Source organism: Python bivittatus, unplaced genomic scaffold, assembly GCF_059951505.1.
Source record: "Python bivittatus isolate LINGU-HERP-01145 unplaced genomic scaffold, Pbiv_v1 ctg000190_np1212, whole genome shotgun sequence".
Classification (NCBI taxonomy): Eukaryota; Metazoa; Chordata; class Lepidosauria; order Squamata; family Pythonidae; genus Python; species Python bivittatus.
This window is the reverse complement of record NW_028277042.1, coordinates 10,326,372-10,392,439: the sequence shown is the minus strand read 5'-3', so window position 1 is coordinate 10,392,439 and position 66,068 is coordinate 10,326,372. Positions and strand designations below refer to the sequence as shown.

The 66,068-nt window shown below is 39.3% G+C and overlaps 1 protein-coding gene and 1 pseudogene across 2 annotated transcripts; one reads left to right on the top strand and one right to left on the bottom strand.

Annotated features, from left to right (window-relative positions):
• Positions 1 to 9,320: 9,320 nt before the first annotated feature.
• Positions 9,321 to 37,978, bottom strand: CDH5 (cadherin 5). Of its 2 annotated transcripts, none has more exons than XM_007421050.3 (12): positions 37,820 to 37,978; positions 24,779 to 24,995; positions 22,612 to 22,900; positions 21,550 to 21,666; positions 18,657 to 18,824; positions 18,197 to 18,384; positions 17,264 to 17,517; positions 16,358 to 16,488; positions 14,563 to 14,690; positions 12,746 to 12,854; positions 11,519 to 11,764; positions 9,321 to 10,198 (listed from the first exon to the last, which is right to left on the bottom strand). In XM_007421050.3, the coding sequence occupies exons 2-12, from the start codon at positions 24,965 to 24,967 to the stop codon at positions 9,687 to 9,689; spliced, it is 2,331 nt and encodes a 776-aa protein (XP_007421112.1). In that variant the 5' UTR covers positions 24,968 to 24,995; positions 37,820 to 37,978; the 3' UTR covers positions 9,321 to 9,686. The 2 variants fall into 2 exon arrangements, with proteins under 2 accessions (XP_007421112.1, XP_025025021.1); XM_025169253.2 differs by lacking the exon at positions 37,820 to 37,978 and adding an exon at positions 37,568 to 37,653.
• A 643-nt stretch (positions 37,979 to 38,621) lies between these two features.
• LOC107326224 (U1 small nuclear ribonucleoprotein C pseudogene) lies at positions 38,622 to 39,103 on the top strand (annotated as a pseudogene).
• Positions 39,104 to 66,068: the final 26,965 nt, after the last annotated feature.

Genomic DNA, 66,068 nt, shown 5'->3' with positions numbered 1-66,068 from the left:
GAAAATGGCTCTGTGGAGAGCAGAACCAACGGCCGCCGTGAAAAGAGGAGCTAGTGAATGGATTGGCTCCTTGGAACCGGATCAAGGAGAGGACTAGGATCATCCTCAAGTTTGCTCCATACAGAGCCTTGCCTGCAAAGAGATTGCAAAATAGCAATCTCTAATGGATTTGAGAACTCAGGGAGCCAGGGGAAAATCATTCTGCCTAACCACAGCTCAGCATCTTCATTTGGGGTTGCCCGCTTCCTTTTTTAATCATTTTACAGAATTACTTTTAATAAGATTTCTTTGGATGTTAAGACCCTTTGAAAGGCAAGTTTCATCATGCCAGGAGAATTTCCTTCTATCCTGGATGAAAGAAGTTTCCTGTAAGTTTAGGGATTAAAAAGAAAAACTTCAAGTTTTGGAAAACAGCAAAAGAGGGACTAGAATGTTAATTTTGGAAAGTTCAGGGGCCAGATGGACTTAAAAGAATACTTCCTGTGGGTTGTTTAAAATTATATAAACGTATATATGAAGATTTTGAAATTAACTGTAAGAAATCCTCCCATGGGAAAATTTTGCTGATTGGAAAATAAACATATGATAAGAGGGGACTTCGAAGGTTGACTAGAGGGAACCGGAGAGAACTAAGGATTACAATTAAAGGAGAAGTGACCTATTAATACAGTGGAGCGACAGTATCTGACTATAGAAGAAATTAAGGGTGTCTGGGAACAACTCACTCAGAAATTACTTTCAAGATTGTCTGCCACTATAAAAATTGATCTAAGAAAGGCTACAGAAGTGGAACAGATTTTACTGGACAAAATAGAGACTGAAGCTGACTTGAATCTGGATTTGAAAATGGATTTTTAAAAAACTGCCAGACTACAAGAGTGATATGGAAAAAGATTATGTAGATTTGAAAATGTATTTAAAAATGACAGACTAAGAGTGATATGGAAAGAGATGCCACATTTGATTTACAAATGAAACTGGCTGATGTTTTAAGAACTACATACAAATAATAAATCAGAAGAGTGACTTGGATAGCCTTCTTATCTTGGATTTACAAAAAGGGACATGGGACATTATTTGACAGGATTAAAGATCAAACGTTTTAAAAGTAAACAGAAGGACTATAAAATGAATTAATTCAATCAGGGTTAAAATGTGTATGCTGTGGTTTCTGATAGCTATTATTGGAATTCCTTTTTGACCAGGACTGAATGATGAGGCTTTATTTATTTATAAATAGGGAGAGGTTTCTTTTGCTTTATTCTTCAGAGAAAGTGATAAATTGGAATACAAAATACATTTATTTCATTAAGGTTAAAATATATAATTATTTCTGGTAGCTCTTAATGGACTTTTGCTGAATAGGACTGAATGATGAGTTTTTACAATTTGTTTATTGGTAAAAGATGAGATATAGGAAGAAGAGATTTATTATTATTATTATTATTGAGATACTAGAGAAGATGTTAAGTTACTGAAGTTGTTTATACTTGTCTGGAGGGAGGGAGGAGTCATTCTTTTATATATCTCCTTATTTTTTTTCCTTTCTTCTCTGCACTTTTCTTTTTCTTTTCTTTTCTTTTGATATTTTTCTTAGTTTATATTAGTCTTTTATCTTTGAATTTGTAAACTTTAATAAAATTATTACAAAATAAACAATTGCTTCAAGTGTGATAAATCCAAGTATTGTTTTATGTTAATATAGTTTCATATGTGTTCTGGTGTATTATTTGAGGTTTTGATTTTGATGTATCTACTTTTTTAATTTCCATTTTATTTTTAAGATGCTCCTGTCTAGGGACCATAATAAACTAAACTAAACAAACTTGTGAATCTTCTCATCACAGCAGACTTCAAAAAGTTGAAAAACAGCATCTAGTCACTGCTTTGGTGATATAGTTTCTGGAACACACAGCCTTAATTGGGCAAGCGTGACAAAGTGCCCCAGTATTGTCTCCCTGCTCCATACAACATGGATTGTTTAAAGACCAGCAAGATTGTGTTGTGTGTGGAGTTGTTCACATTAATGGGAAAACAGCCCACCTACGGGATCTCTGGAGCTCTAAACATGCAGGATGTCAAGGTAGGGCAGGCCAAGGAATAGACCCCACAAGGATTCCGGAAATTCTACTTTATTGTTATAGGGCAGTGCTGTCCAAACTTGGCCACTTTAAGATGAGTGGACTTCAACTCCAATGGCTGGCTGGGGAATTCTGGGAGTTGAAGTCCACTCATCTTAAAGTGGCCAAGTTTGGACAACACTGTTATAGGGTATATTAGCAGAATCTTGAATGCCTGTCATCGTATGCAAAACAAAATCAAGGTGGGATTATTTTGAGTTTCCTTCTCATGCATCCTTCTATCTCTGGACTGTGTAATGTCTTACCAAGTCCATCTTTAATTCCTTGCTCCAATCATGACCCCTTAGCAGCTATCTCACACCTTCCCCAAGGTCAGCTCTAAATTCCTTTATGCAGGTTGAAACTGGATTTCTTGTGGCTTCTGCTGGGTGCAGGTGAGTTGGAAATAAATCAGTGTGGCTGGATGATGACAGTGGTGAAAGCACAGGTGTGCAGTGTTGCCATGGTGATGATGTCCTACGTGTTTTGCCCACTGGACCCTGTCCTGCGTAGTTCATCCCTCGAACTGTAACTGTTTCATTTTTATCCTTTCCTCCAGAAAGTTACATTCGTTTATAGACCAAAAGGTCCAATCATTTCAGAGGCAATAAGTGGCCTAAAATGGGATTTATAGCAAATGATTATGTGCCATGAAGCTCCTAAGATTGTGTCTACATGCCTACATATTCTATGGGTGTAGTGCAATTTTCAAATGTTTTCACATTTTTTTTTTTGAAATCCCTGCAAGTAGAAAACTATCACATGAGGTAGAATTATTCTAGCCCAATCTGTAATTTGCAATAATACTTCTCAAAGGGCAAATCTCCTGCCCTCCTCTGGATTATCCCACCCAGATGCTGGAATGCAGACAGAATTCCTCATCTGCTTTCTGCAGTTTATCTCAAGCCTATTGCTTCATTCCAATCTCATTCTATTCCACACGTAGATCAAGATTCAGGGACTGCAGATAAGAGCTGTGCAGAAAAGCTGTGTGTGAAATCATCTAATGCCAATACAACAGCCCTCCCTAAATTAATGCCCTCCAAGGGTGCCAATCTGCAGCTCCCAGCATGGCTAAAATCTACAGAGGCTGTGATATTGTGAAACATGGAACCCAACACATCTGGACTGGGTAAAGAATACTGTCTATGCAAACTAAGTGAAAGGAAGAAGCAAGAAAGTGTGGACTGGCAATCCCTTTAATCATGTTTCTGGAGCTGAGCACCATCTGGTGTTCAGTTTCATTATCCTGCAAATATGCTGATGGTTCTGAAGGCTCACTTAAAAGGCCATTTTTGACAGATTACTCAGGGAATTGATGATTCTGAACTTTTTGATTTATTTAAAGTAATGGAGCAAGGAGAATTAAGTAGAAAAGTGATGCTCAAGAGGATTTCTTTTTATAAGCTTCCCTTTAGCCTGGGACTCTAGAAAAGAGGATACATCCTCGACTTATGACCATTTGTTTAGCGAGTGTTCTAAGTTATGACAGTGCTGAAAGAAATGACTGATGACCAGTCCTTGCACTTATGACTGTGGCAGCATCCCCAAGGTCACATGAACAAAATTTGGGCACTTGGCTACCGGGAAGGATTTAAAGAAGGTTGCAGCATCCTGGGGTCACATGATCACCATTTGCAAGCTTCCCAGCTGGCTTCCAACAAGCAAAATCAATGGGGACCCACACTGTTCACTTAATGACTATGTGATTCACTTAACAACCATGCAATTCACTTAACCATGCGACTCACTTAACGACTGCTGCATAAATCACCGACCGATAAAGAAATCATGGCTTGTTTTGATTTAATTGTTTGATTGCTCACTGTCACTCATGCCCTTGTGACCTCCCGTCTGGACTACTGCAATGCACTCTACGTGGGGCTGCCCTTGAAGAGCATTCAGAAACTTCAACTGGGGCAGAATGCAGCAGCATGGGTAGTAAATGGTGTTGGTTATTTAGTGCATATAACACCACTATGCTGTGAACTGCATTGGATGCCCGTGTGCTTCCGGGTATGATTCAAGGTGCTGGTTGTTGCCTTTAAAGCCCTTCAGGGCTTGGCATCAGATTGCTGGAGGGACCATCTCTCCCCAGTTTTCTCCACCCGCCCAATCCAGTCAGGCAGGATGGGCATGCTTTGGGTCCCGTCAGCTAAGGAATGCCAGTTGGCAGGGCCTAGAAGATGTGCCTTTCCTGCCTTACGGGACATTCTCCCTCCAGAGATCAGGATGGCCCAGACCCTGCTGGCTTTTCATAAGGTCTTAAAGATCAGGCTCTGTGCCCAGGCTTGGGGCCCCAAGTGTGTGCAGGGACCCGTTTCTTTCTTAATTTAACTAATATGATGGGTGATTTATTCTCAGCTGCTGTGTATTTTAATTTTTATATTGTTGCAATTGTTTTTACTTTAATTTTGTTTATTGCCCAGAGTCGCTTGTTGAGGTGGGCGGTCATACAAATTGAATTAATAAGCAAATAATACAAATAAATAAATTCCTGGCTTGGCTTCTCTTTCTGCTGCTATTTCTGCAAGAGGTGGCTCTCAAACTAACATTGTTTGAAATAACTGTGGGGTAAATAACCCACAGCTGCAAACTTCACTTTTATCAAATCTACTTCCTCTTCAGTGCACAGGAAAGCTGTGAGAAAGACTCAGAAAATCTTGGTCCTAATGTAGACCTAGATATACTGGTTCTAATTTGGAAACAGTTCACTTGCTAGAATTCTTGCGATGCTCACTTTCATCTGAATCTTGCTAAAGAGAACTGGGGGGAGGAGATTTGTGCTTAGGGGAAAAAAATCACTTTCAAGCAGCTACCAAAGGTCTGGGACTTCCCTTGTTTTGGGGAAAAAAGAAAAAAGGGAGATTAGTGAATTGCCTGCCCCTGCTTGGGCCTAATACCAGCCTTTCCTCAGTACATGTGGGTTTTTTAAAATTCTCCCTTGCATTTTTAGAGGAAAAATGACTTTCAGCATCCACTGAAACTAGGTCAAGTCACCTAATGATTATTTTAGAAGGTGTCCCAAGCTGAAGATTAATTCAGTAGTTCTTATCTGATCTATCTTATCTAAGATGCCAGGTGTCAGCAAGTATTTCATAAGATAACAAGTAAAGATTCCCCCAAGTCAACCTTGATTTGTGACTATTTATTGGCTGCAATATGGAAATGCTTTCTTTGAAGTTCTTTTTCTTTTTTTCCCCCCTGACTAGCCTACAAGCCTGGCACTACGTGATAGTCTCTCACCATAGTATCATTTCATCAAGCATCTCTTAAATGAAGAACAGTGGTTGCTAAAGAAATATTCTCATCTCTTGACTTTTTTTCTACCCAGATCATGGGATGGATGGAAATCTTGATAGGTAGTCAATATCTTTAAGAATTGGTGATGGGAGAGATGGGCTTTAAATAGCTGTTCAAGGGTATATATCTATATTCTGCTTAGGCAGCCTGTTGGCTTTGGAGTAATCCTGTTTGATGGCTTAGCACTACTGTGCTAAGCCATCAAACAGGGAGTGCTGAATGTGCAACTTTTCTTGGGCCAAGGGCCACACTCAGTCTTGAGGGGGCATGCCAAAGGCCACATAAAAAATCTTGGGGAGCCAGGCAACAATGAAATTTTCATTTTAGTTCATATTGCACTTAACTAAATCAAATAAGTATAGTTAAGGTAATGACTTCCCAACTATTTGATAACTCCCCTCTCCTCTTCTGCCACATTGAGCATTTCAGTTCACTGGCAACTTCTGGAGAGATCCTGAGGATCATGTCTGTTCTTTGGAGAAATGTTGTAGGAAATGCAGAAGGAGGAGGGTTTCAGGACCTTCCTTCCTTTGGAATAGTGGAGGACTCTAAACTTCAACTTGGACCAAAAAGATGAGCCTCTAGCTCTTTATCATAAGAAATAATATGCAGGCATGATTCAGCCCCATTGTTTTCTGAGAAGATAGCCAACTCCTACTTTCTGGTGTTCCAGCTGATGTATGGAGAGGACTTTGTTGATAGAAATGCATTTAAGGTTCTGTAAACCTGATTGAATGTTTTACTGATGGACAAATACAGTTAACTCTGGTTTCTATGTAATTAAAAAAAAACCCTCTCAACATAAATAGAAAATGACACTATATCCAGTGCAAAAATCATTGAGGTACAATAGAAATTATGACCTGTGTGGTAGAGTACAAAATACATGAATCACAGGATACTTGAAATCTTGATAATTGTTTGCAAAGTCATTACAGTTGTTCTAAATAATAATCCCAAGGTTACATATCAAGCATATTAATTATAAAAGAATATGTTTGTTAGTAGTATATTTCAGAAAACACAAATATATTCTTCAATAGGAACCAGGAGTTTGGGGATACATTAAAAAAGACAGCACTGCACTATATATCTTTTCTCAGAAGTATGTTCTACTGAGTTCCATGTGACTTTGTACCACATGGTAGATACAAAATTTTATTTCTTCCTCCCCCTCCCAAATCAGTTCTCAACATTCAGTCTGAGTGATTTTATGCATAATTAGTAATAATGAGTATATGAGGCTGTTGAGAAATTTTGTAGCTCATGTAACAAGCTGTTGTATGCAAACTGCTGGGTTCTCATCAATCGCTATCAGTGGTATTCTTAATTATCTTTAGCCCTTAATCATTTTGGCTCATTTTATTGAGTGTGGTTCTAGTTTGCTGCTCTAGAGTTCTGTCCCGATGGCACAGCTAGCTTCTGGAGGTAATAGTTTAATATGGATATCCCATCATTGCCACATCAATTCTTTTAAGGAACCTTAGTGCTAAGGCATACATCAGAAGACAGATCACTAAGCAAATGCATCCAGAGAGCAATGTATACTTGGAATTAATTTCCAATGACAAACTAGGAATGTACCTGCTATGGCTGTCAGAGAGGGACATAAATATTATAATCAATTTGGTTGGATAGCTAACCTATTTCTCTACCTACCTACCTACCTACCTACCTACCTACCTACATATATATATACACGGTAACATCTGGACAGGAATAAATGTCGCTGTGCATAGAATACCTTTAATTACAGAATACTCAGAAATGGTGATTAGGGAAAGATTACACCCATGCACTTGTATTTGGTAGGTAAAAGACATACTTTATACATAAAAAATGGCATAATAGGCAAAAAGCACAATTTTAAGATGATAAGGTGATCTTTATGGTACACAATCACTTGTCAGAATGTTATGAAGTGCAAAGAGTTCAGGTTCTTCCAATCACTAACTTCAATCATTACCACCTTGACAAAATACTTTGCATTATATCTGATAAGGCTGTCAGAATCAAACAGCTATTTGACTTCAACATCTGAATCAAAGGGCTATTTGAGTTCAACCTCTTGTTTCTCAGAGTGGTCAATCAAATGCCACTCTCACAAATGGGGACGGAGACGTATCCTTGTCCCACCCTTATTCCTCTGCAACTGGTGTTTAGGGGCATATTGCCAAAACCCAGAGCTAACCCAGAGTTCTCAAGATGTACAGTACTTGTCCTCCATTAATTGTCCAATTCTCTTTTAAAGCCATCCAAATGAGTGGCCTTCATTACATTTTGTGGTGATGAAGTCCACCAGTTTATTATTTGTAGTGCGAATAAATGTTTTCTTTTGTCTGTTCTAAATTTCTTTGGGTGATGATGTGGATGATATGAGAGGGTTAAAAGCTTCTGCTCATCCACTTTCTCCAAGCCACACATGATTTTATTCACTTTGTTTTTATACACTTCAGTTGTCTTTTTTTCTAAGCCAAAGTTGCCAATCATTCTAGCCTTTATGGGCCATATAGGTCTGATACAGAAGCTGTTTGAGCCTTCTGATCATTTCAGTTGTCCTCTTCTGTACTTTTTTTCCCAGTTTTATTATATCCTTTTTCAAATGTGATGACTAGATGTGGACATACTGTAGACATCCACCATGACCGCCATTTTGTCAGGGTGCCTATAACTCAAAATTCCAAATGTGCCTTATGACCCATAAAGGCTGGGGGATCCCTGTGTTATGGCATAGCTACTGTCTAAGGTAACTTCAACTCTGTAGCATGTTGACATTTCCTAAATTGGTCATCTGACAATTAGGGCTTTCTACAAAGAAACGGAGAAATTCTAGATGGGTGAGGTTGCTGTTGAACAAAATTGTGCATTAGAGAACCCTTCATATCTTCTCCAAAGATTTGGATTCATCCCTGCCCCCCAGGAGCCCTACCTACTCATCCCCAATGTTGCTGCTGATTTGCTTATCCTTCTGGTTGCAAACACAAGCCAGAAAGCAAAACAAAGTGTGTTGTGGATTTTCCTCCTTCTGCTTGTTCTTGTCATTACTCATGTCCTAAAAAAGAATAGCCAGTCAGGCAAAGCAAGGTTTTAGCAGAATCAGAAGTTTCCTCCTGCTACGACATGGACCTCAGTATATGCCTGAGGCTGCTTACTCCTAATAATTAGCTTAGGAATTCCCAATCCTCACAAAACTGCAATTCTCAGATTTTTGAGGGAGAACTCCTGTAGTGTTCCATGATGAATGAGCAACACTTACAAGTTAAGCCATGGGGCTTATTCAGCAGACTAGAAAGTTAAAAAACAGAAGAATGATCACATTATTAGGGAAGGGTCTATCCTCCTCCTGGAACTGTCAGATCAGAAATGTATCTGCTATTTACATTTGTGAGTGCCAGCAACTTCATGAGAAAATACCCCATTTCACAGTACCTGTAAGGAAAAAGTAATCTACAAGAAGAAAATAATTAAGATAGTTTCACATTTAATGAGGCTGTTCACTTTGGGTAGTTTCCTGCAGTAACTCGATGTCTTTAGCTGTGTTTGAAAATGTAGCTTTTTTAATGAGTAAAAATGGATGTCTAAGTAAAAACCATGTAATGGTGTCAGAGTGAACCTTTGAAATCTACAACAATGGATAGGTTTTGGTGGGACTGATGTTAGTGAAGATTTTAATTGTTGTTGTTCTGTCCATGCCTGCTCTGACTACAAATAGTTGGGGTGGTTATATGGAAGTGGACTGAAACATGGTCTTCTGGGGGGTTTAGTAGAGACTTTGATTTGGGACCTGAGTCTTTTACATGAGCTCAGATGCCAGTTCTTCACTGGCTGTTCATTAGCACCAATAACAAATATGTAAAAGTATCACAGGGCTGTTGAGATAATTCATTCAGTAAAAGATTGTAACTAAAAATACATTTAATTAGAATACTTGCAACAATCAGGACAGGCAAGCCATCATCTAAGCTTTCTTATAACAGGCAAGAACCACAGTATTTTAAAAACATTTAAACATTGGATTTTTATATACGGAGAAACATTTTTCAATCCCCCAGTACAATGGCATTTCCATTTTTTTTTTTTAATATCTACAGACCTGATTTTGTTTATAGCTTCTTTCACATAGGTTATCTCAATCTGCTCTGAAAATGTATGAAAATCTGATTTTTTGTATGAGGAATGCATAAAGATTGATTCTGCTTTCTGAACAGTCTTTCAGTTTTATTGTTTATGGACAGGGCTGGGATAATCTGCCATTGACCACCCTCAGTACACCAGATCTCCATTAGGTTCCAGCCCATAAAGCTCTGCCAGCATTTTAAATCGGGGACCCCAATCATTGAGAAAATCATAATCAATATCCAAGTCCGAGGACCCTGAACCCAGGGAACTTAGAGATTCCGCAATGGACTCAGCCCCTTCATAGCCAAATATGTGAAGGGTGTCATATGGCAACAAATCTCCATCATTATCAGCTTCATATTTTTTCATCTCAATCATAATGCCCATTTCTCCAGTGCCTGAAAGTCCATTCTCGGGGATCTTTTGTACCTGAGGATAATTGCAAGATGAGGCCTCCCTGGTCATTCTTGGGGAAGTTATGCTCCTCTGGCGGACTGAATTGAGAACGGAGACGTCGTAACTGGTGGTATCCATTTCACCACCACCTTCTTCATCATAGGCCACCAGCTGCTCATGGATCTCTTCCTCATTCTTCCTGAGAACACTTAGATCTTTCTTGTGTCCTCTCCTCCAGACTATCAGCAGCATAGTTAATGCTGTAAAAATAAATGAATAAATAAATAATTAAAACATGGGGAAAAATGTAGATGAACAGAAAACATAAACTTTTTCTATGATTTTGATTCTTTGATTCCTTGATTCTTTCCAGATGTTTTCACTATGATGGGAATTAGATATCTTCCACATGGTCAGTTTCAAGTGCTTACCTTTAAACACTAAATGGTTGGGTTTAAATACAAGCATTTTCATCTGATGAGACTTGGGAGGCATACCTTCTCTGTCACTACACCTGCCCTATCAGACAGCATCCCCTTTGAGATTTGGATGGCCCCAACTCTGCTAGCCTTCAGCAAAGCCTTGAAGATCTGTTTTTCTTTCTCAGGCACTGGGCCAGGATGGCATGCGAGCCATTTTAAGGAGAGTTATCTCTGGTGAGACATCTTTATGGAGTTTTATTCTATTTTCAAAAATGCTTTGAACACTCCTGCAATTCTTCTACTGGTTCTCCTTCACTCTGGTGAAAAATAATTTGTTTTGACATTTCTTCCTGAAGAAAAGAGAATTGGGATGTTCATGTGAATGTAACATAGCGTCTTGCCAAGGAGTATCTGTGCATATCTGATCTTTCATGGCACTGTCTCTCTCCAGTGATCTGCTGCCACCCAGGTTCACAGGCTTCAGTTAAACTCCAACTGTTTTTGGCTTCGGAAGTGAGTGGTGCAAAGGAAGTTTAAAAAAATGGAAAGAAACAGCAGAGGAGTACTAGGTTCCTCTACCATCTTCAAAGATGTGTAAAGCTGGAGAAATTCTAAAGGAATCCTCATGTACCCTGACAATAAGGGAAAAAGCAGAAGACTTTTTCTGCAGGGGAAGAAAACTTCTAAGAAATTGCCAAGTTGTTTTAAGAACAGCATTGCCAAATATCAGAGGGCATTTTCTTCTATTCCAACCTGCATCTCGGTTAAGGGTTTCAGCAGAGAGCCATGATTAGTACATTATGGATGACCAAAGAGGAGAGCCTTTGGCAATCTGATTAAAGAATAGCTTTTGGAGGAAAGTTTGATTGGCACTGTCTTCATACACTTTTGGAAACCATGTTAAGACATTTTTATTTGCTCAGACAATTTATATTAGCTGCATTGCCTCTGCTAGCTGGTAATTTTTAATTTTTTTTTTTAAACCCTCTTGCTGTTTGTTGCTTCTGTGGTGGCTATTTTATGAATTATACAAGGCCAAATTAATACTGAGAAGAGGAAAACCAGCATCACACTGGTTGCTATCTGTGTTAAGTTCCCTTCTACCCTGCCCATTCAAAGTGGAAAGGGAGAAGCAAAGAGAGACAAAGATTGATTTACCAAGGATGGTGAAGATGCAGAAAAGGATAGCCAACAACACTTGGAGGCCGACTCCCACTAGTTTTGCTGGCTCTTCGCAAAAAGTGAAATCACCTTCCTCGTCACATTTGCAGACCCGGAGGGTAAGGGTGTTTGTGCTGGTCTGCGGTGGCGCCCCATTGTCGGAGATGATGATAGGCAAGAAATGAGTTTTGACAAGCTCTCGATTGAACTCTCCAAACTTGACAGTGACATTTGCAGTGTTATCTGGGGAATGCAACAGCATGCAGTTAAATGATCAAAAAGTGATTGTTTTAGAGACTTACTGCACATAATATCAACTCCAATAACCACTTATGGAACCCAGACAATTTTTGGGTAGAAGGAAAGCACCCTTCTAGAAGCTTCTTAATTTAGCACTGGTCAAGTGACAGGCTGGATTTGGCTTCCAATGCCCCATGTAAGTGCAGCCTTTAGCGCCCAGAGATCGTGCCTTTGAAGTTTCATGGCAACACCTTATTTTGTTTTGTTTTCCTTCAAAAATAAGGATGTTTTGTTTTGCTGCCAAATTTCAGCTGGATGATTATGGAAGCTTGGGGATTTTTAATGGTGGAGATGGAATTGGATTGCCTCCCAGGATCTCCCTTCTCCAATTCCCAACTTTCAGAACCCAGCAAGTCTCCCTGCCCCCCGGCTAAAATCAAATCAGATTTGCCCATTCTGGGGACAAGATCTGTGATTCTCCAGCTGGTTGGGGGAGCTGTCCCTGTCCTAATGCATTAGAAATGCAAAGTCTTCCTTCCACTTTGAGACTGTCACAAAGATATATTTCAGCTAGTTCATGTATCAAAACATACTTGTACCCCTTCTTATAAAATATCTTGGAGCAACTGCTGTTGTTATTCTCCTGGCAATGATGCAGGGATATGAACAGGGCCATAGGGGGTTGGGGTAAGCTATGGAGAATACCAGGAAGACAGGGCTAAAATGTTTGTGCCCCCCCTTTTAAATAGTAAGCTATGCTAGCTGAACTTTTGGAGCTTATCAGATTTGTTAGTTGTTTAGTTCTGTTAACCTGTAAACAACCCTATGGGTTGGCATCAACAATTTTGGCTGCTCTGGGAGCTGTAAGAAAGGAGCTCAGAAGGCCATCTGCAGGTTTGTCACCCCTGTTGCATTTGTAAGAGGGTTATTTGAAGTTTCTGCTCTGCTTTCCTTTCTCATTGCATGTATTCTACAGAAACGCACCATGATTGCCAATGAGGGTAAAATTGCTGTCTTCAGAAGTCAAGAAAAACTTGAATTTCACGTCTGGTGACATTTCATCCTTGTCCGTGGCAGAAATTCTTATGATCACCTTTATGAATAGAAAAAGGTCATATACTCCATTATTTTCAACAAATCCATAGGGATTATTGAACAAATGCACTGTCCTTATCAAAGGCATGGTTTGGTCTTGTGAGCAAAAACCTGAATAACCCCTTTGAATAATTCTGCTCTGGGTAACATTTCTCTTCCAAGAGTGGTCACGTCCCGCAAGCTGTCACTGCACTGATAGCAGAAGATGACTCCTGTGAAAAGTTCTATGAAGGGAAACATAGCAGTAGAACATCAACGGGGAAAATATGCCTGTAGACTGGATGCACATATTGCATTTACCATGGTTTGTTTAATAAACCATAATTGGCTGAAGCCACACAATACATCACATCATAAAGCATGGCTTACAAACGATCATTGACTGAATTCATGCAATATGCTAAGTGAAAGCTAAATAAAATAAACACATTCAGGTTTAGCATTATATGTGAACTCAGCTGTAATGAAGTACTTGTATATCAGGAAACCCAATTGTACCTATGTGGCATTTTGTGAAGACGTCTCACAGATGACTACTAAGGAAAAGCTATGCCATAAGTGTGATATTAGCATCAGCATTGGCTGATCTTAGAAAGCTAAGCAGGGTTGGACCTGATGAATACTTGGATGGGAGACCAGCAGAAAAACTCAGAGCTATAGCCCACACTAGGAAGTTGAAAAAGTATCTGAGAAAAAGGCAACGACAATTTTTTGTCTGTATTATTGCCAAGAATATCACATGGACATAGAGACACTAGCGGACAAGCTAGACTTGAGGGAACCTTCCCTATGGGCATAACTCTTTTACACTTGCAGCGCCAGGATTGAAGCTGGCAAAGCAAGAAAAAAAGAGGCTTAGATCAGACAAGACCATTATGTAAACGTGGTGCACAGCTGGCCTCCAAATACCAGTGTGGGAAGACAGCAGCAAAAAGTTCGTTACCATGAAATGGCAGAAGAAAGAGAACTAGGATTTCAGTCCTAGTGTGCTCTCTCTCCCCCCATATAAATACAACTAGATTCCTGAACTTCATAGTACTGTAGATGACCTTCTGCATAGACTCAACTTCTTCTAGTTTGCAACTAAACTTTTATCTAACAGTGCTTTACTGACTTGTGAGCTGGTTACTGAACATGAGAAGTCAAGTATCTGGATAGTCGTGAAGTCCAACAATCTGAGCTGCCTTCAGGATCAAACCCATGATTTATATATATCCTGCTTATGTTCTAGCCTTGGACACCTCTAAAATGGTCACTTAGAATTTCACTGCCTCAAAATGCAGGCCCTTTCAGAGATCCAGATAGGTCCAGCTTTCAGCTTTTGAAACCCATAATGTAATAACAATTGAAAGGGCAACGCACGGAAACAAAATAAGTCATAAAAAAGGAGGCCTAAATCTGACTTTTTTTCTGAATAAGAAAAATAAGCGTATATTTAAATTTGGGACTCCTTTGGATCTCAAGGCCCACACCAACTAGCCCATATATCCCGTTGATAGGGCCTATCAAAATGCAGTAGGGTTAACAATCTTTCTTTAACGAGTGTACTTTTATGCTGTGCCACTTAAAGAACCAGTGGTACTGAAGATCTTTTTCAACATAAAGTTTGTTTCTTCAAAGAGAGGAACTGAGAAAGGTATGGATCTTTAGTCAACTGTAGAGTTCTGGAGCTAAGTAGAAAGAACAGTTTTTTTCTGATACTTTACCTGACCTGGGGCAGCATTTTCACACACACGTGGATCATATGGAAAAGCAAATTCTGGGGCGTTGTCATTTATATCCGTAACTTTAATATAAACTGGCACATGGGTTTCTAATCTAGGTACTACCTTTTCTGAAACAAGAAAAAAAATCATAGATTTATTAACCAAATATCACCCTGAAACCAATTAGAATCAAACACAGTTCAGATCATATCACGATGAGAAGTAAATACAATGAATGGGAGAATCTTATTGGAAGACCCCATCTACAACTTACACATATTTCTTTGCATGGTTGCTCAGGGCTCTATTCACATGGTCTAGAACCCTGGAAATGCATGATTCTAGATTTCACATGAAACCCTTCGGCACAGCTTCAGATATTTGGCTGAAGAAACAGCAATTCATCCTAATCTCTATTCACTCCCTACCCCCATGGCATCTGAAATGGTGGAAGAGAATGCATAATTTTTGTCTATTTATTTAAAATATTTACATTCTGCTCCTTATTATAAGAATTCCAAAGGAGTTTACAACTTCTACAAAACCAGCTATTACTGGTATAAAGTAAACAGCCTGAATATCAGACACGGTTGCATGATGCTGTCCTGTATCTTCAGACTAGAATGTGAATGCCATTCTCTGAGATGCTACTAAGAGGTAAGAAAAAGCATTTATTGTGGGAAGCCTCACTCACATAGCCTTGTCATAGCTGGATGCTGTAGTAACTTATGAGCATGTATATACAAACCAGCCTAGAGAGAATTTCCCCAAATTGAGCTCTTTAGTCCCAAAACTAAAGACAGGCTTAAAGAAAGTTTTCAGGAGAATAGAAATGGTCTTAGCACAATATGCTTGGTTACTGAATTGTCCAATTTTCAGAGTTCATCCAGTATATTGAACCATAATCACACAAGGTGGGTTTGTGCAATACACTAAGTGAAGTGATAAAAAAACCAACCAAGTTAATTTTGTGTAAAGGCAGCTGCAAGGCCTTTAACTGACCTGGTTAAGCATACTGAGCAAAGTAACTACTGTACCCCTTTCTTCCATTCTTCTATTGCCCTGGCTGAGTAGAATCTTTGCTGTGGCAGTACCCAGTCCTTTGCATGCAAAAGGTCCCAAATGTTCTCCCTGGCACTTCCAGATTGGACTAGGAATGATTCCTGGTTCAAAACCCTGGAGAGTTACTGCCAATCATTGTGGATAATACTGAGCAGAAGATGATCAGATTTAATTTAAAACAAGTTCTTAAACTCCTATTGCTGTTCCCTATTAGTCAATTGTCAAGAAGCAAACTTCCCTACTGAACTCGCGCAAGACTATGTCCCTGGCTTATAGCTGATTTAGAAGTTACTTCAGAACTGCTCCAACAAGTGTTGGATTTTCCAGGCAGGCAATTAGCTGAAATGTTTACAGCAGATAGTTATTTACTAGGGCTGTGCAGTGCTTCAGATTCAAAGGGGAAAATGTGCTTAAGAGCATGCGGTCATGTAACATCTGTTTGCAATTCCTTCAAGCAACTACATCTTGTCCCAGATGTTTGGGTATCTGCCCTGGACCAGATGCAGTGTGTTTCCAGGAAAAGGTGTGTCTGCTTTAAGGAACTGCCAATAGCTGCTTCGTGGGTGCTGCTCTACTGTCAAAAGCACCCTTGCTTTTTCAAATCCATATCCTACGTGCTGCACAATCCTATTGTTTATTGCTATCTATTTATTCAATTTGTAACTGAAAGGACCTGAAAGTCAGCAGGGGTGACACACTCATCAACTTGTAGATGATACAGGGGAATACTTACTGTTTTGGTCCAGCTCGTTGGCTGCTACAGTTATGTTATGCCAGGTGTTTTCTTCTCTGTCCAGACGCTTTGTGGCAAAAATACACCCATTGGTACTTATTTCAAAAGAAGTGGATCGTAGGATATGGTAACTATGGTGAGTATAAAGAAAAAAATCAACGTAATAGTACTGAGCCTCATAAGAACGGGGTTACTATAAGACAAGGAAAGCTAACCCTGCAATGATATGGCAAAAGCGCTTGCAAAATGTTATGCCAAAAAGAAATATATGTCCATGTGATGACATAATGGGATGGTCTGATTCACAAGACATGCCAGGACCGTGGCTTCACTTGCCCTAACACCCTGAGCTATGAACTACCTAACCCCATTGTTGCCCACTCTAACAGAATGCGTGAATATCACCTCCATTTCTTTTCCAGATTGTACATAAATGCCTTTTTTAACAGGGCAAAAGAAGAAAAGCATGAAACGCCCTTACAATTCAACTCTTTGGCAGATTCTAAAGAGATGGAATCCTGTGGTGAGGGCCCCAAATTTAATCGGGTGATTGATCAGGGGTCGATGACTTTTGGTTCCTGACGGTTGGATGTGTCAATAGTTGATCTACCAAAGGCTGTTCATAACCTTGAGGAATTCTTTTTGGAGTGCAAATTGAGGCATCCGAGTAGTGATTCTCCTTAGGAATGAAGCAGGAAGGGAAAGAAAACAATACATTTTCTTCTCCAAACTTCCTGTAACCTTGATGGTCAGTCTTCCCCAGCTGCTGATCTTTGCAATAAATAAAAAAGAAGCATGCTAAATGCACTTTAATGCCATGTTATGGCATTGAATCTCTAGGCTTTTTTTTTATTTTATTTTATTCAGAAGACACTTTCAGGATATGATCAGATCACTTTCTGTTACCTTATTTTCCGCTTGGCTTTGTCAGGGTCACTTGCAGAAACACACCCAACAGGCATCTTGATTGCACCTTCTTCTTGTACAGTGAATGTATAGGAAGGCTGGGTGAAAACTGGAGGTTCATCAACATCAATCACCTTGATAATTACACTTGCAATGCTCTCAGGACTCTTCCGCATGGAATATGCATAGTTGATATTTGCATCAGTAGCTTCAACCACAAACCTGTATACAGGTATCTTTTCAAAGTCCAAGGGCTAAATGAAAATGTAGACATGTTCAGTTCACAAAGGCAACGGAAACTGATTGGCAAAGCTAATATTGTTTTTTCGGGGGGGAGGCAACTTTTTTGAGCTGACACCCCCATGACCTTTGAGCCACATTCCTCCAAACATGTGAAGCCAGGACACAAATTAAATTTGATTCTATTTTTATTGAAATTTGATTGAAAATACAAAAATGGCTTTTACTATTTGGAACTCCCTTGCAAGAGATTATCTTACAATTATCTTCTTTGTCCTAAAAGGGCTTTGAAAACCCAACTGCTTCAAGCAGTTTTAACTGATGTTGTTTTGTCAGTCTTATGTATGTATGTATGTATGTATGTATTTATATATTTATTCAATTGATATAGCCACCCATCTCACTTGCATATTGAAACCTTACTAGTGTGGCTCCAGAAACGTTTTAAATTATAACAGCTAAACAGTATTAATAATGATAATGATAATGATAATAATTGAAGCCTTAAGAACAAATACACCAAACTTTAAGAACAAATGCATATAAAGCCAGAATTGTTCGAATGTTACTTTTTTCCTTATAATATGTATTCCACAATTTATCTGTTTTTCTTCTCTTTATTATCTCAGTGGACCTAATTCCAGCTTGTAAATAGCATAAGGCACAAAATCAATTGAGCTTCAAAAATAATACCTTTGTAGGTTGAATTATTCCTTCATTTGTGTAGCGATTTGGTATAATTTTAAAGGTGTCTTGGTAATGCCCTTGGCGAAAGCTATACTTAGTATCCCTGTTTTCTGGTTCATCGATGTCCTCTACTTTTAATCTACCAACTTCGCCATTTAAACTGACATTTTCAGGGACTTCGAAAGTGAAGTTTTCTGAAAAAGATGTCCACAAAATCAGTTTGAAAAACCCGATGATTCCCACAGAGTTTTCAGCAAGGAGGAAGGGATGAATGCAATGTGAATTTCATTCTTCCAGCCCAAGTTCTATAGTGTCTGAACCATCACGTATGAATATGAAAACATTCCAAACTTCAGTTCCTCTACAATAATAAAGCACTACATTTTTATATGATACATTAATTGGACTCTGCAGAAATAAAGGTAGAACGTTTTCAGATTCAGCCCTTTGACTTTGCAAAACTCACTTTGTTTAAATGTTGGGAAATTGTCATTGATATCAATTAGTTTAATGATGACGGTAGCAGTGCCCAATTCTTCAGCATGTAGACCTTTGCCATCCCTTGCTTTCACCTGAATGGTATATGTAGCCTTTTGTTCTCTGTCCAAATCAGGCACAGCTGTGTAGATGGTTCCTTAAAAATGAAAAGAAAATATATGTGTTTGCTTATCTTGTCACTTCCACTATTTTTTCCCAATAGATTCAACTCTAGAGTTTAATTTTTACTGCTAGTGGTTAAAACAACAAAGCACAAAGATTAAAATTCTTCAGGCCATGGTTGCTCCTGTGACATTCTATGGATGTGAAAGTTGGACTTGGATGAAGCAGGATAGAAATATAATAATAATAATTAAAAAAAAAAGGATAGAAAGACCCATTTGAACTTTGGTGCTGGAGAAGACTTCTGGTCAGCCAGGAAAACAAACAAATGGATCATAGAACAAATTGAGCTGGGATTCTCACATGGAGCACTAATGACCGGGCTCTGACTATCATATTTTGGACATATCATGAGAGGGCCCAATTTCCCTGAGAAGTCCAAAATGCTTGGAAAAGTTGAAAGAAAAAGAGGAAGAGGACAGGCAGCAACTATGTGGATGGACTCGATTATGGCTTCAATGAAAGCATCACTGAAAAAAACATGGGTTCACTAAAAATTGACACTGATGATAGCATTCACTCACTCACCCACTCACTCACTCACTCACTTTCTCACTCACTCAATTGCTTTAAAAAAGCTAGGCTTGATTGGTGCTTGCTGCTAAGATCACATCTGGTCAGTTCTTTTAAAAGAACTTTACTGATTATTTTTCAGTCTTAGCCTCATATCCTTTTCTTCTTCCAGTCTCCCAAAGAAAATCTGGCATGCATCTGTGTTGTCTTCTGCCTGTACCAAAGAACAGGCTGGCAGAGCAGCTGTCTTTACAGCTGAAGTTGCTACAAACTGACTGGAAAACAAACATTTGCACGGGGCGGGAGGACAATATAGAAAGAGTTATATTGCAGTGATCTGAGCATGATGCTGACTGGATGGCCCATTAAAGAAGAAGTGAAGAGAAGGTGCGATTCCAAGCAAAATGGTGGGCCCAGAAGGAACTTCATAAAGTGAGAATTGGCTTTAGAAGGCTCTGGGAAGCTATGTGTGTAATTGTGACTTTTAATTTACTTGCAGAAAAGGCCAAAAAGTGAATGGCATGCAGCTGTGATGCCCTCAGACCAGTTGCTGTCTTGCATGTACTCTTCCTGATCTTAACTTGTTGAGTTAGAGTTGGGATCATGAGAAGCTAAGTCCTAGCAAGGAAGATAGCACATTTTTTTTTCAAGCAGCAATAATAGTATTTTATTTTGTGTGCTTTATGCCTAATCACAAGATGGTGTAAAGAAATGAGTAATAATCAGATATTACAACCATAATCTAACCACAACTCTACCATAGTTTAAGCAATATTTCTGCATTAAGGGAAGACAAGGTATGCATCATCATCATCTTCATCTTCATCATCAGTCATCGTTATCAGCTCTTTCCCATCTCATGTCTGTAGGAATTTTGTTTTCAGTTGAGTTGGCTACTAAGAGCCTGATCAAGGACATTTGTGGAAGTAGGGGTGAAAAAAAGTCAAGATGGCAATTGTGACTGTGATTGAAGCCCCATCCTTTTTTTTTTTTTTTTACATGTGTTGCATGAGTCAATGAACGTAGAAAACAGGTGGGATTTGATCATGTGTCATGTCTGCCAACATGACTTTTTTGACACCTCTGAGTCTGAAAGCAGGAGAACCACACTGGTACCTGGTTCATTGGAAAGGCTGCTCAGACACACCAACTAGCAAGGCGGACAAACTACTGGGAAATGGAGAGATGTCATCTGTCCTGTCCCAGCTGAGGACCTCAAGGAAGACCATGAAGGAGAGCTTCTCATAATGAAGAGGCTTTGACAGAAGAAGCACTTAGAGGCCTCAGGGAGGGAAACTGTAGTCTGGGCTCTTCCTGGCATAAGAGCTGTTGATCAGCACTGGTCAATGCCCAACCAAAGCCTTAAGAAGGCCAAAGAGCCAGGTGATTCTTTACCTCCACCTTTACCTGCTTACTGTTGTATCTGAGAGTTGCTGAAGCCTGAGATATCTGCATAGCTGGAAACTACAGAAACAGCAGGAGAGCTCTGACTGGCTACCTCTTCAAGCTGGGAAGACATATGAAGCTGAGAGCTTCCCTGAATGATAGTCCCACAGCCATTTCTGAATCTTCACCAGAACTCTATTGGTTTCCTGTTCCTCAGGGCAACTTTCCTGCACTCCATTGTAGCTCACAAGGGGATAGTTGAAAAAAAAAAGTATTGCCAACATATCAAAAACAGCAGCAACATTTGCTTCTCATTAGCTGGGCTTTAAAAAATTGTCCTAAAATTGTCATAATTCTTTTACTTAGAGTATATTTATTAACAATATTTTTGACCAGTGTTTTTTTAGTGAAAAAGCTCCCAGAATGGATTTTTGCTTTCAATGAAAAAAATTTAGAGAACTCTTTGGGTTTACAGAAGCGTATTATTCTATGCATTTAAAAGAGAAAGAACACTCAAAAGTCTTGAAAAGAAGAAGTAGGGTTCCAGGACTTAGATCATAAATCTGGCCAGTTGCCCCAGATATGACAAGGAATGGTTCCTCTTTGTCAGACCTGAAGTGTGACTCAGCCTGCTGTTGGGTGAGTTAAAAATATAATTTAAGTGGTAACAGGTCTACTCAACAATCTTTTCTACATGGAAAAGAGAAAAGCTGCCATTTTGTCCTTTGCTCGGGCAGAAAAATGTCATAGATAGCTGTGTTTGCTTGTTTTTGTACAAACTTTATTTACAGACCCTATACCTGAGCTATCTATTCTGAAGTAGTTCTTGCCATCAGTAACTTCATAGAAAACATCTGCATGACCATGGAGTGTTGGGTCATCAGAATCTACAGCTGTCACTTTGGTAACAGATGTTCCTAAAAAGAGAAAGAGAGAGAGAATTACAAATAATGTGTATATTTGAATTGTTTGAACCTTCTTGTGTCAACAGAAGGCTAATGCAAGTAGCAATGGCAATATAAATACAACTATCGCCAGATGGTTCCCTTGAGTTAACTTGGATCTTCTCTCCATCTGCTACCATTCCTTCCTTTTCCTCCTCCTATTCTACATCATGGCAAGAACTCTTTAGAGACTTCTGTTCTAATATGGCAAGTGACCCCTCCATTTTGAAATGCACCTTTGTATATCCAGTATATCACATCCACACTGGCTGTGTAGGAGGAGATCCATGTTCATCTACGGTAGTAAAAAATTAGAAAGAATCTGGTGGAGTCTGGTAGCATTTTTTCAGGCTAGCAAGTGCATCTGATGGAGCGAGCTGTAGCTTGCAAAAGTTTATGCCTTTTAATAAAATGTATTAGTCTGAAAAGGTGCTCTCAGACTCCTCCCCATTGGCTTGAGTCCCCACTGGCTATTATGATCTTAGGGGGCAACTGCAGGCTGCTAATTGATACTCTCCAATGCACTTACAGAGTTTTTTTCTGGGGTATTGTGAGAATGTCAAAATGATGACAATAAATTCAGGTCCAAAGTTTTGTATATATTACAGTCATGAACGCAAATGTGCAATTGGACATGTTTTCCTGCCCAGCCCTATGCTTATATGGGTTCCACAACTAGATTAACACATCTCTAGATAGAGATGAAGCAATCTTTATCCAGAGTCATCCACTGTTGCACACAACTAGTTCCATGCAAGTAGTACTGATTTGAGCTTTCCTGTTTCTACAAATATCAAGTATTAAGAAGCCAAGCAAGGGCTTCAGATGTTTTCTCACTGAGGGATCAACGCTTCTATTCAGCTACGTATTACTAGATTTTAGACAATCTTTCTTCAAAATAAGAAGTAAAAAACTTACCAATTGGTGACATTTCTACCACTGAACCATTAAACACCTTTTGAACAAATACTGGGGCATTGTCATTAATATCATGAACAATGATGCGGAATTTGGACGGCTCCTCCAACTGCTGATTGGTAAGACGATTAAAAATCAGAGCTGTGAGCTCGTATTCAGCTTTCTTCTCTCGGTCCAGTGTTTCACTCACAGATACATCTCCAGTAAATTCATCAACTCTGAATAAAGACCCAGCACCTTCCCCTTCAAGAACATACTTGGCATTAGGATTCTTGACAGTTGATGTGATCTAGAATGCATAATTATGTGAGAATTCACATTCAAAAGATGTGACAACATGATAAAAAAATCAACATCACCACTGTTATTCTTTAACATTTCATAGTTCTACCCCATGTTGCAGCATCTCAGCTTTCTGTATTGTTCTCTGATTTCTAGTTTTGCCTGCCTGAGATCTAGAGCCATCCCTCTACCGTTTCTGGCATCAATAATCTACTTATCCTTTCTCTGTTTTCCAGAGAATACTTAGCTGCTGGCCCAAATTTGGATCAATTTTCCTCAATAAATCAATGAACAAGTATAATGTTTTTAACTCATTTGTTTAACTGGGTTCTCCTTATCTAGCTTAGGACTTGTGTGGAGAACAGATTACATTTTAGGTCATATTTATGCAGAAATATTGACCATTCAAAAGGCTTCATAAACTTTAAGAAGGCACCACTCTAAGTTTAAGAAGAAGTTTTTTAAAAAGCACTAAAATGCTTCTTATTCATGGTCCCTTAGGAAAGTTGATTTAAAGTAAATTCTTACATATCATTTTAATGTATGGAGGTCATTTTTATAAGTTATGGATCTTTTAAAGGTATGATGAATTGGAATAAAATATTGCTTCAATTGTTAATTTATTCTATGTCTGTACTGTGCTTAGTTGTAAGCATATAATAAATAAAATTACTACTGCTACTACTATATAATTTTATAACTCTTTATAAAGTTTTATAGAAGACTTTTAATATATAACATATAATTTATTGAATATAATATAAATAGTATATTCAAGTCTTGGTCCAAATTTAATAACATTATCTTATTAGGTTTAACTTGAAAATGCAGCTCCTCTTGGGACTATCTGCGAGACTTGGGACATGCAGAAATATCTGCATTAGGATGTTACCTTTGAGAATTAGTGACCTGCAAATCGCTCTAACAAAACTTTTTGTTCAGCTGATTTTAATGTCTGCAGACGCATGTTTTTCTTGCTTTCAGCTTTAGCTGGGAAGGGCCAGATTGCCAAGACAAAGGGGTGAGATCTTTCTAAATCAGAACTGTTGACTAGATGGGCATCTGGAATAAGGACTATCAACTAAATTAAGTCAGCTGTGTAGGATGCAGTGAATTCCTTTTCTCTTCTTCCAAGAATTTTCTCCAAAGAGTACTTTTTTGTACTTTTGTTATTGGATCTTCCAAGAAAACTCTCATATCTAGTATCTTCTTGACATTTTTGTGATAGGCTCTTGGACCTGAGTGCATTCAGACTTTACTGAGAGGCCATTCATGGGGTAAAAATATCACATGTTACAAAGTTGGAAAAAGTATATTAAAAAAAGAGGAGTGTTCATGGCTTTAACAAGATTTTTTACTTAGAGAAGTTTATAGCAGAAACAAAGCATACTTAAAACCATTAGACTCCTGACGCACCAGATAATTCAACCATCTAGCCCAGTGTCATCTATTTTAATCAGTAGGAGTTTCACAGGGCCTTTTGGAAGAGTAGTTTTTGTCCCACCCCATCAACCTAGTTCTTTTCAATAAAAGGGTCATGGCTTTCCAATTGCAAAGAAGAACATGGACACACCACATTAAAAATCTGCTTCCATCCCAACAATTGTGCTGATTGAAATAGGCCTCCCTCAAGTCTCATGAGACATCAAATTCCATGACAGCCAGGAAATCATGGGCTACTGAAGATCTGCTTCCTGCATCTCAAAACCCCAGGGAAGCTCTGTGAGATGAGGCTGCATTTTGGAAGCCAGTGTTCAATTCTGCAGAAGGTAGATTACTGCTACTGCAAGTAGGAAGAGGGAAGTCCTTCTCCATGCAAAGAATTTGCTTAAGGTGCCCCTCAGGTGGATGACTATTAATTGACCATTACTAAATTCATGCATACCTTTCCAACATGTTGAGGGAGAGTCCCATTCTGCTCTTCAGGAATATGCATTTTATTCCAGATCCACTCTCTCTTCATTCGCCTATGTGAGTTATCATTTGTGACTGACTTTGAGAAGTGATCTCCATATGCACCAGAAGAAGTCAGTATCAAGAAAAAGAGGAGGAGGAAGTGAGAGTAGCTTGCCATTTTTGTAGTTCAATGATCTTGGAAACCCCTGTTTTTTAAAAAGTCAAAAACCATTTGGTGACTACATGGACACAACCATTAAGTTTTCTTGATAACAGCACACAAAAGATTTGTCCCAGGCTGTTTCCAAGATACTTGTGAACTTCCCAGTCTAGCCTATAGCCTTGGGATTCTTTGATGGTCTGCCATCCAGAGGCTAACCAGGTCTAACCCTACTTAGCACAGAAGGTTAGCCAGATACTCTTACCTGCTGAAAGAGAAAACCCTATAGAGTAATGCAGACTATTACTAGAGATTTTGTGGGTGTTTTCAGATGAGAAAGTTTTCAGGCACTTAAGCCTGTTATTCACCAGCTGTTCTCTATCAGCAGATTAAAAAATCTTAAATTCAAGGTGTCAGAAGTTAATTGCTAAGTTTTGCTGCTTTTCTAGACTTGCAGGTCACTGAAATGTATTCCTCTCTTTGAAAAAAACAACAAAAACCCTTTATTCTATATGTTGAAACAATGATAATTGACCTGAAATGCACTGTTGGGAAGTGGGAGTGTTTTCTCACACAATGTTTCCCACTTTGAGAAAGCTATCCAAATCTAAAACATACCTCATTGATTTTAAACAGTACATGTTTACAGATTATGACCTTATTGTATCAAAGCGACAAAGAACCATTTTCTAAGCATTTCACCCACATTTATTTCATTTCAACTATTTTATTTCTGAGTGGGTGGAGGGGAAGAAAGTTTTTTTTTTTTTTAATTAAGAAGGAAAGAAATGGAGTGGTGGCTGTTTTCTTTTATCCAGAAACTTTTGTGCTGAGGGGGCTTTTCAGTTGTTTGCAGGGACAAATGATTAACTCCTTTGTCATGTGGCGGGAACCATCATAACAGGGGACACATGCTTTTCATGGTAGATCATTCCTCCAGCAAATCATTTTATATGAGAGTCAAGAATTAAATCCCTCTTCTTCACAAAATGGTAAGAGAGAGAAAATAGAAAGTAAATATATGTCTGTCTAAATGTTCTCTCAGTAATCATAGGATACTGCTATTACTGCTTAACACAGTTCTTTTGTTGCTATCTATCACGTATAATTCCTGCAGCAATCCTGTCATCCTTCAGTACTAATGGATACACTTGTGGAAAGAGGAAGAATGTATTTATTAAAATTAGTTGAGATCAGAGTTATGTATATGAAATATGGTAAAAGATTAAGAAGAGAGGGAAAAATACATTCATACCTGTTGTAAACAGGCTGAAAAGCCTGATTACACTCCAGAACACAAGTGATAGGGGACCTTTTTCTGGGGGAGGAAGTTTCCAGACAGGGGTCACTGCCCAAAAAGACCCTTTGGGTGACTGACACATAATAGATACTGGAGAGGAGAGCAAGAAAGGCTTCTTTCTTCTCCATTCTGATTACTTGGAGGACAGTGGTCTATAGCTGGCTTTATAAGGTTCTTGAGTTATTGGTTCAAAACCCCAGTTTTGTTTCTGGCAAATCTTCATGATCAATATGTGTGACATAAAAATGTTATCAAGGTACAAGATCAGAGAGTGTCTGTGTTTTCGTTATGTCTTTCAAACTGACTTGATCTCTTTCTCTTTTCAGGTTCCCAAACACCCAGTTTTCACTTCCTCTGGCTAATTTTTGTGTAGACTTTGTGTCACCAGATAAAATTAATTTGTCTCTTGGATTGTCTCACTTCAAAACTAAAGGATCAGCTTTTCCCCTTAAATAGTATCTCTCCTTGAGGGTTTTCAAGTGAGATATTGTAATGTTCGCATAATAATTAAAATTTTGGAGACTTCCATATGTTCACTCAGATCTCAGGAGCCACGCCTTTTCTTACTAGATACTGATAGATGAAAAGCAGCTTTACAAACAGCAAGTGTAAGTTTCACCTAGCAGTGATGTGTGTCCATGTGCGTGAAGAAAAGTCAAGATTTTAGTCACAATTGCACAATTGTCAGCCTTCCCAGGTAGACCAGACAGGAAACACGACCAGATGAGCTAATTCTACTTTATTGCAAGGCTACATTAACAGAATCTTGCAAGTCTGAAAGCACAAATATCCTGCTGTCTTCTTTACAGCCTGAGAATCTAGGGAGGGTCCCTTCTGAGCCTTTTTCTCTGCCCATTATTCATCTGATAGCTATGCCCTCTCTTATCTTACTGTTCCCTAGGTAGCATCTCTTCACCCTGTCTCTCAAGGTCTTTCTCACATATCATTACAACAGCTGAAATCCTGGTCTTTTGTATGTCCATGTGACTATGAGGATAATAGTCTATATTAGGCTTTACTCACAGTTACTCGTGCCCTGTTCACCTCTAGGATGGATTACTGTAATGTGCTGTGCATGGGGCTGCCCTTGAAGAGTATCCAGAAGCTTCAGCTGGTGCAAAATGTGGCTACATGGACAGTTACATGTGCCCCTAGGATGGCGCACATTACGTCTCTGTTCTGCAAATTGCATTGGTTGCCAGTCTGCTTCTGGATGCAATTTAAGGTGCTGGTTTTGACCTTTAAAGCTCTACATGGGATCAGGTTATCTGAGGGACCGCCTCTTCCCCATTACATCTACCTGTCCCATCGGGTTGAGCAGGAGGGGTATACTGTGGGTCCTGTCTACTAAGAAGTTACATCTGACAGGACTCAGGTGGTGTGCCTTTTCTGCTGTGGCCCTGCCCTGTGGAATGTCATTCCACGTGAGGTGAGATCAGCCCCATCCTTGCTTGCCTTCTGGAAAGCCCTCAAAACATGTTTTTTCCATCAACCTTGAGGGGTTCCATGGTGAGCCAGCAAGATGGTTGTGTGATGTTAAGTAATGGTTGTCTCTCCCACTATCTTGAGTTTTATCTTTTTTGTTTTCCTGTTTTTACTTAGTGTTTTATGACGTTTTTTGTCTTTATGTCTCATGCACTGCCCAGAGTCATTCTTTGTGAGATGGCCAGCTATATAAATTTGTTAAACAAACAAACAAACAAATAATAATGGTCAATTCCACCTGGAAACTTATCTGAATAACTACTAAATTTAAGATTGTTGTTAGGTTCAGTAGTTGCAGAATCTATATTGTGTCTGTTTGGAAGTTATCCATAAGTTGTGATGCAACTATAAAATTTGCCTAATTTATTTAGGTTAGCAGTTATGATAAAAGTTTGTAGCTATTCATCTGAGAGATTAAATGTGCATCAGGAATAAATATTTGCTTTTAACTCTACAATGCTATTCTTGTCTCTGTGCAAAGCTTGCTCTGCAGGCTTCACCACATGCTTTTGCCTGCTTCATCTGCTCTCCATGACTTAGAATTGGAGTATATTCATTCATTCAGGTGCCCAGTGAAGAAACCTTATCATATAGGCTTCTATAATGTGCCAGTTGCAAACTTTCCTCTCCCTCTCCTGGAAGATGGCACAAAAGTATAATGTGAAAGTGATGGAGAGGGAGGGGTTGGCAGTATCTCTGTAACTGGTGCAATTTTACAAAGGAATGAAAGAATAACCCCCTGATCTTCTTAAATCTTCGTCTATTTTTTTTTTCAAAATCCACATTAGCTAAATTGAATAAAGAACCAAGTGACATGCTATATTGTAGCTCAACTTTCTCCAAACTGGTGCTCATTTCCAAAGACATTCTCCTAATTCTTCCTAAATCTCAAAAAGTCCTGTTGTATGACATATCCAGAAAATATTAAATTGGGGATGGCTGGTGTTAAGAGTTCCATCCAAATTCGGTGATTCCAGCAAGGAAGGCATCATATTTTTATTCAGTTTGCTTCTGTAGCTTATAACTGTAAACTTTAATAATAGAAACCTCAAGCAATAATAAAACAAACATTAGTTTACCATCAGATAGATCTATGATCTTCTCTTTCTCCAGGCAGCTATGGGTAAATGCCCTCTGCATTTATGTGATCATTATGAACTCACATCAGAAAAATAATAATAATAAAAAACATTATTACTGAAAGAAACATTTGACTTGCCTTTACAGACAATATCTTTTTGGATACCTTGCAATAATCTCATGAGTGAAGGGGAAAAAATGCTTTGGAAAGATTAAACAGAATCTAAAGCAAGTGTGGGTTCACTCCTCAAGCAAGTATATTCCAAATGTTTTAATCAAAGGAAACTTGCCTTGTCTTCTTCTTACAGCCACCTTTTGGCATGGTTGGTAGAGAAGGTAGCAAGCCATGTTGCCAGCAATAGGACATAACTGTTAAGAAGAAGCCTTAGTTCATGATCCTTTACCTCTAATTCTCTATGGCTGTCTGCTAGACAAGAGGATCTGCACACGCTGTGCATCTCAGTGATAGAAGAATAACAATTTCCAAGAACATAAACCCATCTGGTCCACAGCCATCTAGTTCCATTCTCTCTTAGTCAACTTGGATTTCATAGATATTCTTCTATCCAAGTATTAACCAGGATAACATCATTATGATAAGTAATGGTGGGGAGATGTATCATCCATGAATTGGTCTAATTCCCCCTTTAAGCTCTTCTGAATTGAAGTCTGTCTGATTTAATTTTTACTTATTGTATTCTAATAGCCAAATAAGTTCTTTCCTGGACCCATAATAGAAATGTCTGATTAGCTAGTTGCTACCTTCCATCAAAAACATCACATAACCTTTAACGAGCATTGAAGAAACATAATCTGGTCCTCATTGCCCATCAAAGTAACTTCTTTAGCTATCCAAAACTTTCTATTTCTATACTTGACCGCAGACGATGCCATATGCCATTCCTGTTACAGATATTTAGGAATACAATAATTGAACAATGCCATCCATGAGCAGCACCATCTAAGTCAATAAAAATAAAAAATGCACCTGACATATACAACCAACAAACAATGATACCTATATTGTTGTGTTTAATCAGTGAATTATATTCCAAACCTGCTCGTGGTATTTCTTTAGTCTTGCAAGTCTCTAGGTCTCTTTAGTTTTAATGCAACAGATGAAGTGGTCATTTTAGTTCAGTCTATAAAATGATGGCCTCTGCATTTTTGAAATGTACTTAGGCTGCAGAAAAGTTCCAGGAATTTGATTTTTTTTTTTTTTTTTTGGTGAAAAACATAAACAGGCAACCAGTGAACCTGAACCTGAACTTTTAAGAGGACCACTGAGTTGCTGTTAATCTTTTACATTGGGAATACAAAATTTAGATTGGCTTCTCCAACCTGTTGTCCTCCAGCTGTGTTGGGCTTGAACTCCCATAAACTTTGGATAACACTGATGGACTTGTGCTATAGTAACTTCTGATGCTTGCTTGCTTTCACAAATTCTTTTACAATCATAGGGAGCCTTTTGTATCATGTCGAAGTTGTGTCGAAGCATGTGTGGGTTTGACCTAAACAGTCTTCTGAATAAGGCTGCCTGTCATGATGTGACTTGGGCAAATGAGTTGTCTATACAATCTATACAGCCCTGTTGAACTGGACCCCTGGCTCACATAGTCCAGCAGGCTGTTTTGAGAGTGGTCAACCAGCTGCACAAGGAAGTCTACTAGTTTCCCAGCAGATGCCTTCAGAAGCAGTCACACTGCCATCAAGGCTAATAGCCATTGATCCCCAGGATTTCCATGAATTGGTCCAACCCTTTTTTGAAGCCAGCCAAACTGGAAGCCAGCACCACATCTTGCAGTAAATGGCACACAGCCATCATAAGCCTAGGGCTTTAATTTTAAAAGCAAGGAATTATTCATACCTTTATGTGAATTTAATGCATAAACAGAAAATAATGCCACTAACATTGCCTGCTAGCTTTTCCATAGCTAGCTGTCCACCACACAGGTTCAGAAACAGTCATACCTCCAGTGGTTCTTTGTTTGTTTGTTTATTGCTGATACCTAACAGAGTAGATGTTAGAGTACCTGAGAGTAGATGAAGTTTCCACACACACAATTCCACATAGAGGGCTATTAACATTTCTCTGCTTAATGTGGACAGCTGGAAGGATCTCATCCAACTGGCATTTTTTGAGTTGCAAGTCAAGGATCCTAGCAGGTGCAAAATCAATGGCAACATTACTTTTCCTGCAAGCTAAACTGTTATATGTGATATGGGCTACTGGAACACTTTGGGGAAATATACAAGCGAGTATAAACAGTAACAGTAACAATGGAATTCTCCCCCACCCCAACCATGGATTGAAAATATTTATGCCAAACTTGATCTAGAGTATTGGTCCTCTGTTTGAATCAATTTTCCAAGATTTTTTAAAAATAGTTATACGCGAGTCCTCAAAAATAGAAGGCAAGTAGGAAGAAGAGCAGAGAGTGATAACCCCTCACCAGGATGATTCCACATGTTCACCTTTACCCCTGACTCTGGACCCTGTACCTATTAACAAGCCACACTTCTTAGGGACAGAAGATCCAGAGGTTAAGAGTCTGCAACATTCAGTGAAGAACTTTGAAAACACAGGTAATTTGGGTCAAATCTCATATGGCTTTTGCTTCATGACCCCTGTCTCCAAAGAATCTTGAGAATTATACTTGGCTGTTAGCAATTCTATTCAAGATTTCTACTAGCTTGCAAAACCATAGTTCCTAGGGGAAGAGTGATAAAGAGTAAGCCACTTAAAATCTCTACTACAACCCTCTGTCAGGGGAATTGTATTAGTAAGTATAACTCTGAATGTCATTATCTTTGCCAAATCATACACTGGCTTATGATTTTAAGTATTTCAGAGAAAACCATTTTGTAAACATTCAGCTAAATAATAGATTACTTTTCTAATCAGAGTTCTTGGCCTAGATAATGGCTCTGGGGGAGTGAACTTACAAAATATGCAGCTTTTATAGTTGATAATAATTGAGAGTGAGGCCAACAATGTGCTAAGTCTTAGATTGCTCCTGAGATCAAATGATTTTGCATCTCCACTGACTTTGAGTTTGCTTTGACCAAAGAGGCCTCTGTATAGCATGGATTGCACTGCAGCTAGAAAATAACATTTACAATTGAAGCAACTTTGATAAATTGTTATATAAAAATAATTAAAACAAACCTAAAAGCAGCACTAGAAAAGATGGATAGAACCTGCTGGGAAATAAATGTTGACTGATAATTGAGGATATTTTCTAACACAGCTTTCCCCAACTTGATGCCTTCAGTGACAGTCACTGTCTCCAAATGGTGGGTACAACCAGGTGATTAAGGTTCTGCCTCTTTTTAACATATGTTGCACACATTGCACACACATACAAAGGGCAGGGCTTTGTTCTTCATGTCACACCCAAAATTTTGAAGCCAGTGACTGTCACTGCAGGTGCTTCTGCCCTCCAAACAAATTGGACTTGAGTATGGCTGGCCATGAAGGTTGGGAATTCTTGAAGTCCAACTTATTTGGAGAACACCATATGGGAAAAGACTGTTCTAATATTGCAAAATGTACATTAGTGCAATAGGCTGTCTCAGGAAATAGTGATCTCTCCTTTCCTTGAGCTATATTAGCAGAGGATGGATTGGCCCCCATCCCCATCATATACACCTTGGAATAGATGTCTTCAAAAATAGGTTTCCTCCCACTTGTGTACACTTTAGATGGCCAGCAAGAGCCTGCTGTCAGCAGTTTGCCAGAACTTCTACTCCTTGACTGACATCCTGAGCCATCTTAAATATTTAATTTAATTATCTAAAACTAAATAATTACAGCAAAGAACTGTGTGTGTACCTGGAAGTCCCTGTGGTTGGATCCACAGTGCTTGAGTTGGAGAGGGGATAGGCTAATTCTTCCCATTGTTCCATCCCCAAATGGTCATAATGGATAGGTAAAAAATAGAGTGGAGCAGAAGAATCCCCACTGCAAAATTCATTCTTTTTGTCCTCATTTTTGAACTCTGCCTTGTTTTCTAAGTAGACTGAGGACTGCCTAATCATACACTAGTCATAGGACTTGGAGGACAAGTGGATCCACAATTGAAATAAAATAAGCCATGCTTCTAGACTATAATTAAAAGTCTCTGTCTATGTCACTGTTTCAGCTGTGCCCCTGTTTGGATGACACATAGCTTAGGAAGTTCTGTGAATGTGGTCATCAGTTCTATGATGTTCTGAAGGAAGTAGAAGTTATGCATTCGTGCTCCAACCACTTCCCAGACTTGCCAAGATTTCTTCAGAGGAAATGGGGTGGGACCTGGATTCTCAGATTCCAAGCCTGCTGATGTAAACTACAGTCTAATTAATACTTGAGTAGTATCAAGATTTCCGTGGCATGTGTTGTTTAGAGATTAAGGAAAGAGAGGAGAATGACCAGATGGCTGACTTCCTCCAGATGGCTAAGTCTTGACTAGAGCAAGTGACTCCTAAGGATATCAAGAGAGATCTCTGCACACTCCCTTCTTCCTACTGCAGGATAGAAATGATGCAGTCATGAGATTTGGACAAAAACTCAGATCTTCCACCAGAGCTTCAGATTTCCTTAGTTCACTTACTGTACTCTTGCCTAACATACAAGCAAACATTCAGTGTTCAGGAGACCCATTTAATAGGCTTGAGGAATCAGAACCCAAGCAGGAGGTATAGGGATACCAAGTGTGTGCAAACACAGTATGCACATGATCTAGGCTAAGAATGTTAGTATGGTTTCCTGTGGGTTTGCAGACATCGCCGTTCTTTTTTCGTTTAAACTGTATTTAACCTGCTTTCTATTTAGCCTGATCTACACTCTAGTCCTCATCTGTTTTTCATGACAAACCAGGCAGGGAGGAGATTGACCTCAGTAGTGCAGTTGGGAGGAGCTCTGAGGGTGCCCAAACAGGATGTTTCCTCCAGACTACACAAACAGGAAAGCACATGCTGCCCAAAATTTGTACTTTTCAGAATTTTGTGCTGAAGTTTGCAATTCACAGAACCCTTGCAAAAATGTATTATGGGAAAGTGCGGCCCAAAAGAGTACACTCATTTGGGCGACCCCCTCAAATGCCTTCTAGAAAAAAGTGCTGGCACTAAGACTGTGAACAGCTGGGGCGAAGGGCTGGGAGGTCATTGCTGATAAGCTGGCAAATGCAATTCAGTTCCTTTAATCGCATGTGGCCTCTCTCCAGCTACCAAAAACAAAAATGGAAATAAAACCCTGATGAACAGAATGTTTTCTGGGCATAGTTTGAAGGGACTGCCTCTTTCCTTTCATAGAAAGGCGAAGGGAAAAAATTCGCCTGAAGGGTGAGTCTTTGAAGAGGATTCCTGCCCCAGTCTCCATTTACAACGTGCAGTCCTTTATCACTACTGAAATATATTTTGTCTTTCTTCATGGAATGCAGAACATTCAAGCAGTTCCTGAATAGTTTATCATTTCTGTCTCTCCCTCTGTATTTGAATCTGTCCATTTTAGGCTCGCTCCGTTTTTCATTCTCCTGCCTGTTGGTTCTTTTCAGCAAATTTACACAATCTTATCAACTTAGCCAAAAAAGAAGAAAAGTAGAAGAGTGTATGGGAAGTTATATGCGTTTTCTTGAGCCATTGTGCTAATCTACTCATTTTTCTGGGCACTTTTCCAAGCAACTGTAGAAAGGTGCACAATTTCTGTGCACACTTTCCCATTGTGGCAGGCTGTTTTTCTCTAAAATAAGTTTGTGTGCATTTTTAAAATATTTTTTTATCCTGCCTTTATTATTTTTATAAATAACTCAAGGCAGCGAACATATCCAATACTCCTTCCACCTCCTATATTCCCCACAACAACCCTGTGAGGTGAGCTGGACTGAGAAAGAGGGACTGCCCCAAAGTCACCTAGCCAGCTTTCATTCCTAAGACGGGATTAGAACTCACAATCTCCTGGTTTCTAGCCTGGTGCCTTCACCACTAGACCAAACATTCTATTCTATTCTATTCTATTCTATTCTATTCTATTCTATTCTATTCTATTCTATTCTATTCTATTCTATTCTATTCTATTCTATTCTATTCTATTCTATTCTATTCTATTCTACTCTACTCTACTCTACTCTACTCTACTCTACTCTACTCTACTCCACTCCACTCCACTCCACTCCACTCCACTCCACTCCACTCCACTCCACTCCATTCCATTCCATTCCATTCCATTCCATTCCATTCCATTCCATTCCTTGTACTCCTTCTTCTATGCATTTGTGTACTCATGCTTTGACTTGTGACCCATGCTGCCAAACTGGGCTTCCAAGCTCATTCTAGTTCTTCTACAATATTCTGGAGGGGAGAATGTGGTCAATTTGTATAATGGTTGCGATGGGGCGATTTTCTTCTCGGTCCCTTACCAGCACTGATTCAGTTCAGATCTGCTTAGATCCTGCTTAAAGGTTGCTTTTTTCCGAGTCCTTTCTGATGGCTTTTGGGCTGAAAAAGTAAAGGGAGTTGCCTACTATCGATTGGATTGCCATTCAGTTATGATAATTGTACTGGGAAAAAAGAAGAAACCAACAGCTTGGCAACTTTGATTTTCCTGAAACTTTTTCCCCTTCAATGTCCAGGGTAGAGGCTTTACTTCTGAGAGAACAGTTTTGAGAAGAATGTATAGCTACAAGCCAACATCCCTTCCTTTGTTCTCAGAGAAGAATGCCAGAAAGGGCATTGTGTTAGTTAACTTAAGCAACTGACGCCTTCTTTTTCATTTGGGGGAGTGAAGCTAGAGAAGAGTTTCCCCCCTCTTTCAAACAGTATCTGATGCTTTTACAATTCAGCAAAGGCAATCAATCAAAAAGTGCTTCTAAAGGTTAAAGGACTATACAAATCCCTTTATATAAATATATATATATATATCCTGTTTTCCATTACAACACTTGCTTCAACAAAAGCAGGATATGAGACGAGGTTATCCAGTTTGGCAAATCCCTCCAAAGCCATTAATTGTTTAGGTGAATTTCCCCTGAGTCTGGCTTTTATTTTATCTGAGACAGCATGGCCAGATGTAGAGGAAAATAAAGCTCCTGGCCTTTAATCATTTCATTGAAGAGGGCCTTTCAATATTGATGCCCATTTTCTGCGTTAGATTTACATTTTCTTCTTCCCAAGACAACAATAATCTCAGGCTAGAGTGAGAGAGAGTGACTGGGCCAGAGTTAGCCTAGTGAGTTTTGATGGCTGAGGGAGGACGTGGACTTCACATTTTCTGGGTCTAGTCCTATACCTAAGCAGGTGGAGTCAAGCTACTTTCTTTACAAACCTGTCTCTTTTGACAACATATCATTAAAAATGACACATGATAACAAGATCTCCACAGCTATTTCAGAGTCCTTAGAAAGTATTTATCATTTAATTGTCTCGATTTCCATGAGCCATAAACTGTTCATGCAAGTTGGATTTGCAGAATTTACTAGACTACAATGTCATTAGATAATTTGTGTCCAGTCCACTGCATAAACACAGCCAATCTGAGCCACACCAAATGAAAGCTTATAGCAAATAAAATAAAATAAAATAAAATAAAATAAAATAAAATAAAATAAAATAAAATCAGGGGGATTGGCAATAAGATGCTACAGTATGGAGTCTACAACATGGAATTCCTTTTTCCTTTCATCTCCCTCCTCTTCCCATAATACACTATCATGTTCGGGCAACATTTTGAGTGGTTTCACCCATTTCATCAAACTTTCCTTACCGAATAAATGTTACTCCACAAACACACAAATCCATTAGTCATGATTTACCCTCAAATGTTGGTGTCCACACAAGGCACTTAACCAAAGGCAAAAAAAGCACATTATAGCTTACTGCTGTGTGAATTAGGGTGTTGTGCTTGCTTTTTCCTCGTGAAAAAAAGTGGAGTTAAAAGAGAAAAGAGAGGAGAAAATCTGAAAATGAGGAACAGTCTGGACTTGGAAGGTACAAAGTGGACTCTTTGATGAACTTTTCACACACCATGGAGCTTTCTGAGGTGAGCTGTAACTCACAAAAGCTAACGCCTTTTAATAAAATGTGTTAGAAAACATGCTATCAGTCTTCTGATTTTTCGCTAAGCAAGATCAGTGACACTAAAGAAATGTGAAGAACACATATGCTCAAGGATAGCGTTTGCAAATCTCATCCTTAAAGTTTAAACATGGAAAATGGAACATTCTTCTCATAAGAATAAGTCATAGAATCACAGCAATTAGAAATCACAGAGTCTTAGAGTTGGAAGTGGCCTTTTCAGCTACTGAATGCAACTCAGCTCATTGAAGGAATCCAGATCAAAGTATCCCTAACAGAATGGCTGACTATATTCAAAATATAAGGTGTTGTATCTCATTTCTGTAAAACAAATACCCAGCGTGGCCTTCCAAAAGTGGATTATCATCCTGGCATGAGAGAAGAGCTTTTTCAATCTTCTATGATCTCCCCTCCATAAATGGGAATATTGAGTGGAGAAAAGTAGGGGAAGGAATATAAAAGGTACTGTGTTGAGGGCAAGCCTTATTTCTACCTTCCCTATACCACAAGATAACAAAAAATCCACTCCTAACTTTCACCCTGTATGAAGTTGGTTTACTTCCAGAAAAATGCAGCACCCGTTTTCATGAAAACACTGCAAGGTATCAGAGAAAACCAAACAGGTTTTCCTAATTTTTTATTTGATGTTTTGGGTGCAACAGATTGGGCTTTCAGTTAACAACTGGCCTCAAGTTTCTTACCTTAAACCATAAAGCCTCATATTATCTTCATACGTTTTTTCAGTTGGAGAGCATCCAGTGACAATTAAGGTGGCTCTGGTAAGGAAACTTGAGCACAAGTAAAATATCCAGAAAGTTGGTTGGCAACAGGCCTACAAAAGGAGGTGTCGCTAAGGAGAGACTTGGATCACCCGACTTTGGCAAACAGGCAACGCAGCTGTCAATTACGGGGTTAAGAAATCTAAGAATAATCTCAAATCTTGGGTTTCTTACCTGGCTTTGTCTTATCACAATTTGAAAAGATTCTGTTGATTGTAGTCTTCTCTAAGCACCCACTGGATCAAGTCATAGGAGTATATCGGATAAAGTAAAATCAGTTATTCTACTGCATGAAGCAATTCAGGGAGTGATCAGCTTCCTTGTTGCCAAGGGGTCTGCAGCTGGGAAATCAGCCCTTCCCCTCTGTTGAGTCTGTACATCCTGTTATTGTTCTGATATTATTAATGTTACAAAGAGAAGAGTGGAGGAAGGAGATAACGCTTGGGGTCATTCCCTTAATCACCTTCCCAACAAGTGAGATGTAGAGAACAGGATGGCAGGACTCTTGCCATTTGCTAACAAAATATCGCCCAAGCCCAGAGGCTGAGAATGTGGATTGTGAAAACTCAGAAAGAGAGGAATGCAATTCTTTGGCATTGGCGCGTTTTCTTGGCCAAGAAATCTTACGGACCTGTTTGAGTCTTTCCCCAGCTATCTTGATAACTTGTTCAGAAAGCCACTTGCATCTTCTTTTTTTGAAAGTCTGGGAATTTTTTCCTCCTTCAGTTTTTACAATGTCCCCTTATCTTTTCCCATAATTCCTTAGGTTCTCTTTCTCGTAAATTAAGCATACTAAACTGGTTCTATGCATTTGTCTTATATTTTGACTCACACACAAACACACACATTTATTACAGCCCCAAGGCCAGATACAATCAAAATATACAATAGCAACCACATTACATTTATATATATCTATAAAACAAAACAATTAATATTATTTAATCTAGTAATTAAAATAACAGTGCTAAAGCAACATGCCGAAGTTTTATTGTGATTATTGTGATACTTACCTCACCCATGACTCTCCATCTGTGAGGAAAACCCATTGCAGTGGCAGGAAACATAAAGAGAATGTGAAAGATTGTATGATTGATAAAACAACGGCTGCATTTCAGCAAGGCAAAATCCCACCTACCCCATTTTCTGCTCCTCCTCCTTGGGGATTAATGATACCACCACCCTGGTCCACCACGGCCTGGTATGATGCCAGCACCCCATATGGGTGGACCTCCAATGATGCCAATGATGGGACCGCCTCCTCCAGGAATGATGCCAGTTGGACCTGCACCAGGAATGAGACCACCCATGGGAGGACATATGCCAATGATGCCAGGGCCACCAATGATGAGACCTCCATCCAGGCCCATGATGGTACCAACCAGACCGGGAATTGGAATTGGACCTACGGCTCCATTTTTCATTCCCTTAATCACCTTCCCAACAAGTGAGATGTAAAGTGGAATTGGAGCTACGGCTCCATTTTTTTTAGATGTATGCCTTTCTGATAAGTTGTGGAAGTTGCCTTGCCCAAATCATCAACATTTTTTAAAATTTGCAACCTTAAAATTGGGGGAGGGAGATGGAGCCAGGGAAAAACCCATAAATACTGGACAAATGCTTTGTAGCACTTCCCAAATAATTTTTCATGTTCATTGTTAGAATAAAATATTGATAATTGGTTTCTTATATTTTCATGTGCTAAAACTATGATGACTCTGGAATCTTGTTTCAGAGCGCAGGCACCTCCTATAGAGAAGGTGTACTTCTGGGGTCCTGATAGATGACAACTTCACCAGCATGGATGACCTTACTGGGAGCAAAAGTGCCACCTCAGATCAATTTCAGGGTTATTGAAGCCACCAAACCCTCCTACACAGTTTTAAATGTATATACTGTATTTTGTAAATTCTTGGTTTTAAGAATTATATTTCAAAAACTTATTTAAACTCATTTTGTTATGCTCTTTGAGCACATCTTAGTAGAAGCATGGGATAAAGTATTTAAAATAAATAATAAATACCCCTGTTACATTATTTTTCTTTTATTACTGATACACCTTATTTGTGGTTACCCTTTTTAAACTTTAGATTTTGACAATTGTGCTGAAGGGAAAACTCCAGCTTTTTTGTGAGTAAGCTACATCAGCAAGAAATATGTATTTGCAGACTCAGTGCCTGTTGAGCATAAAGGCCAGTTGGGTGAAGGAGAAGATGCTAGAGGTCAGCGAAGAGGAACCTTTGGGTTCTCTTTAGTCTGTGCAAAAAAATCCTCCCCTTTTATGCTGCCTGGCCTTGATGAAACTTTTTGTCCAGGCAAAGAAGAAAGCTGGTTCCTCAAGCTGAAAAGTCAGAGACTACACAAGGAAACAACTGCTTACAACCCACAACTGAAGCTAGACAGTTATAAAGACTGTTGGTGGGAGAGCAGGAGAGCAACCGTCAAACTGCTGCTACCCAAATAGTTTACCTCTTTGATTATGCATTTTATTCTGAACATTATTTGAGTTTTTAGCCTGGAGTCCTTAGGCTCCAAAGAGTCTGTTTTTGTTTTTAGACTCTGTCCCTGAATGCTCAGGGGATTGGAGACAATACACTGGTGAGTCCAGGGTTTGCTTTCTGTGATATGCTGGTCAGCTGCCCACCTCTCTGTCTTCAAGGACCTCTACCACAGCAGTGCCCTGAAATTGAAACACAGGCCTTCTTTGTTTGATTTTTCTTTGTGTGTGTGAGAGACAGAAAGAAAAAGGAAGAAAAAAGAAGAGCACATTGCAAAATGTAAGCCAGAGCAGAAAGAAAAATCTATCTGTGCAAATGTTTTCATGATTGCCAGGAACTTGAATGCAGTCCGTGCAGTTCCATCAGCCACTTCCGATTACCCTTTTTTGTTGGTGAATTTTATCCTGGAGTAAGCCTGACTTCAGTTTCCTGTAATGAGAGTTGTTTCACAAAAGAAAATGACAGTGAATGATTTTACGGTGAAGAGAGTTCTGTAGCAAGCAAGTAAACTAGCTACTGTAGCTTTTCTAACAAATTCTTGGGGCAAAATTAGATCACATTCCTGAAGTTGACAATTTTCTTTGTTAGAAGAAAGAGCTGATACTAGGAATTCAACCTGATTGGGTCCCTGTTGTAGGTGCTGGAGAAATAAAATAATTTGACTCACACTCCTGTCCGAATCTGCATTGCACCCTTTTGCACTGGCATCATTTTTCTGTTGATATCATTAGGCAATCCAAAAGAGTTATGGAAAACACACATCACCATCAGCCCTGCAATTCTTCCACATTGAAGGAGGTTTTTCCATTGGATTTGAAGGGGCATTCATGGCTTCCTTGGGGACCTAGAGAACATCATTAGGACTTCTTTATCTTAGCATGATACAGGTGGCTGATTTCCATTCTTGTGCTGGAATACAATTTATTGTTTCCATCTTGATAAACGTTCCTTCTTGCAAGATTTCTGGAGCTTGAGTGAAACTGATATTGACTCAGATGGATTTTTACTGGCAGTACGGTTCTCAAAAATCATCATATGTGAATCCTATTCTGCTTTCCAAATGGCTTACTGCCAGGTTTTTGGTACATTTCTGGAGGGCGAGGCTCTAAATTCCCTCAAGAAGTTGCTGAACTATAATGTTCATCAGCCCTAAGAGTGAGAGATGTTAGGAAAAGTAGAACAGCAACACACAGAGGGCCATTGTGCACCCATACGGTTATTACAAAGATGCCCGATAATTATATGGTCTCTGTAACAGTCTGTTGGCATAGAAATCATGTAATAAAATTAGCGTATGACAAATTAAATATGGTGGATTTTTTTTTTTTTTTTAGAATGAGCAGATGCGGGGAACTAGTGGCCTTCCAGATTGTGGACTACAGTTTCCATAATCTCTGGTCATTTGGCATGCTATCTTAAACTGATGGGAATTGGAATTCAAGACAAGAGGGGACATGGGTAGCCCATTTCTGATTTATGCTGATTCACTCATGTATACACACAAATGGCCATAAGTTTTTATGCGTATCTAGATGTACTCCTTTCCATCATCATTTATATTCCCCAATCCCTCAAAAGCAGTTTGATGATGATCTAGGAATGTCTTTACTCTGCTGACTTCAAAATGCTAATAACAGGGATAAAACATCATTTAATCCCTACCCTACTTCACCTACTGTGGATTCTGGAGTAACAAAAATCCTCTCACCCTCATTCCATGCAAATAGAAAAATCAGAACTTTCATTTTCATCCTTACCTCACATGGTGTGTATTTGTTTCATTACAAGCAAAATAATCCAGAGAGTTCCTACGATGGGGATCTACAGAGCCATTAAGTCATCTTCCTTGTTGAAAGACAACTGAACCCCAGGAACAGGGACATGCCAGAGAAGCAAGTTTTTCTGAAAATGGAGAGATGGGCCTAGGGCCACAAATTTCAAGGAAATGGCAAATTCAAATAGACCTCAGCTGAGCCAGAAATGCATCTTGAACATAGCAGATTTCATGGGGTCACAGAAATCCAGACCTATTTTTGAACCAGTTACAAGTCCTCATGGGGAAGTCCCTAGCTCATAGAGAATTACAGAGAAATCGTAATACATAGCCAATTTTCTTTCTTTCTTTAATCGATTTATACAGACGATGACTCTGGATGGCAAAAATAATAAAAATAAAACAAATCCATATAGAAAAATTAAAATATACAGCAACTCAGAAAACCAACAATCATTCGTATAAGCAGAAGATGGGACTCTTCATGCACTTGGAGCCTCAGGCCCAAGCACAGAGCCAGGTTTCTAGGGCTTTAAGAAAGGCCAAGAGTTGGGGCCATCCTGATCTTGGAGGGAGAATCTTCCATAGGGTTGGTGCTATGGCTGGGGAATTCTGGGATTCGATGTCCCCACATCTTAAAGTTGCCGAGGTTGAGAAACACTGAACTTGTGATGGAATGGACTTATGAAGGCCAGGCTCAGGGAGATAAGCGTGTTCTTAGCCCCCAACAGGAGCATGGGAAGTTCAAGAAGATGAGGCTGGCACCTCCCTAAGGAATTCACAGTGTTGTGGCTGGCTGGCTTGGGAACTTGGGTTCAGTCTGGTGAGGTTCTGTCATGAGGTGGAAGCTAATAAATGCAACAGAACTGTATTTGCACTGTCTCGTGGAGTTCTTTGGGCTGAGCCTGACAGAACTACATGAATGCTTAACTTTTAGTTTTGAAAGTGAATCACTGCAAAAGCCTTGCCAACATTTGGAAACTTCTGAAGCAGGACCGTCAGCAGGTATGGTAAGAAAAGTTAAGATGGCAGCCAGGACTGTGCCATTGAAGTTTTGCCAATTTTTTATGGGCAGTGAACATGCAGTGCACATAAAAAACGGGTGGAGGTTCAACTGCACCATCACAGCCACCATTTTTTAAAATCACACCCTGTGGATACCCCTGCTTCAGAGACAAAAGAAACTTTTTGCTTCCTCTGCAAAGTATTTCAGAGAGAAACTCAGAGGAATTCTTAAATCGAGGGGAAGGATGTCTGTTGTATACAAAGCGTTGGGCTGGCTATAAATGAACGGAAACACATGGCATGCACAATCGTTCCAAGAGGGACTGTGCCTCTGACCCTGTTCCACAAAATGTGTGGCTTTCTTTTTCAAATATGCTTTTTGAGCCATGCTTTTTTTTTGGGGGGCGCAAAAAGCAGAAAGTACATTTGCAGCAGTGACTCTAAAATCAGGATTTTTTTAAAAAAAAAAAATCAGAAGTACTTGAAGTAGTTTTCAGTATTTGCTAAGTACTCAGATAAATTAGTGATGAGTTAGCATGAACTGGTGTTTTTCTTTACAGATATAATGTGGCCTTCTGATTTCTCCATCAAATTGTGGGTAGTGAAATAGCAAAATGTTGAGAGCAAATTCTCTTTCATGAAATGAGAACAGGTAGAAACAGAAACTCCAATGAAAAGAATCCTTAAAGCACTAAATATTCTTTGCTAAGCACCTTTACCACAAATGTATGTCTGTATTATATCATTTGAACTTTCACAATTTCCTCTAAAATGCCCTGGGAATTGATATCTAATGAAGTTTGTTTTCTACCTATACAGAATTACATTTCCCAGGTTTCCTTGGGAAAAACAAATCAATTAGGGCAGGTAAACTGGTGCCTTCTAAATCTTTTCCACTACAATTCCCAGACTTTCTTGCCATTGACTATGATGCCTGAGACTGGTATGAGCTAAGTTCAGAACACTTGGTTACTCATCCTGGTTTAGATATCTAGTCTAACGTGAAATCTTCACATTGTGCGTGTATTGTTTTGTCTTTCTGATAGTGCAGTAAGGGACTATCAAACAAAGAGAATGGATCAGAACCCCAAGAAGGAAAGTATGGAATAGCATTGTTTAATGTTTAATGTTCTAATGTTGGGAGGATGTTCATTCAAATGCACTTAGTGCAATTAGTATGTTTCTCCTGGAGATACTTTAACCACAAATGAGAGGCTGTGACTTTATCAGCTACTCCAACCCTCAGATGTAGAGAAGGCAGCAGATGGGTTTAGTGATAGGAGAGGAGTCACCAGGAGAAAACACCATGCTGTCAGTTCCATCATTTATGACAAAAGATTGTGTCATTGGCAATGTGTTGTGGGGTATGTCACTGGCTCTGGGTGAGATGACAGCCAAAAATGGGAATTAGGTAGTAAATTCTTTGTCAAACAGTTGGAGGATCGCTTCTCCTGCATCTAAAATTGGTGAGCCCGTTAGAGGTTGTAGAAGGGAAAGAAGGCCATGGTAGCTTGATCAATGTGCACTGGTGGCTGAAGATATTAAACAGGGACCCTTGCTTGTTGAGCACCCCCTTTGACTCCTTGTGCCTGATCTACTTCAGCGTTTTCCACATGCCTTTGCCCCACCATTCACATCCTTAAATGTATTTTAGAGTTAGAGCTGTAATATCGGGTGCTTTCAGAACTAAAATTCTAATAGAAGTGGGCTGATTGGGGAACCTTCAAAGTTTTGTAGCCTTGCTGATTGTGAGTTACAGCTGTGACCTTCTCCTGGAGAGAGAGTGGTAAATAAGTGGAAGCATCTAAATCATGGCAGTTGTTGCATGTTCGGCCATAACGCTTTTAGTAATGAAAATACAGGGATATAAATTGACACGGTGGGAGGGCCAAATTGGCAGCGATTCCAAAATGATTTGTACCAACGGGGAAGTTCTAGAAAGTGGAGGAGAAAAGTCATGTTAGCGTGTGTGGGGGGTTAATTCATTCTAAATCTTGGAATTCTTAGCTCAGACAACTTTTTTTAGTTAAGTAACAGCTGCAAGGCCTTCATTTGCTTTTCAATCACTGCCTTTTTAATGCTCTATTAATGTTCTAGGAACTGCTGTCACAGCCTTCAATGGCTTTTGAGTGAACGTACACAGCATCACGTATTGTTCAAAGCTCAGTTTTGTCAAAGACTTTAATCATTTGGTATGGATTGTAATTTATAGGTGGTTATGAATTTTCTATTGTTTATGTAAGGGGTGATGTTCTGGAGAGACTTGGTTCTGAAAAGCTAACATGAAGGTTTGAATGAATCTCATGGAAATTCCCAAGATGCCGGTTCAAAATAGTCCAGTTTTTATGGTGCAGGCTTTAAGGTGTGTTCTTTCTTCCTTTTTTTAAAGTCTCTTCCAACGCTTTGTCTTCAAAGCACAGATGGAAAGTAATTCTCTGGAAATCCTTTCCTGTTGTTTGCCTTTCCTCTCTGGCTGCAGATGTGCTATTGTTCCTTCATGTTAAAGAAATACATTTTTGAACGCTGACATCAAAAGCGTGAGCAGGCTTTGACTGTATTTATTTATTTTTAAAGATCCAAATCATGGCCCTTGGAAGAAAATGGCTGAAGTGGTCTGTTTGCTTGAATGGGTGATGTCGATGATTATTTTTCCACGCAATCAGAATCCAGTTAATTAGTGAAGAAAGTGAAATAGTTAGGAGTAAGTTGGTTGAAATCTGCAGAGGTTATAAATATCTTGAATCTGAGGATGCATTTCAGTAACAGGTCTTTAGCTTTCACATAGAGTTGTTTTAATGAGATGGGCAAAATCTGATATATAAAAATATAAATAAAGTTGAAAGGTCTGAGGACCGACATTACACCAACTCTGTATCTCAAAGCTTTCCATAATAACTGAGAGGTTGAGCTGAAATTCAGGACCTAATCTCGCTTGCCTTTAATTGTTGTGAGGTGGCCTGAGGTAAACTGTTTTAATTTTACCCCAGTCTCTTTCTCCTCCATCTGTGAGATAGACACAAAAGGCTGAGCAAGGCCTGGGGTTCAGTCTACCAAAGGTATTTTAGGGTGGAACGTAAGCACTGCTCCGTGCTACCATAAAGCAACTGCTGTGGGAGGAGTTGCGATCTTAAGCCTCGTTCAAAGTTTATGCCAGATGTTGGAGTTGTTCCCCATCTCCAAATGGCAGGAAATTAGGCCACCAATTTTTGGCAACTTATCAGATGTGATTCTCTAATGTCAGGCCCTGGAGCTGCAGTCCGATTCTGAAGATGGGTCACCAACCCCTGATTTAAAAGATTAAAGTTGAGTAGGGAGTAATGATTCTGGTGGCCCAAAGAGGTACCTGTAGCACATTTGGGTCTTCAGTATCATTTTAGCCTCTCCAGTTCTCACTAAACATACCGATTCCTCAGCCAAAGTCATAATAAGCATATTTGTAGTGGTTTATTGGTCCCTTTTCCTTCAGGAAGTGTGGAATTTTTTAGTGTTGGGAAGTGTACGTGGGGTGATAGAATTAACAATTTAGGATTTTTCTGTTTTTGGCTAAAATAAGTATAATTTAACGGGGAAAGGCTTGTGGAAAAGAAAGATGGATAATTCCTAACTCTTGTCTAAAAATAAATAATCATGCAATGCTTGGAATATATGAGTTGAATATATAAATTGAAATAAATATATGTATGTATATGAATGTTTCTTGTTCAGAAAAGATGCATGCAAGATTAAAAGGAGGCCGGTCCTCAAATGCATCCTTTGAAAGCTTGCAATTACTTGCCCGTAACAATCAGCATTGGAAGAACTGCATTTCCCCCCCACTGCTGTGCCCAATTTGTAATATCCTTAATACTGTAGAAAACTTCCCATTATCCGTCTATTACAGCCCCATCTGCTGTCTGAAAATATGCTGCAAGCTCTCTAACAACTTTATATTACTGCAGAGCCCTGAAGCTATTGTAAGGGTAGGTCACTGACCCCATTCAAACATTTTTGCATTTCAGCTGCTATCAGCACTATCTGGAATGGTCAATGGCAAAAGATTGTGAATTGAAACTCTAAACATCTGGACAGCATCAGGCTGTGAATTGTTCAGCTATTTATATAAGCTAGCAACTGCCCCAAATGATGTATGTGGAGTCCTTGGGGTTCTCTGAGCTTGGTTGTTTTCTTGCAAACGTTTCGCTACCTGGCTAGGTAACATCTTCAGTGCTAGAAGGGAGTGGGGTTTGCTCTGTTTATATACTGTGGCGTGCTTTGCCAGTGCTGCTGGGGTTGGGGGTTTTGTTTTGCTCCTCTGGTAGTTCCTTGATTAGAGTACTGTTTATTGCTTGACTGTATGTCTGGTGATAATCTTGGTGTTCATCTCTGCAATCACGATCACCAGCAATCATCACCCAGATAACTAGCCAGGTAGCGAAACGTTTGCAAGAAAACAACTAAGCTCAGAGAACCCCAAGGACTCCATAGTTCAACCCTGAGCTACATATATTCTCTTCTATTGATGATGTATGTATATAAGGCAATGAAGAGGCTACGGGCCTTATGGATATTGCTAGGTTGAACTCCCAATCGCTTCAAATCAGCATTGCTAGGGCTGAAATTATGGGAGTTAGATACTGAGATGGGGAGGATGGGAAATGATATGCATCACTATACCCACGTACAATAATAGTAAAGGACTTTCCTTTTAAAAAAGAATCTGTAAATTCGCCTTGTTTTTGGAGTGGGGAAGACAGTATTTTTGATTTCCCCCCGTTTCTCAAAGACTTAAGCTATTTTAGCTGAGTTCCAGCTACGGGGCATCTGTGGGAGTCAAAGTCAAGATGGTGGGCACAACCATGCAATTGAAGCCCCATCCCTTTTTTATGCATGTGCTATGATGTAAAAAGGGGTGGGACTTTGCACACCTGTGGCCACCATCTTCAGTTTTTTTTTACTTGCTCCCTGTGGACACCCCTGGCTGTAGAATGCAACTTGGGTATTTGCTCCCAGGGCAGTGCTGTCTGGTGAAACGTCTTTAACTTGTTTTTAAATGCTTTTGGTTTTTCATGTTCTTTGGCGGGGGGGTTGTTTTGCACATAAAACCTGATTTCAACAGCTAGAAGCTCCTTTGAGGAAGATCCAAATAATTTTAAGAAGATTAAAATAAATTGCTACCCTATTTTGTGACAGGACATTGTATGTCATGCCAGGTAGTCTCTAAGGTGCCATGGTGGATTTTAGTCATCCATAACTGGTACGTATCGCTCTTAAAGTTGGAACGCTTTGATCATAGTGAAAATCGGTTAGCCAAGAAAAAGCAGGATAGAGAACAAGTAAAAAGTGTGTGTTTTCCGGCCTGCAAGTTGATAAAACAGCTTAATGTTAGCTTTTTCTGTAAGATATATCAGCTGTTTTTTATTAGATCTTGTACTTGCCTTAGCACAGTGTTTCTCAACCTCAGCAACTTTAAGATGCATGGACTTCAACTCCCGGAATTCCCAGCCATTCCCCATGCTGGCTGGGGAATTCTGGGAGTTGAAGTCCACACATCTTAAAGTTGCTGAGGTTGAGAAACACTGCCTTAGAGTATACTTCGATCTGGTTTAATACCTTTACCCAGGTAGCTGTTTAAGCACAGTCCCATCTGTAAATCCCATCGAGCAGTTTCTACAATGCCCCGTGTAATTATTTCAAAGAATGAAGGTGACCTTTCCTCTGCATTAACTGTTTTCCCCATGATAATAGAAAAAGGCAGAACGTTTAGAGATTTAGCACAACCCGCCATCTTATTAAGAAAACAAGCAAAGTAGAACCAATCAGTCGTGAAACATGGTGTAATTTTGCTGCTTTATTAATGGCTGCAGAAGATGGCAACACCTGGCCAATCTTAAGAAAACTAAGCAGGGTCAGACTTTGTTAGTAGCTGGTGGGGGATCATCAGTAAATTTCTAGAGGGTAAGGTTTAAAATGTCCTAGAAGGAGGGAATGGGAAGCTACTCCACATTCTAGCTGAATACTTGGATGTGTCTATGTAGTCACTAGGAGTTAAGCTCAATTCAATTTAATTGCAACCACTGCATGGTCTCCTGGCAAGCTGTCAGTTAAATGCATCTGCAGGATCAGCTTAGTGGTTGACTTCACACAAGAAATTTTTGCATTTGTGAGAATCCATGCACAGAATAGCAATTTAGACCAGCTGGAGCAGTAAGTTATGGACAACTGTTTTAACATGTGAATGGAAGAACAAATGAAAAGTTTGAAATAGGTTAAAGTAAGGCTGGGGAACGGCTTAACACATGATGGATAAGAACTGAAAGATGAGAAGGTAACAGTCCCAAGAATGCCAGTAGACAAATGAGACAGCCATGAGGTTCCTGAACCAGCAAAGGAGACTAGAAACAGGTGGGGATGAACACAGTATGATCTCTCTACAAGATGGGCAAGATCCTATCTGTTGGGGTAATGCCAAAAACTCTTGAAAGATTTTGTGGAAAGGTGGTAATGAAACCCAACAGGGTGACAAAGTCTTTTATAATCTTGGACAGGTCAAGCAACCAGTAAGGACTGAATGGGACTTCCTTCTAAGGGTGGAAGTGTGTAAAAAGGATAAGCAACAAGAAGACATTATTTCCAGGCAGCCGAACAGCAGGGCTCCCCACCTCTATTTTCCCCTCTATGAGCCATCTATGAAACATCTTCATGAGGATGAATTACAGAACTTCAGTAATGTCTTTAGCAGTTGCATCTTGTTTTCAGTGGAGTATTTTGAAGTAATGCTTCATACTAAGGCTCCTTCGGATCATTGGTGATGAACTTCTACAATGAAAAGCAGGACATTCTTGTCCCTACTCCTGATCCACTTCATCACTAAAGAAAACCACAATGGTTTTCACTGCCTGCAAATTCTCTTTTGTGAAACTGAATGAGAACTGATTAGGAAACCATGCAAGAAAAATATTCTGTGCTTTCTTAGTCCTTATGCTACCCAAATGGTGCAATCTGCATATTGGGGGATTCCCTGTCATGAAAGAAGATCTAGCTGGCCAGATGGGATCCTAAATGGGAGCTCTGGATGCTGTGATATCATGTTGCAGTTCTCATTGATCTTGGCTGACTGCTAAAAATGATTTAAAACCTTTTTTAAAAATACATTATTGCTTATCCTCTGTTGAGAGGCAAGTCATTACATCGGATCATATCTGAATGATGTTTTTTAAACAGAAATGTTAAATGTATCACGTTCCAATCAATAAAGATTGATGCATTTATTCCTCAAAGGAAGAACAGACTGTAAAGCTTAGGAATAAATTAACACTGCTGCTAACCAAGGCAGGCAGGAAAAGGAGTGTGCATGGAGGCACGTGTTCTCTTTCAGAGAGCAAAGTCATTTCTTTGCACCAAGGTTTTTTCCTCTTGTTGCAGATTATGACACACATCTGGAGGAGAACTGCATTTTTAATACTGTATTTTGCTGTAATGGTCAGAGGAGCCTTGGGTGAAGGAATCTATTGGTACTGACTGTTGTAGTGAATTCATTTTTTTTTCAAAGGTTTCTAAGGGTTTTTTTAAAATATAAACTTAGGTTACTGATTTCCCATCATTTCCTCTGCTGATGAGAATATCCAGGAAGAGTAGCACGCTCTTTGTTTTCTTCTTCTCTTGTGGATTTTATTCTTTTAAAAAAGTTGTTGATTGTCTTGTGTCTTTTTTAATTGTTCCTTTTTTGTTACAATAAAGGTGTCATCTACATAATGGATCCATATTTTTGGCTTTACAGTGGAACCTCGGGTTACGAATTTAATTCGTTCCGTGATTCTGGTCGCAACCCGAATTGGTCGCAACCCGAAGGAAATTTCCCCATAAGGCTCAATGTAATTACCATTAATCCGTTCTGGCATGGAGGACAGGGAGGCGGCTATTGCTTGGAGGGAGAGTCCCCCTCCCTACGTCCACGTGTCAGGGGCTGAAAATGGCCACGGACCACATGTCAGGGGCGGAAAAATGGCTGCGGACCACGTGTCAGGGGTGGAAAAATGGCCACGGACCACATGTCAGGGGCAGAAAAATGGCCGCGGACCACGTGTCAGGGGCGGAAAATGGCCGCGGACCACGTGTCAGGCACAGAAAAATGGCCGCGGACCATGTCACAGGAGGGAAAATGGCCTCGTATCCTGTTCGTACCCCGAGGCAGAGTTCGCAAACCGAGGTAAATTTTTGCGGCCGGAGCTGGTCATAACCCGAAAAGTTCGTTAACAGAGGCGTTCATAACCCGAGGTACCACTGTATGTGTGGGAGAGCGATAGCTACGTCATGGTCTTTGCTATAAATTCTGAGAGTGGTAATCCCATGGGTATTCCTCTGATTTGTTGTTATTTTTGTCCATCAAACTAAAAGAAGGTGGTGAGGCAAATATTGATGGTGAGTTTCTGTAGAGGAAATCATGGAACGTCAAGAAACCCTAGTTTATTGAAAAACAACTCATACTAACCAAGTCTAACCACTAACCAAGAACATCTTTCAACACAACAGATACCTATGCAACTTCATCAAAAGTACCTAACTTCAAACCCACCGCAACGCCCCAATGTGTGCAGATTATGACACACATCTGGAGGAGAACTGCATTTTTAATGCTGTATTTTGCTGTAATGGTCAGAGGAGCCTTGGGTGAAGGAATCTATTGGTACTGACTGTTGTAGTGAATGTTGTAGTGAACAACCAGCATGACCTACAAAAAAAAAATGTTCTCATATATCAAAAATATCTTCGAGACAACCAACAGACTACTACAACCACTTGGCATCACTGTAGTAAACAAACCAACCAAATCACTCCAAAACATCTTAAGCAAACCAAAAAAGCCCAGTTACTAAAGAAGAAAAAAATAAAAACATTTATAACATATGATGCAAGGGATGTAACGGCCACTGCATAGGACAGACGGGCAGAAGACTAGCGGATCACATCATAAACACCAACTGACAGTCAGAAGACATGATGAAAACTCCTTAATCTTGCAACACACAGACAAACTCAACCACATCCACCACAACTGTGAAACTTAACATTTTAGGGATTTCCAGGTGAGGAATGGCGAGCTAGCACATCTCCAGATGAGTGGAAATGATGTTGTGGCTACAACCAAAGGACTGGTGAATACACCAGTCCCACAGAACCTCTCTGAATAAGGAGAGGATGGGAGATTGCCCACTTGTGCTCTGGAAGGTTGCTCCTTGTGAGGCGACTACAGGATAGTAGCTTCTCATGGTTTGAACGCAGGAGATGAAGGAAAGCTATCACACTCTCAACTGCGGTGAAGCCTTTAAAGGGCACTGGGTTTGCTAACCTCACTTTCTAATCACTTTCGGAAATTACCTTTTTAACTATCTTAAGGCTAATAGAGATCTTCAAAATGAAAAGTTTGCAAAGCTACCTGGTGAGTTTATCTTCATTCCAGAATAAAAGAATAATTAATTATAAGCTTAAGAATTTAGCAAATTTGAAATAAACAGCAAAAAGCTAAATAAGACTTTAATCCAAGAAAGTTATAAATGAATTAAAGGACCAGAAAAATTTGGATTATTAGCACTTTTGCTATAAGATTTTGGAAATAATTGTATAAACAGTGTGTTCTTGGGAACTAAATTATTTAGTCTATCTTAAATCATAAAAGGAATTCGAGACTTTATGATTTCAGAAACTGGACCCTTTAGAGGGGACTAAAGATTCCAGGCATAAATGAAAAAAAATAGAAAAAAAAGAGAGAAGGCTTACCTTTTGTCTTTGTTCAGCATTGAGACAAAGTGACAGAAAATGGTATGACATTAGAAATATTCCAGGAGATATTTAAAGAACAGGGACAGAAACTAGCAGCTACAATGTCAGCAATGATATCTGCTTCTGTAGATAGACTATATCCAAAAGATGTTAAAGAAGAAATGACAGATGTGAAAGAGAATACCTTGGAAGATTTGCAGGATAGAGTGCAGAAACAAACCCCATCTGATACAGAAATATTAGATTATAAAGAAATTGTTGAAATACTGGAAAATAAAAAAAATGTGGATGATAAGACAGAGATGACAGTTAAAGTGGAAATACAAATGATAAACCAAGAGAATGACTTGGATAATGACTCCTTACTGGATTTATAAAAGAGGTTTGCTAAAGCCTCGAAGAAGCCTTTGAGAAGGGAAAAAGAAAAACTGAAGAGATCACATCCTACAACATCTGAATGAATTAAAGACCAAGATTGTTAGAAGCAAAAGGAAGGAGTACAAAGTTGATTTGCTTGACCAAGGTTAAAATAAGACATGTTTCTATAAAATTCTGGGAACCCTTTATGGACTTTTTGCTGACACCAGGACTGAAATGTTAATGATTTATGGATTTGTGTATGGATAAGGGATGGGTTATGGGAAGAAGAGATACTTGCATGTAACCTTATAGGGGATGAAGAATTACTAAGTCTGTATGCACTTGTGATGAAAATCCAAAGTCACTTCTTTAAATATTTCTTTTCTCTTTTTCTTATTTTTTCTTCTTTTCTCTCATCTTCCCCTCTTTTTTCTTTTTTTTCTTTTGCGCTTTTTTTCTCTCTATTTTTCTTTTCCTTTTTGAGTTCAGTTTGTATTGTCTTTTGCTATTGTTTTATTGAAATTCAGTAAAAAAAATTTTTTTTTAAAAAAAGGAAACTTAACATTTTAGGTCAAGCGAAATCCACAAGTGTTAGGGAAGTCCTAGAACCTTGGCACTCAGACAAATCAGCCATTAATAGACAGAGAGATAAACCCCATTCCATACCATTTAAAAGATATAACCAAAAGTCAAGGAAGGAAACCAACAGCCTGGATCCCATCTGAACCTAGTGAAACAATCTAAAAACCAGGAAAGAGGATCAGACAAACAATCCCTTCATCAAAGCACTATCAAGGAAGAAACCACACCCCAACCAAGACTGTTAGGGCAAGCTACTATATATAAACAGCCAACAAACTCCATTCTCCCTCACACTGATGATGTTACCTAGCAGGGTAATGAAATGTCTGCAAGAAAGCAGCCAAGCTTAGAGAACATGAAGAACCCAACGGTTCAACCCGGAACTACATATGTTCTCTAATAGAAGTATACATAAATGGTGCCTCACAGAAGTCCACAGAAACTATTGCATTTCTTTTCCCTAGATCCCTTAGAGGAAGGTTTAACGGAAGTTTTGTTATTGAAATATGGGGTTATGATTGAATGGGAACATACATTTTTGTATCATTAAAGCTTATTGAAATAATTCTGTAGCACTCTTGGTAGAACGTGGCTCTTCCTTAAGGTAAAATCTGTATGATATGTTGTTTAATTTTTAAGGAATTCCCACTAATACATTTCCCTGCACTAAAAGCATTTGTTAGGTGATGTAGCTGAGGAGGAGAAACAGTAATCAGGCCTGTTTCAATCTTGCCTAATTGTTTGTTTTTCTAACTAAAAAGATTTTTACTCAATTCTGCAATTCTCTGGGAATTCCATGAAACAAATTTGTACAAAAATTCATACAGGTATGTGTTTTTCCCAGTGGACACATTTTAATACATGTGTGACATATTTGTGTATGTGCGTGCTCTGTAAGGATTTTATTTTCCCCAAATGCAACCTTACAGGACTGTGGTAGGTGTCACTATGAGACAATTCCTAGGGTTCATTCTGACTGCTTGAAAATATATTAATATGGAGATGTGCTATGGATAATGTACTTTATTTTAAAATCCTCAAAGCAGCTTAAATCTGACTTTGAAATTAAGAAAGGTCAAATGTTCCAATCTAGTAGATGTTAGCAAGCTCTTTTGGGGCTCTAATAAGATATATACTAAAAACGATTGATGGTTTATCTATGCCATTAGTGGGCTCATTACTGTGGGCATGCAAATGCTGAAACATCAAAGGTGAGCTTCAGTTTTCTGCTTTGCATACATCTCACTGATGCTTGTTAGTCTGTTTGCCACCTTTGGCTCAGTTTCAGGAAGAACAGAAGCAGCTCACCAAGCTGACTAGGTCATGAGTATAATACATTTGATTCATGGAAACATTTAGCAGTAGTAATGGGAGGGAGATCTGAGCCCTGCAGAATATTTTTGGAGTGGTAAGTGAACCTTAACAATAAAAGCCATGCTCATGACAGAAATATTGGGAGAAATGTTGATGTGCACAGGTAGAGGTGTTGATGACTTTTCCTGTATATTCCACGGAATTATAAAATCATAGGGTTGGAGGAGAAGACTTGGGGATCTACTAGTCCTTGCCCAGTGTAGGAACCCTCATACCATCTCCAACAAATGCCTGCCAATCTTTTCTTGAAAACCTCTGATAGAGCAACCACATCTTCAGGAGGTAGGTTGTTCAAGTCTCACAGTCAGGAAATTCCTCTTTATTTCAAATTTGGATCTCCCTCTGTAAGACCTCTATCCATTGGTTCTTGTCTTACCCTCAGGTGGCAAGGAGAGTAAATCCGTACCCTCTTTATGTGTTCTTTGAAAGTCATTCCTATCTCCTGCATTGAAGGAAGACAATTGTGTAACAAAGGGAGGAACATGGCAACTGGATTCATACATCACCCTGAGTCATGGGGTATTGAATTAACCACAGTTGAGTGAGTTTGCATATCTCACTAACCTATAAACTTACCTTTTATCAGTGACAATAGCTGGGCTCATGTAACATGCAAAGCCATAAACCACTCACATCCTGGCTGATTGTAAGATGAGTGCATCATTTATCTCCACTCCTGCCCATTTGCATCTCCACGGAGAGAGAAATTGTGAAGCTAATATTTACAACTGCCCTTTCAAGACCAACCTACCCCAAACTTATGTTGCATCACAATAAGGGGAGCTTGCAATATTACATTTTTGTGAGATAGTTCTATACTATAATACTTCCCAGATCATTCCAATAAGGTGCATAGTTTACCTTTAAGAGGATACATCTCTGGAGCATCTCCATGAAAAGAAACTTTTCTTTCTTTTCCTGAGCACTGAACATAAACCATGGATCTTGGAGGCTGTCTAGATCAACCCTCCCACTGCTCAATGCAGTTTCAAGAAGGCAGAATGCAACATTTGTTGTGTTTCAGAAGCAGACATCTTTGGAATTTTACAGCCCACCCAATAGACTAGTTCACCTTTAGGGGAAAGGATTGCTATCTATGCAGCCTCCAAAAACTCCTCTAAAAGTTGCTGCCAAATTACAATTCCTAATGGAGCAGAACAGAAACGTTAATACATGGAGTAAACAATCTTAAATCATAGTTCAGCTGTAGCAATCAAACGCAATCCATCCAGGCTCCATCGAATTCTTTACCCTGTCTGCGCTTGCTCTTTGCATTGTGACTCCTGACAAGTGACAAGCAAAATGGAGGTTTTAGCAGCTCGTGGTGGTCGAAGATAGGCCATCTTCTGTTTGTGAACTTAGTTGCACAGAACTCATGGCATTTCAGATGTGGGCAAACCTTAAGTGGTGGCTGTTCTGTTTTGCGAAGTTATGAAAACCAGTATCTGCTGGTCTGATTGAGTATCTTACTAGCATCTGTAATCAGGAGATCTTAGGGGGAAAGAGGCAGGCAGCTGAAGCAAATGATGCATACAGCTTCCATGGTAAACAAGAAACACGAGAATCAATAGTGCTAATGTATTCAGCACTTTGCCTTTATTTAAAATGACTGGCAAAAAGCCAAAGTAATTCAGATGATGAGAAGCTGCAGAGTTTCTAAACCCCAAGAAGGGTTTAGCGGCATGATTTCCACTGACTTCAAGAGCTCAGTGAAAATGGATCTACAGTGCCAGCCATGAGCAAATCCATAACGCTTACTCTCTTCATTTAACCCTGCTAAAGACAGTCAAAATTAGAACTGCTTGGCTTGATCAGTTCCTCTCTTGGGAGAGATGGACAGAAGAATGGACAAAAAAGGAAGTCAGTGATGTGGTGTTCCCTTAAATAGGGGTTCTTAACCTGGGGTTGTGTGATGGAATGGAATTATGAAGGCCAATCTCAGGGAGATAAACATTTTCTTAGCTCACCAGAACCGCGTCGGAGGAACAAGAGGGTGAGACTGGCACCTCCCTGAGGAATTCACACTGTTGTGGCTGGAGGATTTTGGGAACTGGGGTTTTAGAGTCTGGGAAGATTGATGTCAGGCCCAGCCCAAGGAACTCCAAGAGACAATGTCAATTCAGTCCAGCTATGTTTATAGCTACAACCTCTAGCAAGAATCTTCCCAGACTAAAACCCCAGTTCCCAAAGTCCTCCAGCCACAACAGTGTGAATTCCTCAGGGAGGTGCCAGTCTCACCCTCTTGTTCCTCCCACGTGGTTCTGGTGAGCTAAGAAAATGTTTATCTCCCTGAGATTGGCCTTCATAATTCCATTCTATCATAGGTTGATTGGAGATTTTAGGAGGTCTGTAAATTTGGATGGGGAAAAAAATCACAACTTTTTTTTCCAGTAACCTCTAACTGAAATTTGGATTTACTTGTTATGGTTTTAGTGGATTACTAAAGAAACACATATCACGTCCTTATTATTTTTTAATATTTTGATAACCCTATTTGAGCATCATTAGCTTTCTTCTGTAACACAATCTATGACTATTTTATTTTATGCATCTGCATACAATTTTTCTGAGAAGAGATCTGTAGGTTTCACCAGAATCTCATAGGGGTCCATGGTACAAAAATATTAAGAATCCCTGCCTTAAATGGTGAACTCAACCAGGCTAAATAAAGGACAACAGAACCCGTCTGAGGACAGCATTGGCTTCCTTGGTATGAAGAATCAAAGAATTGGGTTGGTGCTGGACTGTAGATGGTGGGACCTGAATTAGAGACCCAAGAGATAGAGATGGAGTTGCAAGGGAGCAGCAGTGCACAATTTCATGTATACCTCTTGGGATTAATGACATTTTGCCCTCTCCCTTTAGACAGCTTTGGGTATTACTTTAGTATGAAACAGGTCACTGTCTTGGACAATAATGCTATTTTGCACAGGTTTAAGCACCACTTTGTGATAGGATGTGATTATGTATTCAAAGTGGGATGCAGCAAATATGTTCTTGTCCACATGACTGACTATTAACTAGGAAATACATTAATTTTTTTAATGCAGTGACCAGCACGAGCCTTAGACAGTACTGTCATGGGTTTTTAGTTGCTAATGCTGGATCCCATCAACTGCCTTGAACTTAAGGTCCAGCCTAAGCATTCCACTCAGAGCAGAAGGCAGGTGCTCAAGTGGGTAATGGATGGAAGGGAAAATGGGTGCAGGCATGGAGGGGAAAAAAGGATAGAACAATTATAATTGAAGATATCAAGCTGGAAAACCAAGCACGCTAGTATTGAGGTGGATTAGTCATCCAGGAGAGATAAGAGATAATCAGTGAAAGAGCAGAGAATCGAAATTGATATGGGAGACAGAGCCAGCAAAGAACAGCACAACAAATCTGATAGTTGCAAAAAGCAAGGGCAGATGTAAATAAGCCAACCTACTCAAAAGAGAGAGACAAATGGTTACTTAGGATAAGAAGTGACAGAACAGGTTTTGAATACTCTTTTCTATGTGTAGGGTTTGTTCTTGAAACACAGCAGTTGCCAAAATTCTTTTGATTATTGCTTCCTAACTTTCCTCTATGAAGATTACTTATCCAAAGTTCTTGGATTTCTTGTGACTTGTCTAAGAGGGTCCATCCTACTTGATTGGGTGGTGCTTGACAACTGGGGAGCAGGCAACGAAGGGGAATGAAGAAGCCTGAAAAAAGTTGTAGTTTCTTCTTAGATCAAAGACTAACGAAGGGAATCTTTAGTGAGTACACAGAAGGTCCTAGATGCCAACCTTGGAGTGACAGGTTAAAGGGAACTGGGTAGCAGTCAACACAGGAGAATTCTGCCGATAATGGGGGTGTGCCTGGAATACTGTCCCTACCTTGGTCAAGCCACCTTGACAAGACAATATTGGAAAAAGATAGAGGAACTAGCAGCCCAAGCAAAGGTTTGGAGGATGTCAGGTGTATAAAGGAAGATAACAATATCTGAGGGTTTTAGCTTAGGGCAGAGAGTCAAGTAAGGGGTAATTGCATAATAAATCAATGAGGCTGAATAAAGTTCTGGCTTTTCCTGCAGCTATGATAGTGGTGAGATTTAAGTGCGTTTAAAAATACAAAGGTCTGCACACTTGGAGTATGTCCATTTTCTTTTATCAGGGTTGACAAGGAGCCCTTCGTTCCCCAACACATATCAGACTTGCAGAAGTCAATGAAAAGGCGGGCAAGACAACAGTACAGTCTGAAGAATGTCTGGGACCATTTACAGGGAGAAGATCTAAAATGAGCTGAGTACACATCTGCTCTTCTGACACTCGACAATCTCTCTATTTTAGCAGAGAAACAACGTTAAGAAGTTTATCGATCCCCTCCTTTATTGTTCCAGTTGGCAAGTCCCACGTTGCAGTCATATCCAAAGGAAATGTTAACTTTCACATTCTGGATGGAACTCTAAGGTAATTAGAAGCGGCTGTTTTTATCAGGCTAGAAACAACAGTATCTCTTCAATACCCTCTTTTAGCACCGGAAAGAAAGCCTCAGTCATTAGCTAATTGTTGAAGTGAGATTGCAAGGTGCAAATTGGTGTGAGGTTTGGTAGGCAGTTCTGGGTTTACTTTACCTCTCCCCCCTCCCCATAAGCGCTAATGTATGTTTAAGTGCAATGTATCTTGCCAAACTGCTGCTAATCTGTGATTGGTATAAGAAAGCCCATATTCAAAGTCCAGATAAGATTGGGAAAGATTTAAACCCCAGAAAGCCAATTAGTGTTAGACCATACTAGGTTAGATGGTCCAATGAGGTGACTGTATAGAAGGGCACTTTATGTTCCTGTATCATTCAGTGTTTTAAAAAGTGATAAAAATATCATTTCTTTATAAGAACCTCCATCATCTGCTGAAAGGGAGAATTTTCCCATATTGGTAAGATAGGGTAGGAATTAATATTTCTTGAAAGAAGCACAAATGGCTGCATATAAGAATGCAGGTTGGGTGTGTCAGGAGAAACCCAGATTGAATGCAGCGCAAATGGGGTATTTCAGAAGTGTATGTTGTAAAACAAGAGGGTCAAGAATGAATAGGTGCTGAATGGATGTAATTTGAATACGAAAGTGGGTGATTAGTATGAAAGAAGTGTGTTGAAGTGGTTTGATCATGTAGAGAGAATGAAAGAGGATTGAATTGCAAAACAAATATGTGAAGGAAGAGTGAATGGGTCAAAGGGATGAGGAATACTGAACAAACAGTGGTTGAATGGAGTTGATGAGATCCTCAAAAAGGGGAGCGTGAGAGGCCTAATGAACAAGAGTCAGTGTGTGAGGTAGGGTATGGATGTGGTGGAAACAAAGATAGAAGAACCTAGGGAGGTAGAGCCAATGTTAGCTATGTTTCTTATGCTTTTAGTTTATTTGGCCTATTCTTTCTCACTCTTTTGCCACGCTTTGCCTAATGTTGCTTAACCCAAAAGGGCATAGTATGAAGGGTATGTATGCTGTTTTAATCATAATTTGCTGAATAAGCTATGTTAGTCTGGTTCACACATTTACTATTGTGTGAACCATACATGTACTATTCAATAACCTCAGTTCACATGACACAGTAAGGCCAAATTAAACAGATCATGTTTGATTTGTGTAATTTATCTACCCCCGCAATTCTTGCAGACTCTAGGCTGGCTGGGGAATTCTGGGAGTTGAAGTCCACACACCTTCAAGTTGCCAAGGTTGAGAAACACTGCTCTAGGTAATTTACAGATACCGAAATATATATGTCAATAACAAAATTATGATAAGTTACATAACGTAATAAAAAATTATGTGAATCCATAAATATAGACATTATGGTTTAGCACACTTCTTCTCATGCCCTTTCATACTTGTGAAATCCTCCCTTTCCTTTTGGTTCTACGTTTATAAGGCAAGGCTCTGAATGCCAGAAAAATGTGCAGAGATAATGATTAAAACAAACCAATATGTAGGACTTATAAAACTGTCAGGAAATGCTGGATTTTTAAAGGGAGAAGACAATAACTGTTCGAATCACCATGTTTCGTACTCTGCCTAGTGGCTGTATGGTGGCAGTTAATTAACAAACACAATTCTTAGATATGTGTTGACATTAATCATTGTTGCCTATGCACAAACAGAGATGTTACTGGCATAAAAGACGCTTTGGAAGTTTATGTAATGTTGCAGTGGCTGTTAACAAAGCAGCTGCATTAATTTTCTTGCTTTCCAGAATGCGGTTGAAAGGAAAAAAATTATTTGGTACGTGGAAAAGCCACAAGAGCGTAAAATCCTAGGACAAAATTGAATTAAACATGGGCATTTTGGATTGTAGTTGTGAGATGACTATTCTATAGAGTAGATCCAAGCCTTGGATGGGCCATGCTCTCTTCCTCCACAGTTTGTCACAAACATTGCCATTGTTCTTGTGATAAAAGGGTCAAAGGATTCAATACATAGGAAACAATTGTATGAGCTGCCTATCGTTTTACTGAATGTTAATTAAATAAACATTCAGTCAATGGAATCACATTTAACTTGTATCCAGACCTTTCTCCATTTTTGGAATGTGACACATGCTTTCCCCAATATGTCATTTGAAGTTCCTGAGTGGTGCTCAGGTTTGAGGAAGATCGTGCATCCTTTTTGTCCCCTTGGAACCAGTTAGCCGAAGGGTTGTGCTTGTAAGGAGGCCCAGATTCTAGCCCCCACTTGACTGCAGTACTCACCAGGTGACTTTGGGCTAGTCTTTGCTCGACCTATCTCTTTTTTTATATATATAATTATGTTTATCGCTCTTTAACTGATAACAAAAAAAGAACAAAACACAATGATAATGATGGAGATACATACATTGTCAAAGAGAAAAAACATAAAAAGTGCTTTACCAAAAAGAAGTATGATGAAAAAAATAGTATAATGTGTCATTATAATAATAAAGTTATAGTTCTATATATAGTTATCTAATGCAAATATTATTCAAGTAATAGTAATAGTAAAAGTAATAGTAGGCTACCTGAGGGACCGCCTCGCCCCCATGATGTCAACCCGTCCCACCCGATCTCACAGAGAGGGCATGCTCCGGACCCCCTCGGCAAAAGAACTCCAATTAGCGGGGTCCAGAAGGCGGACCTTCTCTGCTGTAGCCCCCGCCCTTTGGAACATTTTGCCCCCAGAGGTGAGACAGGCCCCCTCACTCCCGGCCTTTCGGAGGGATTTGAAGATTTGGCTCTGCCATCTGGCCTGGGGCGGGGAGGGAGGTTGTCAGAAATGGGGTTGGCTAGCCCTTAGTGGCCTGGTGTGGCCTCCATTGGCTTCTTGGATTTTTTATCTTTTTTCTATCTGTGTAAGTGTGGTTCTTTTTTATAACTTTTAATTATGTATTTATGGTTTTAATTTGATGTAAACCGCCCAGCGTCCCCCTCTTGTGGGGAGATGGGCGGGGACAAGCCTACTAAATAAATAAATAAATAAATAAAAGTACATGTGTATTTCTAATACATTTATATGACTATCATTTTTTTTAACCTACTGTATTTTGTATAAATGAGTTCCATATTTCATTATACTTGTCTAGCTCAACCTATCTCTTAGGGTTGCCATTAGGGGATAAAAAGAAGGGAATTTGCCCCATGTACAGCACCTTTGAGATCTCAAAGAAAAGGCAGAAGATTAATAATGCAAGTGCTGGGATCTAATCATGGTCATCCACTGGTTCTGAGCTTCTAAGGCATGCTGCAGATAGCAATTACTGATCTTCTAAAGTGGTCAAAGTTGATCTAATTCACCCCTTCCCTGGTGCAGAAACAATGATTATAGCATCTACATGTCCAACTTTGCAAACAGCAACCCCAAATTTAATGTCATGCTAAAGAATGAAATGTCTCTGGGAAACTCAAGCAGGATATGAGAAGAAGAGTTGTCTTCTCAGTGTTCTCCACCCAACAGTGGTATTCAAAAGCATGGTCTCATAGAAATATGGCAAGTTTGAACGCTACAAAGATTCATCTTTGTCCGATCTGCAAACATGGAAGTCCTTATCCATCAAGGGCATGGCTGTTCTGGATCAAGAAAAGGATTTGATTTTTTATTTATCTGCCACATGTTTAGCCTGCAAGACTATTTTTATCTTTTCAAGCAGCTCAACCAATTAAAAGAGTGAGAGGCTTGGTCATTGTACAAATCAAGAAAGAAGAAAAATTCTGTATTCAGTGTTAAGTCTGGAATGAATTATATATCAGGCTGGGCTGATTCTTCCTTCATTGGGTTTCTTGCTTGAAATCTATTTGTAGCCCTTGATTGATGGATAGAACAGCTACTAGTGGCTTGATTGATGGATGACACCAGAAAGTGATGTCCCATTCAGATTTTCAATGCAAGGAGACTACAGATACTGACTGTCTTGTTTAGCGACTGTTCAAAGTTACAATGGTTGGAAAAAAAAGCTTTGTGACCAATCTTCGCATTTACAGCTGTCACAGTATCCTGTGGTCATGTGATAGCCATCTGGGTGCTTTGCAACCAGTGCACATTTACAACCGTCACAGTGTCCCATGGTTACGTGATCACCATTTGTGAGCTTTCAACAAGCAGAATTGATGGAGAATGCAGAAGTGAAATTGCAAGTTGCAGTCACATGATATCTCCCTTTAATGACCATGGTGATTCACTTAACGATGGAAGTGGACGTGTCATCATAAGCCAGTGTGGTCATGTGATTTTTCACTTAGTGACCACAGCGCTTAGCAACAGAGTTGCAGGTCCCAATTGTGGTCAGTAAGCGAGGACTGCCTGTATTGGTAAGAGCTAAAGATCTGTCTTCTGGAAGGAGCCAAAGAGGCCAGATTTACACCTTTTGGTGCTAGTACTGGTGGCCAGGTAATTCTTTCTTTCCCTTTGATGTGATTCCTGGAAGCATGTTCTTGTGGCCAGTGAATTAGACTGGATCAACATTGTAGCTAAACTCATGTGTTGACTTTTTTCCTTTGCATTCAGTAGGCTGTGATATTTGCTTTTGTATCACCAGGCTTCTAATACCTCAGAATGTTGTGTTCCTCTCTAATTTCCTGAAATTTTACACTATGGTGTTTTTTTGCTCTTTGGCATTTCTTGTTTTTATGGTACAACTCAAAAAATCCATCAGTATACATACCTTCCCCAAAGAATAGAAGGGCAAGAAAACCACGTACAAATTCATAATGCAAGGAAAGTTTCGCTTAAGATGTTACAAAAAAGGGATAGAGTTGTACATGGGGAAAGAAATGCCAAATGAAGAAGTAGATTTTCAAAAAACCAGAGGGCCAGTAGCTCAGGTAAGTAATATAAGATGGGTAATGGAAATAGCAAGCACGTTTAAGAAGCTGAATTTGGAATATATTAAAGACTGTGGGTGTACTGGACTATCTGCTTATTCTTTTGAAGAAACTTCATAGTGAATAAAGATTTGGCGGAAGAGTGGTTTACTATAGGAAAGAGAGCAAGTCAGATGTATATTGTCCCCATATCTGATTAACTTGTACAGTTAGTATAGTAAGTTAATACAATACATTCATAATATAAAATGGCAAGATTGGAAGAAGCGATTGGTGGGATCAAAACTGGATGTTGAGACACTAACAATTGGAGACATGTAGACTACACTAATTGGTTAGTTAGTAGAACGCAAAGAAGACTTAAAGCTCATTAGGAAAGTGAGCATGAACAGTGAAAAATCTGGATTAATGTTAATTATTGTTAATTATTAAGATAAAGGTAATGTTAGGCAGCACACCTAATGAACTCAGAGCTGATGGTGGAGAAATGAAAGTAGTTGATGGAAGACTAGATAAAGACAGACAGTATGCTGAAGAAGAGGCAGTTATTCTTAGGAAAGAAAGCAATGATAAACCTAGACAAGATTATGAAGGATAAGGATATTTTTACACCAACTGAGATCAGAGCAGTAAAAACAATGTTTTTTCCAGTGGTAATCTGCAACTGTAAAAACTGGACAATGAGAGAAAGAAGATAGATGCCTTTGAATCATGGATTTGGAGACAGTCACTTAGAGTGCTGTGGACTGGAAAAGAGCCAGTCAATCCATTCTGGACCAAATAAAGATTAATTGCTCCCTTGAGATGATCCATAACCTGCAACTCATACACTTTGGGCGTATGATGTGAGAAGATGATGGACCAGAAAAAAATTGCTATGCTTGATAAGATTGAAAGAGAAGAAGAGGAAGACAATGGGTAAGATGGATGGATGGGCTCAAGAAACTTACTTGGAAGAGCTATTGATACCACTAGGTCAGGCTGAATTAGTGCCTGTATGGTCCATAAAGTCAGCAGAGATCAGGCTTAATCTGGTGGCATCTTGCTAACATAGTAACGGAGGCTGTATTTTGAACATTTAATACATAGTTAAAAAACAAATAAGCCCAGCACTTTTATTTTAAGAGTGTTGTGGCACCTCCTTCAATTGCAGTCAGTTTTTTGATGATGGCTATGTTCCTAATTTTTCTCAGAGTGTTCTGCACATTTGCAGGCATTAATTTGAAGTGTCACCTTTTTAAAATGTTTTGTGCAGCTCCTCAGCGCTGTCCCTATTGTGCTAATATGTGTGGGGGGAAAAGCCTGCTGCATTTACTTTAAAACAGGAAGTTTGGAAAAAAAAAAAGAATGTGGAAGTCAGGATTAATGAAGGAGGTTTCTCCACAAGGGTTTTGTTCACATGACACAATGGGACATGGGCCAGCCAACCACACTTGAGCTTAGCATGTTCTGAGAACTTATCTTGTTGGGTTATATATTTGTGGTGGGCAATAACTCACAGCCTAATCTACCTCACAGGATTGTGGTGAGAAAAATTGAAGGAGGGAGTTCAATGTATGTGGCCTTTTGTTCCTGGAAGAAGGTGGGAAATAAATATACTAATCATGGGTAAACACAGCCTGTGTGTTATTGCACTGCTTTTCATCATTACCTTACAATGTACCAACATTTTACTGCATTGAAGGCAGTATTCAGGAAAGGAATTCCTATGACATGTGAGTAAAGATGAATTCTTCAACTGTCTCTCCAGTATGTCCACCCTTGGTTTTCATTGGTCTTT

Coding starts and splice junctions, on each gene's coding strand:
- CDH5 (XM_007421050.3), bottom strand. CDS start 24,967: ATGGCAAGCTACTCTCACTTCCTCCTCCTCTTTTTCTTGATACTGACT. Junction 18,825..21,549: donor CTTCAGAATAGATAGCTCAG/GTATAGGGTCTG, acceptor TTCATTTTTAAG/GAACCATCTACACAGCTGTG. Junction 10,199..11,518: donor CTGCATCTTCACCATCCTTG/GTAAATCAATCT, acceptor TTATTTTTACAG/CATTAACTATGCTGCTGATA.